This window comes from Diadema setosum, chromosome 9, assembly GCF_964275005.1.
Source record: "Diadema setosum chromosome 9, eeDiaSeto1, whole genome shotgun sequence".
In the NCBI taxonomy this organism is placed as follows: domain Eukaryota; kingdom Metazoa; phylum Echinodermata; class Echinoidea; order Diadematoida; family Diadematidae; genus Diadema; species Diadema setosum.
In genome coordinates this window covers 28,212,821-28,275,306 of record NC_092693.1, presented here as the reverse complement: position 1 = coordinate 28,275,306, position 62,486 = coordinate 28,212,821, and the positions used below count along the sequence as shown (strand labels likewise).

At 38.0% G+C, this 62,486-nt stretch overlaps 1 protein-coding gene and 1 pseudogene across 1 annotated transcript; one reads left to right on the top strand and one right to left on the bottom strand.

Annotated features, from left to right (window-relative positions):
- Positions 1 to 14,970: 14,970 nt before the first annotated feature.
- LOC140233273 (betaine--homocysteine S-methyltransferase 1-like) lies at positions 14,971 to 25,621 on the bottom strand (annotated as a pseudogene).
- Positions 25,622 to 26,784: 1,163 nt separating this feature from the next.
- LOC140232561 (alkaline phosphatase-like) lies at positions 26,785 to 51,118 on the top strand. The gene is made up of 9 exons (XM_072312655.1): positions 26,785 to 26,916; positions 28,703 to 28,926; positions 44,953 to 45,127; positions 45,948 to 46,120; positions 46,775 to 46,979; positions 47,710 to 47,850; positions 48,723 to 48,914; positions 49,733 to 49,867; positions 50,505 to 51,118. The coding sequence occupies exons 1-9, from the start codon at positions 26,850 to 26,852 to the stop codon at positions 50,831 to 50,833; spliced, it is 1,641 nt and encodes a 546-aa protein (XP_072168756.1). The 5' UTR covers positions 26,785 to 26,849; the 3' UTR covers positions 50,834 to 51,118.
- The last annotated feature ends 11,368 nt before the right edge of the window (positions 51,119 to 62,486 follow it).

Sequence of the window (62,486 nt, the reverse complement as noted above, 5' to 3'; positions counted from 1 at the left end):
CTTTTCGTGAAGCTCTTATCACAGTTGTTAATCTATTTCGGTATATCTTATATTTTCTCAAATTAGAATCAGTAGAATCATTTATATAAATCTTATAAAGCCTATTTCTTGTATGTATTAACGTAATATCGATTTTGTTATCCAAGGCCTCTTCCCATGTTTATTATTCTTTTTAAACTTTACCAATGGACAATTTTTATCATAATAATATTGTATTTTTCTATTAAAATTATCATAAGAGGTGTTCACATCAAACTCATTGTAAACATCAAACCACTGTTCAGATGCCAAATCTGCTTTAAATGATTCAATATTTTGAGGCGTTTCTTTTCTATACATTACAGGTTTGGATGAGTTTTTAACAAAAGACTCATCATAACATATAACAAATATGGGAAGATGATCAGGTATATCAAAATATAATAAACCGCTAACAATTTCTTTATCAGAAATATTAGAAAAAATATTATCTATCAAAGTGGATGAAATATTATTAATTCTTGTTGGTTTGTTTATATGTGGATAACATCCATTTGAATACATCAATTGAAGGAACTTTTCAGGATTTCTATCTTGATCATAATCACATATCAAATTAACATTAAAATCACCCATTGGATATATCTGCTTATTTTCACGTGAAAACGCTGCGAAGCATTTTTCCAAATCTTCCAAAAATAATTCACTATGAGTATTCGGGGGTCTATAAATCAAACCGACAATCGTATTTTTATTCTTGGAACGTTCTATTTCTACAAATAATACTTCACATTCTTCAAAACAAATATCAGCTCTTACTTTGTATTGCAGATTTTCATGAATGTAAAATGCTACGCCTCCGCCTCTTCTTCCTTCACGGTCTGCTCTGACCATATGATAATTTGTTAAATTATATAGATTTGCTGAAGTAGAATGCAGCCAAGTTTCTGTGATACCAATAACTGAAAAAGGAAAATCATCTACAGTATGAAGAAAGGTTTCAAAAGAATCAAAGTTCTTATTCAAACTCCTAGAGTTAACATGTAACAAACTAAAATTCTTCGAGTTTCTGAAATTCTCAACGAATTCCGTAGTTGTGTAATAATTACTGTCAGAAGTTGAAGTCTTTAACTCAAAACATGATTGCTGTCTTAAATCCATTTACACAGTACGTAGCTGTATTTTGAAATCTTTTCAATTTGAATTGAATTCAATATGACGTTACACAAGAGGTTTCTGTGCGTGAAGGATGAATGAAAAGAGAAGTGAGTGACAATGATGAAGATGATAATGATGATGGGGATGAGAAAAGAAAACACGTATGGGATGATGAAAATGAGAAAAGAGAGAGAAATAACAAATTCGTCACTATGCACGTCCACGAGCATATTAAACTTCTCGACCACTTAATGACAAAATAAGGAACCAGTTATTGTATTTTTTTGGTAGTCGGATCGCCTATCCAAAATAACTCTTACACCATTGGGATTTATAAGCAGTAGGAACAATTATATGCAGTAATGCAAAACATATACACACAAAAAATGCAATTCCATTGTTATTGTTAAAATTTTCATCAAACTGTTATGCAAAAACAAACAAACTTGTCCAAAATACGAGTACACAATGTGTAAATATAATTTATAGAATAATAAATAACCCAATCTGTCTCACGGAGTGAGTACCCTAGATAGAAGAGCGAGGGAGGGAGAGAGAGAGAAAGAAAGAAAGAAAGAAGTGAGTGAGAGAGGGAATGAAAAGAGAATCTAGACAACAAACCTTGACGAACTGAACAGAACGGCTATGCAATTAACTTATAACATTCGTGGGAATACATGTGTCTACAGGTGTGTGTGTGCAAAAGAAGGCAAAAAGCAAAGCCGAGAATAGATGAAAAAATAAAGGCGAGTTGTCACCTGGGAAAAATATTTGCACAATTATTACCTCATTACACTCTTGCATAAAAATAACGTTCTGACAACAGAACGCCTCCCAATCTCCAGTTACTTTGAATATGTTATGGCTTTGAATCTTAAATAACTAATACATTAAGACAACCAACGACAGTCAAGGGGCCAACATCACCTGATAGATACAATAGATTGCCATAAATATCCATGAGTATAAACAGCACCTATAAACAAGCCCAAGTAGTACAGCAACGAAGGTTGCTGGGCGATGGTGTCCCAAAACAGGTGATCCGTGTCCCCCCCCCCCCTCCCCAGCTACCGCAAAGTTCATAATAACAACATTCCAGAAATATAACAAATTTTGTCAAACATTACTTCATTAGTGTTAAACGGATGCATACTTTCCGGCCGTGTACAAGTAACAAACACAACGTAAAACAAACTGAGGCAGCTTCGTGTAGCAGAGCTATAAATCAATCTTATCGTATTACATTACAAAAAAGACATTTTATCCTTGTTAATTGTAATTATATACAAAAATGATTACACGAGTTAACTTTCCCCAGAACTGTTACCAAAAAAAAAAATAATAATAAAATGATAATTCTGATTGCCGAGAAACTATTACAAATACAAACATGTATTCAAACCTGGTTGGTACCGGAAAAAGGGGGCTCATACAACAAATACATATATATCTTAATTTATGATCAACTTTATCATACATTACACATACAAACAACTGGGCTTTATGTGGATCATTTTCCTATTCCCTTTCTTCCTTATCATCTGAATATTTTTGGTTTCAATACTGGGTTTGAAGTGAGGGTCATACATGAGAATCACCATTCCACACAAAAAAAAATAAAGAACTTTGATATCAACATGGACATACATTGTGGAATAGATATTATGAATAAATGCGTACTGTATGTATTACTTTGTCTTCACAAGAAAATACAAATGAAAACGGAAAAAGAAAAAACTTCATATGCGTATTATGCTTGGGGAATTTTCACACACATACAAACACAAAATGTATTAAACTTTGAAGTCAGCTTTGATACAGGTTTAAGTTATTCTAACAGATAAAAGGATTTTTCTTTCTTCATTCTCCTCTTCCTTGTTTATTACAAAATGGAAATAATTCAAGAAGAAAAGGTGTAAAATGATGTCACGCAGCAAATAACCTGCTTTAAGTTTACTTTCACTATAAACCTATTTCATGATAAGTATAACAGGTAAGGTAAAAGCTAAGTCCAATTTACCTTCATCTCCTCCTTCTCTTCATCGTTGTTTTTTTTTTTTTTTTTTTTTTTAGTGCAATTAAGAGTGGGTCTGTGAAGGCTTAAAGGGGAAGGCTAGTAACTGATCAGTGGGAATCAGTGGGAATGCTGGAGGATGATTGTTCCAATCATTGTGGGATTCATTTAAGAGTACATTATATATATTGATTGTTGTGTGAAAATTATTTGCTTCAGAATGGTCTCATATTCAAGCAATGTGCACTTTAATGTTTCCAGGTTAGCGTCCCTGGTCAGTGACGGGGCATTAATCTGTACATTACTTGAATATGAGAACGTTCTGAAGCAAATAATTTTCACACAACAGTAGATATATAATGTACTCTTAAATGAATCCCACAAGAATTGGAACAATCATCCCCCAGTATTCCCACTGATCCCCACTGATCGGTTACTAGCCATCCCCTTTAACTTATCTTATCAATGAAGAAAGGATATACACATAGAAGTAGTCATTGCTGTGTATAGGCAGCACTGATATACAATAATCACAATCAGTGATTGTATGCTTGTATTATCAGCGTCATATTATCAATGACTAAATGTACAATGGTACATAGATGAATTTAACATAGATACATCTCATTGGTATGTTGGTGTTGCTGTTTTGTTTTCAGTGTTGCACGTCCTACATGCTAAGCTTTTTGTGGAACACTCTTTTCAATCGTTATAACTGTTTTTTGTTACCATGGCAAAGTGTGCGTTGTTCTTTTTTGTGTGCTATAATACCATTCGTGCATATATTTTATATTGTTCAATGAACTGTCCTTCCCAGCAGGAGGAAAATCAAATTGACACATGTACTGCTCTGTATCATGTTTTTTTTTTTTAAGGAAATAAATGAACTATGGAAATCGAGATTTAAAAAAAGGTGAAATCTAATGACTCTAAGAACTACTACTACCAAATACGCAGGGGGGGGGGGCAGTTGACAGAAATGTTTAAATCCCTTTTTCTTTAAACGGAGATATTATATTTTTTTTATAAATGTTCTGATCTGTAGATGAGAAAATCAAGTTACAATGAAAGATTTTCAATTTGTTTGTGGTTTGTTGTTGCTGTCGGTGGCGATGATTTTTTTTTTTTTTTTTTTTGGGGGGGGGGCTTATTTCTTGTATTTGCTAAGTACATTTCTTGTTATCCCAGTGTGAAAATACACAAGGCGATGTCGTGACATTCTGTCACTACTCCGCTCATCCACTGCCGTTTAATTTGCCAATGCGGCATGGTGAGCGCCATCCACCTCCACAGACTTAGTACAACAGTGAAGACTCAAAAGAGGAACAATACTTCAGGTGACAGATACCAGATTTAGTCATTCAAATTGTTCCTAGATATTTTTTTTTTTAAATGGTAAATTGGAAATTTTCCAAATATTCCACCCAAAGCGTGCACCAGATCCAGAAATGCAAGAGCTTCCTCGTGTGGGAGGGGTACAGTGAAGACAAACATGCAATATGAGAGGTGACCGACACCACGATTCAGTCATAATAGTACATTATCTTTTAAGTGAATTTTCAAGGAATTGCTCATCGGGTGTATATTTCTATCTATCTCTTTCTTTCTTTTTTTCAAAATTGTACAACTAAGACTATAATGTATGTTATTCTTTTGTCCCTCTGCGCCTCAGAATAGGCTACTATAGATCGAAAGCGCATTACAAATGCTGTACTTATTATTACATTGTCCCTGATTATTCATTCTTCTTACATTTTTTTTTCCCACAAAGTCTGCACCAATTTCAAATCTTGAATGACAAATAAACATGATAATTTGGCAGATCAAGCACCTTGAAGGAGCTGTCAATTTTTCTTTTTTTTTTTGTAAGATTTGTTAAGAATTCAAGGAAATTCGAGGCATCAAATCTATAGTAGTCTACTTGTTACCCCAAAACATGTGATCTACACTGAAAAATAAAAAATAACAACATTGCGAAGGTCACTACGAGAATGTTTTTGTGCAATACGCAAAGGGGCTATGGTAAGATTTTTGTGTTCTTTTTTTCTTCAGTTTCTAACCAAAGTAATGAGGTCTAGAATAATTCAGTGCTTATTTACGTCGATGTAGGGCAATTTGTCAATCAGTTGCAATAGGCGTTTTCACATCAGCCCGATGTTTCGAAATAGCGCGCTATTTTCTGACTTGGGAAATTAACCCAATCACGAAATCAGCTTCCTTGAAGCTCAGCTTTTTACATTCCTCCCCATTTCCAACATTTTCCTATACCTACAAGTTTTCTGTAAATTTATCCTTTACTTTGTATAATGAAATTCATGCACTGTATTCAATTTTTGTAATATAATTATATGTTTTTGTTGGAAATGAAAAATAAATGAATGAATGAAATGAATGAATGAATGAAATAGCGCGCTATTTGATATCGCTCTGATCGAGAAAATTTTTCGAGTCCAATCCGGGAAATTTCTGAAATAGCGGGATAGTAGCGCGCTATTTGATTATGTGAAAACGACTCGAGAAATTAGCGCGATGCATCGCATCATGCTTAGCGTGTGTGACCCGATCGATCGGGGCAAACTGCACACAAATCATGAGGAATTTTTGAGAGGGCACACACATTACTGATGCTGTTTGCACATACTCACCTGTCGAATTAGCTTGAAAAAAAAATGCGGGCTAATTCTCTTCGGGCTGATGTGAATAAGAAATGAAATAGCGCTCTAATTCGAGCTTGGATTTTTATAGGGCTGATGTGAAAACGCCTAACAGTAGGCGTTTTCACATCAGCCCGATAAAAATCCAAGCTCGAAATATTTTTCGCGATTGCGAATTAGAGCGCTATTTCATTTTTTATTCACATCAGCCCGAAGAGAATTAGTCCGCATTTTTTTTTGAGCTAATTCGACAGCTGAGTATGTGCAAACAGCATCAGTAATGTGTGTGCCCTCTCAAAAATTCCTCATGATTTGTGTGCAGTTTGCCTCGATCGATCGGGTCACACACGCTAGGCATGATGGGATTCATCGCGCTAATTTCTCGAGTCGTTTTCACATTATCAAATAGCGCGCTACTATCCCGCTATTTCAGAAATTTCCAAGTTGGAGTCGAGAAATTTTCTCGATCAGAGCGATACAATAAGCGGGCTAATTTGTGTTCACATTATCAAATAGCGCGCTATTTCGCTATCGGGAAAATTTCCCAAGTCAGAAAATAGCGCGCTATTTCGAAACATCGGGCTGATGTGATAACGCCTAGTGAAAACATCTCGACGGAAGAATTTCATGAATTTGAATAACAAAGCAGCACCCGCTGACGCCTGTCCGGTGATCAGGAGGTCGTAGGTTCGAATCCTGCTCTAGTATGTACGCCCATGATTTTTTTTTTTTATTTTTATCATGGCTACTACTAAAACACTGATCAATTCAGTGCTTATCTACGTCGATGTAGGGCAATTTGTCAATCAGTTGCAATGAAAACATCTCGACGGAAGAATTTCATGAATTTGAAAAAGAAATCTGAATGTTAGACTTATATCGGATTTCTACGGTGGAATATGTTATGTTCTGTCAACAGTCCCCATGCCTGGAGCATGGCCTTCAAATTGCCACATATACTGTCAGAATCATTTGCATGTTTTTTCTTCATTCTTAATTAATATTTGGATTTTAGGCATATTGTGCAAAGACTGAAAATCTGACAAGCTTATGGGAATAAACATTTATTTTTGTTTGTTTGTTTTGTTTGTTATTATCTCAGCGTTTCACTTCTCTCGCTCGGAAAGCGCTGAACATTCCATCTTGCAGCGCTTCCGTCCTGAAACTCTCAATCAGACGGCTCATATCATTTCATAGATCCTTTGACATGATTGGCAGGAAGTTATTTGGCAAATAATGTCGGCGACCATGCACACAGAACTAGAGTTCTGTGGGCGACCATCGGCTACAAGTGCGTACTGCCCTCTGTTGACATTACGAGCATCTTTCGACATCCTCCTCTAAAAACAAAACAAAACGCGTCGTCACCACGCAATCCACTGATGATATAGGCCTTGCATTACACGTCACGTCACTAGACCTCATTACGAAAGGTCAAACAGCGTATCATGTGTAATGGAATAAAATTTGTGAAACCACCATTTCATACGTTGAGTGTGTGCTTCACCTCCAGAAGGATAGTCCTACGAAATTTGCGTGTGAACTCAATGAACTCATTTCCAACAATTTGTTTAGATATTTGTCATAAATTTTACAACAAATATTGTATCTCAGTTCGCAGTTTGTTTGTTCTTTATCACATTGTCATGTTGATTTCGTGTCTTTACGCGTATGCAAACATTTCACTGTTATTACATTTTGCTGAAGATGAAATGAATAACTTGAACATGAGTTTGAACTCCTCTCAGATGAACAACTCACCACATCCAACAAACATTTCGCCGTTCCCCTGCAATGGAGATGTGCAATTATATCATCTGTTCCGACGTGGAACTCTGCCTGTCTGCCTGTACAGTAGCTCTAATAAGTACCTTAGCCAAAGTTGCATTACTGCAAGGCATGCATCAACCCCACGTATGCGAATTAAATCTCACCATGAGAAGGGAGGTCATAATAATGATTGTCTCTTTGGAGGAGCTAACAACAAAGAAAGAAAGAAAGAATGAAAAATAAATAGAAAGTCTCCACAGGGGGGACTTAATAACCAACGATAACAGAACAAATAAGATTATTGTTAACTGTTTACACGAATCTATACAAGACTAGTGTTCGTGCAAGTACACACACACACACACACACACACACTGTTACGACCAAAATCACTCTGAGAATGATCGCACAAAAGAAACAATCGACTAATGTTCAGGCGGTTTATTAACAGTGATATGGTGGGTACAGACTCGTAATCGGTTTTCACATCAGTACAATAATGATCAATAGAAACAATTATAAATCGGTAGTGGAATCACTTACACGTAGTACAGCCAAATTTGAAAGCAAGTAATCCTTTGACAGTGTCCAGATACGATGTTCGATGCACAGATGAATGATCCGCGATGCACCGATGAATGATACCTCAGACGTAAATCCAGAGGCGCAGGTTGTGATAATCCTCGGTATTAATCCGGGGTAAAAATCCAGGATATACGTCCACAGCGAAACGTGCAGAATCCACAGGAAACAGGCAGAATCCAAATGTTATGACGACCACGTCCAGTTGATGCGTTGAATGATGATTCACTTTATAATGTCCAGCGAGGAATCCAGCCCGTCACAGCTTTGCCGTAACAATGTCCGTTGACATTAAAATACGGAGTCTATCTCCAATGTAGGCAAATTAATTCTCTGCAGGCAAAATGTCTCCCAGGCCTTATCTCCACAAACACAGTTTGTATAGCAGGTCAGCAGGTAACACAGGACTGACTATAACAAGTCGCTTCAGAGCCAGAAGTGACGTAACTCTCAGAGCAGAGGTGTTGGGTACTCTGCCTACTGCAGAATTTCTCCAGCTTATATACTATCCATTCACCCCTTTCTAGTACATTCTGTAATTTTCTCCAACCTGGGGCCACATACCTGAACATACTAGCAAGTCCAAGTTCCAGGAATCCTGCATGACTCACTGCCTAACTATGTGCATAACATCATTGCCAAAATTAACTACCAATCACATTGGGTTACAGGGGCAGTGCCTCACTCAGCCAAATATGTAAGCACTTCCCAGAATATTCTGGAATGGGTTAAATCATTCTAGATTGAGTGAGCTATAATGTATTTCCTGTCACATGCATACATGTACTGTAGCTACATTGTATACCACGTAGAAAATTCTCCACTGATCTGGTCAGCCTGTATGTACTATATCTATATCATATAGAATGTTCTCCATTAATCTGGTCCACCTGTGTACATACACATTAAAACAACCATGCATACAGCCTTGATAAAAAATTCTCCTTCTTTGTATTCCTTTAAGCGTAAGTTGAAATCCTTTCTGTTAAACCCTCTCTGATGTTCGTTTTTGTTAATCAAGTTCCAACAACCACAGGGTTTATCATCCAACCATCAATCAATTGATTTCTGAATTCATTAATTTATGAAATAGCCATTATAATTTCTACACAGCTGTATGCAACCACCGGCTGTTTAAAGAATTTCTTCAATTCCCGCTTCAATTCTCTCTTTCGTTTCTTTGATCAGCGTGTAGGCATTCTCTTTCTTTCTTCCTTCCTTCATATCTTTTTCCACCTTTCTGTCTAGTCGTGTCATGTTATTGTGTGTCTCCCGTTTGTTTCCGTCTTGTGTAAATCAAACTTGTGTCCAGCATATACAAATAAGTATTTAGTTAGAGTTTCTTGAGTGGTTCACAATCTACAAGCTTGCTTTTTAGTGGACCTCTCAGTTCTCCTTTTTTTTCAACTGAAACAAAGACTTGTATTATTTTGCGTATACATAAAATGTTACTTTATTATTGTATCATTTGATATCATTTGTAAGTTGTGTGTATACGATTGTGATAATAACCTAATTCATACTGTGTTGAGTTTTGTTGGAAAAAGGAGAATGAAATAAAATGAAATGAAATGAAATGAAATGAAACAGGTACATAACTACTTGTGTGTACATTTGTGACAACACACACACACACACACACACACACACACTCACACACACATGTATACACATATCTAGCTGTGTTCTGTAGCTCTGTAGCACTAAACGAAATTGCATCCTACATAATCACATGATAATTCGTCAAGTATTTAGGACATGATGAGGCAATCGCACTCTACATTTTCATTCACTTCATGTGATTTCGAATACGTTTCTATAATCAAAGTCCACACTTTCCGAGACTCATTTAATTGAACCTGAAAATTAAAGAGTTTTGTGTCAAATATTTCTTATAATGTTATCAAGAGTATGCCCTGCTAATGGCTTATCAAATTACATGGTTATTCAGTCACACAGAGCAAATATTATGTATTTACGCACTCACGTATTTCTTTTCTTTGTTACGATTGTACTTCCGATCAAGCGTCTTTCCCGTATTATGATAAAACCGAACCTACTAATATTTTCAACGCAGACACTAATATTCACAGACATACACGCTAGTGCAAAGACCCAAATGATTTCACAGTATAACAAAGTCAGTGGCGGATCCAGAAGGGGGCGCATTCGGCGCACGCCCCCTTTATTTTTCCTTTTAAAAACAAAAGAAATAAAAAGAAAAAAGAGGAGAAATGAAACCCGGAAGTGGCACCAGAAATGTAAGTTGCGCCCCCCCCCCCCTTTAGAGAATTCCTGGATCCGCCCCTGAAAATACGTGTATTGTCAGTTATAATGTGTATACACGTTGTATGAGTCTTATACCCACACAACATGTCTACTCCCCCCCCCCCCCACTCTCTGACTCATACACACAGAAAGATCTGAATACAGATGAATGCATGTTATCTACTCATCCATGTCAGTTTTAATACATTTTTCTTTGAAGACACATAACAGCATAGTGGCATCAAATCAATTTATTACAATGCATGTTGAAGATGGAATGGTGTTCATTTATGTAGCAAATAAATTCTTAAAAGAAACATAGACTTTAAAGAGAATGGTGTATTCTCCTTTCTGAGATCGATTATTGCACGTGATTGCCATTTGACATTCATTCCTTTTTCATTCGCATTGCTTTTGATCCACTACCGATCATAAATAAGGTTGCGTTTACGATTGTCATGTACAAAGCGATTATGCTGTCATTGTGCTGCATGGAAATTACATATTAAACGCATTAAGAGCATGACAACATTATTCTATTTCTCTTCCACCTTAAAAAAAAAAATTCATATAATACACAAGTCATGTTTCACTCAGAAACATTGGGTACGCATATGATATAAGAGTAGCATATAGGCATTAGACAATGTTCATACTAATGATGTGTTTCCGATTTGAAAACTGCAATGGCTTGTGATTAGAGGTTCTTTATTGTAGGCCGTTGATATCAATTACTTTGCATGTTTGGCAGACTTGTTCTCTTTTCTTTTCAAAATTATATTAATTGTTTGAGTTGATGAAAATAGATTCAATATCTGCATTTTCCTCGTCAAATTTGGGATTATCACTAGCATTACATTATGAAGTAAATTAGATCTACAGCGATCGAAATATGTGCTTTCTTGTTGACGCTGATACGAATTGTAAAATTTTAGTGCGATTCTCTGTTTTCATCTTTTCTGACTTAGTTATAATTTTGAAGGCGTTCAATGTTCACACTAAAATTTCACTTTTGGACAGTGGTTTGTATTAAGGGGTGTGTTGTGACACAATGCAAATACGATATTTTGATTATTCGTACTTTATAGAAGTAATAATAAGACTAAACGTCATTTAGCATAACTGATTTGTTATTCACCTCGCAGAGCTAAAACTGTCGGTGCTTTACGAACATGTCTTTGCTTGAATTGTGTTTGCTCCTTAGAGTCACATAATGTACATTGGTATTTGCGATAAGGATACTCTTAATAGAAGGCTGCAAAATATGTTGTTCATTAATTTATGTTGTTCAACCTTCTTTATTATATGAATAAACAAAGTGACATAAAGGGCTAACACTGCAAAAAGTCCGGTGTTAAATATGAAACACCGAGCTGGTGTTAAATTTCCGGTGCTCATTCATGGTGTTAGATTAACACCTCCGGGTGTCATTTCAAAATTTAAAATTGTTTTTTGAATAGTTTCTTAGTTACTGCACTTCTTGTTAATTTTGAACTTCAACAAGACGATACAGAATTTTCCGATAAAGTACTTGATTTTTGAAAAAAATCTGTAAATACATTTACACCACAGTAACACCAGTTGGTGTGGTCCCCTATTGAAGCTGGACGGGTGTTATACCATTGAAATTAACACCACCAATATCAAATCAACACCATGCGGTGTCATTATTGAATTAACTCTAGCGCAGTGTCAAAAATATCACCAGCCACAGTGTCAAATTAACACCACGAAGTGCCAGGCGAACACTTTTCAGCACCGTCACAATACATTTTCTACACCTGTGGGTGTGGTCCTCTATTGAAGTTTGATCGATGTTAGATTTAACACCCATGGTGTTAAATCTAACACCGATGTTTTTGCAGTGAAGGTTGCCTCCTGGATTAAACAGGAGACACAAGGCAAAGACAAAGGACATTACAGAATAACATGTAATAATAATAATAATAATAATAATAATAATAATAATAATAATAATAATAATAATAATGATAATAATAATAGTGGCTACTTGTATAGCGCACAGGTCCACTTTTCAGAGCTCATGGCGCTTCAAAAATGAAAAAATATTTACATGCATATACATATTCAAACATTTCAACAAAGAAGATAATGGTAAACAAAAGCAAATATATACCAAATAAAGAATACACATATATCAATTAAAAATACAACATTGATCCAATATTAATGACATACAGCAATTACAGTCCTCAGTATGAAAGGAACAGATAAGTTTTAAGTTTGGATTTGAATGACTCTGTAGATGACAGTTCCCTTAACTGAAGAGGTAACTGATTCCACAATTTTGGTCCCATAACGGAAAAAGCACGATCACCATACCCATGTTTTACTCTGGGTGTTTGGAGTAAGAATGCATCTGATGATGAACGTAGTCTTCGTGTTGGATTGTATTTTTGAACAGAATTACTCATGTATATTGGGGAAAAAGATGTAAATACATCTTACACAATAAAAGACACACTCATCAATAACAGTTATACAATCACGAACAAATTGACCAAAAAAAAAAAAAAATACGTTTAAACACAAACGAATTGAATATGCAATATTTGATTCTAAAACATACATTTTTATCTTAATAATACGATTTTGTCTTATTCTTCTGATTTGTTTTCTTCTCTGTCCCTCTTACTACGTCATTCTCTTTTTCCTCTCTCTCTCTCGCTCTCTACTTTCTCTTTTCTTTCTTATACCATTCTCCTTACTCCATAACCCTTTAATTCATTTAACACCTTATTGATTTCTTTTCCAAAAACTCCACTTTAACTCTCTCATTAAAGAATAAAAACAATCCATTAACAATACCGAATCATAGAGCATCGGATCTTATATAAAATATATTCACATAAACTACATCCCAAATTCTTTTTTTGAAGCCTGAATATAAAATCTTAACACTAAAAAAAAAAAAAACTTTCTAATGTCATAATGATTATACAAATATCCTGTCTAAAATCATCAAACGCCAAACATTATATTACATAGCTCATTCTTGGTGTTTTATGATAATAATACTAATTATGACAAGGTATTATCTATTCATGGTAGCCTCTTCAGTGCTTCTACTGCTCTACCAGAGGGCCCTACTATTATCATTATCCTAGGCGTAGCCAGGTGCCAATTTATACATCTTGGTCGAGAGGGACCTGGTGGGTAAAAAACATCTTGTCAAAGAATGTAAGCACTGGGCGGTAAGCGCCTTTTTTTTTTCTTCTTTTTTTTTTTCGTAACCAAGCGAGAGATTATCTCATAAATATTCATTATGCAGGGCAGCAAAAGCCTCGATTTTCTTGAAGTACGCCTAGGACCCCGTTTACAGTGAGCGAAAAGGCCGGGCGCGGCCGAGCCCGGCCTTCATTTCAGTGTAAACGCTCAAAAGGCCAAATGCGGGGCCAAAATTGGCCGCGCATTTGGCCACGCTCTTGAGGTGGTCTCGGCCGCGGCTCGGCCGCGGCCGAGCCCGGCCTTTTCTCACTGTAAACGCAAACTGGGCCAAATGCGGTACCAAATTTAGTCTGGCTTCCAGACCCTCTGCCCGTACTATTTTGCTATTCAGGATATCATCCCCCTCAACGTCGAAAACTAGTATAGTTTAAGGTGGTTTTGTCCTGCAAAGGATTTTTCCTTCGGCAAAATCCTTTGCCGAACAGCGACTTCGTCGCCGCGGAGTCCAGCTGGCAAAGGGTCTGGAAACCAGACTATACCAAATTGCGTTTGTTTACAAGCAGAGCGCCACTACGACAAAACATTGAAAGGTTTGAATTAAAAGCCCGGGCCGAGCCCGGCACTGTAAACGGACAGAATTGCGGGGCGCGAGCCCCGCAATTGAGGCCGGGCTCGGCCGCGTGTGTGTGTGTGTAGGTGCACGCGTGTACAATCGACAAATCGGCTGTGTACTTTATATAGCTAGTTGCACGCAGGTGGTTGCGTACACCAACCGCGGTCTGAATTTGAAGATATAGAAACAAAAGTCTTAGGCAACTGTAATTCGAATAAATTAAGGGAAAAACACCCAACACCCAACACCCAACACCCAACACCCAACACCCCACACCCCACACCCCACACCCCACACCCCGCACCCCACATCCCACACCCCTTATAAAAATGTACCTCCTTGGTAGAACCATGGAGCTATTTCCTTGGTAGAAATGATTGTAGTATAAATACTAGAGACATGTGTTTTGTTTTAAAACATTTTCTCCTCATGTTTAGGGATATGATTTCAAGCTTTTTCTCTTTCTTGCATTACAAAATACAAAAAGTCTGTTTTTCTACCAACTTCAGAGCAATAGATGGATCATGCCAAGGTGGAAACTAGACAATGACGGGAGGGCGCCCTATTACATGACATGATCAAATTACAATGTAATGTAGCATGACTTCTCCCAGTCACATAAAAGGAAACATCGCAAAAGTGTATTCCCCTCTTCAGTGAAAAAGCAATAGACAAATGTAGCTAACCTTAGATCTTAATACTGTCGAACAAACAGTTTCCTTGTGTTAACACATAGGCAATGCTTACTTGCCATTTTCTAGGAGATATGCATCTGGCCTGTCAGAAGTATACTTGTTAATGCTGTCATCATTCCCAAATACCATGTGCAGTGACATATTTGGTGAAAATCGTGAGGCTTCAGGTTTACGGCCGAGGCTCTCCGCCAAGTTTCTCGTTAAGTGAGGCGAGTTTCCACAGCACAGTCCGACGTACTGGATTCCAAGTTGGGCACATTGTTGTCCGAACTCAGTGATGTCACTACGGCTGCACAGACGGCAGTCGAGATCCAGAGGAAAGCATCGCGCTCCTTGAAATAGAATAAAAGAGGAGGTGAATTCAGAATGGATCATAATGTTGATGATTATTATTAATGAGATAGCAGTGTTTACAAATTCAATAGGATAGCTCATCTTGTGCACGGTGAATGAACTATGACAGAAAAGAAAGAATAAAACCACGAAACTATACCACCAAAGTTGAGAAAAATAAAAGGCAGGCTAAGTTCTTTGCTTTTAATTATCTGGTGAACATGTGGTTACATTTTCAATTGTTACATGAGATATATAGACCAAGAACAATTAACGAATACTCGTGGTTTATGGATGTAACTTACCCTCAATGTTATCTTTTTTTTCACTCGCATAAAAACTAATTGAACATTAGATAAGCAATGACAAGAACTCCAACAGTGCAAATTAATTAATGCGGGATGATGCGCTCATGACGTGTTTCTTTATGTATTCTGTCTCGGACTAGCGTATTGAATGACCACATGAATTGCAATACCTGTTCGTGGATCCTTCAATGTAAAAAATGTTGGTTCCTCCTCATTGGTACGGTATGGAACAGGCAATGCTGCGAGTGGTACCTGTGCCAAAATAAAGGAACAAAATACAATTTGTGTATTTTGCTTCAGATGCGGTGTTACTGTATACTCTCTTTACATTCTCTCTTTACATACTCTCTTTACATACATTCTATGACGAAACGACAGGGTCACAAGACTATAAGCTGCCACCGGTGTGCGATGATGCATGACTTGAATATTCATACGCCATAACCAAAGTCTATGAATGAAAACCTGTTGCAGTTTGATAATAGAATGATAAAGTAATAGAAACTTGTTGATTTGGTAATAAGTACTGCCTTATATAGTTATTGAAGTTTGTTTGTTTGTTTGTTTGTTTGTTTGTTTGCAATACATAAGTCAGCTGATCGGTATCATACGCATTTTTAGTTTTGTGTTGATTTGACTGTATTACTTTTGTTTCACTTTTGCGTGCTGACCTTGATTCCTGCTTCACGCGCGTTCTTGAGCAAAGGGAGCATAGTGTCCGGTCCTCGAGCACAGTTGAGCCCAACTACGTCGGCGCCTGCCGCTTCTAGACGTCTTAGAGCATCAATAATCTCTACGCCATCAACAGTGCAAAGTTTCCCCGCGTCGTTTCGTCCAACCTGGACCGAAAGTGTTATTACTGCGGGTAGTCCTGTTTGGCGAAAAATATAGGGGTTCGGTATCAACTCGACGACTGTCCTTACTTAATCAAAGATTTATCTATTTTTTGAAGGGGGTTAAAAGCACTATCAGGCACATCATGGGTAGCAGATTAGACGTCTGTATCAAAGTTGACATTGTGAGCGCTTATATTTCTGACTGCAACACTGCAAAATGAATGAGTTCTTCCCAGAAATCTATCTACTTATTTTATTTAGGGCCCATTATTCAATCTATTTCCTGTATGTCTTACTCCTATGTGTTATTTCCTTGGTCGAGCTCTGCATCAAAATTGGTTCTTTTTTTTTTTTTAGTTACTTTCTAGTATGTTTACATTTTGGTAATGAGCGTTCATCAAAATTTTGTTCCTTAAACGGCCCGGATATCTCCATTAAGTGACATTTTCAAATTTAGGTCCATATATACAATTTGCACCTATAGTATCTGTAAAGAGAACTTTGAATTCAATATTTATTGTAAATGAAAGGACTGATGTGTCAAGAGAACTTACCTTTTCCATACTATTTTATCGCTTCTAGGGCAAGGAGTGCCTCCTCATAGTCGACGAACGTTTCTCCCACAATGAAATCAGCGCCTTCCGAAGCTGCCCACTCCACTTGTTCCTATCGCGGGTAGAATCGAAAGAATTTTAGGAAAACAGAAACGCCTCACATGTAGCCTACTCATTTATATATTACATACATACATACATACATACACACACACACACACACACACACACAGTGTTTTATATATATGTATATAATATAGCCAATACGTTGACCCTAACGAATTTCAGATTTTCACATCGTTTGCCCAGTTGTGTTCCAACGGAGTCATCCCACGAGCTTGACATTATCTAAAGAAAGTGCATGAGTCATACAGCCCACGGGTCAAAGAGCCCATGAGCTCGACACTAGGCAAATAACGCCCATGAGTTGGGAACTTGGAAAACAAGGCCATAATACTACACTTGGCAAATAAGCCCCACATGCTCGACATTATCCAAATACGGCACTCGAGACCGACACTGCGTACATTAGCCCAGCGATGTAATCTCGGACTCGTGTGCCTTTATGCCTAGTGTCGAGCTCATGGGCCCTGTTCACGTAATGACTAGCTCATGGGCTGTATGACTCGTGAGTAAATTTGTGACGTGCACCTGTTACCACTACGTTTATTCGCTTCCCATTCAATTCCCATTTTGCCTGGTACTAAGGGAAACGGAATGATGGCAAAACATGACCTTTTCTTTTAAATTCAGGTTCATTGTGAGTTTCACAACGAGCATATTGTGTGCTATGAGGCAGACGTGCTGCCAAAGTTTCTTTTAGTGGTTTGAATTTCCTTCCCCAGGACATACAAGTGGGACAGATTATGATTTTACGTGTCCTTTCTATATTCACATTGAACAATGAAAACAAACATTTTGATATTTGAAAACGTGAACCTTAGACTGACGAGTGTAATCACTTTACAACTTGTCTGTTATTTCTTTTTGTTATCGCAGGTAGCAGGTGATTTATTGTATGTTACACACATTTTGAAAGCATAGCATTATAAAAGAGAAGGTAGTACAAAGTACATAATATATTGCCAAATCTGCAAAATCAAAATTTACATCAAGAGTTAGATTAAACTGAAAAACATAAGTTGGGTTTTTTTTTTTTTAAGGTTAATGTGTGTGTACCTTTTTCCTCGCTACCTTTACTGATAGTACATCTACTCCACCCCCCCCCCCTGGCACCTGCAGTAATTTTCAAACATACACTGAAGTCTTATTTTGAACCTTACTATGTATACCCGTGTACACATTTATGGATGCATTGTGCGGCGCCTTCAACTGCTTTGCTCAAATGCTAAGCAAAACATAAACATATACATAAATGTACCTTGTGACCTTAACAGACATGACATAACGTAATAGGACTAACCGTTACATTTCGTCAGTCCGGCCACTCCTACCTTGAACATATCTCTGACCATGTCGTTTCTAATCTCATCCCCGGATATAAACTCTCCCGTATTACAAATGTCCCCACACATCAGGGTGCCGGTTTCGTCGGCAACCTCCCGTGCCATCTTCAGAGCTTGTCGATTGATTGTCTCCAAGTCGTTCTCACGCGATACCAAGGCCATTTTTGAACGGCTGGCATAGTACTGTACAATGAAATACAACCAAAAAGAAAAGAAATGAATGTAAGACAACTCAATTCAAGACAACTCAATTCAAGACAACTCAATTTCTTCCAAACTTTTTTATTCTTTGTCACTCTCCAAGCTTCACAAAATTCATTTGTATATTAAACGACTAATGCATTCAGCGATGAGAAGTGAAATGTTGCCCTGAGTTTTTGTTTTTTCAGTGTCATTTGTAATTTCGCTAACAATGCACACGCACGACGACAGAAAATGCTATTGTAATGCACTTCAAAAAGCAAATGGTACACAGATAAAATCTAGTGTCGAGAAACGCTCGTTACCTTCAAGAGGTGCTATGAAAGTTGCAATGAGCTGCAACTTCTATCCAAAACCTGCCCATGTGTAAGTCAGCTCGCAGTTAGCTTTTGGTGTGATATGAACTCTGAACCAGACTTTTCAAAACATGAATCTTTCGATTTCATATAGAAGAGCAATTGAGAACAGCTAAGCAACAAGTGGTAACTTACATGCAAAAGAATACACATTCACCCGTATGAATTCCGATATGCACCTAGTATATACACTGATATTCATAAAGTTTTCATGAAGACCTATCTGATTTTTAAAGTACATGCGTACCTCTGTTACGAGTCAGTTTTAAAAGGTCTGCTGTAACCTTCATTTGCACATGCTCTACTGTGAACTGACTTGTAAACACTTCACGAGCTCGATACCGACCAGTCATACTGCCCACGAGTCATACAGATCAAGAGTCATACTGCCCTTCAGCCATACAGCCCACGAGTCATACAGCCAACGAGTCATACATCCCACGAGCTCGACGACAAGACAAAGTAAAATAGGTCCACAAGCAAATACTGTCAACAAGCTATATAGACACCCAGGAATTGAGGCACTAGGCAAACTAAAACCATGAACATGACATTACATCACGGGACCTAAATAAGTATATCCTACGTAGTTTCGAGCTCCTGGATCTATTTTATTGTGTGTGTGTGTGTGTGTGTGTGTGTGTGTGTGGAGCTCATGGGCCTATTTGCCTATAGTGTCAAGTTCGTGGGCTTTGTTTACTCGAGTTTACAAACTCGCGGGCTGAATAACTTGTGGTTGTATGACTCATGAACCTTTTATCAATGCAAAGCTTGTGGGCCGTATACTAGTGGGTATGTAACCAGCGGGATGACCCTTAATCAACTCCCTAAAGCATGGCGAATTTCCTACAATTCAATTCAATTCAATTCAATTCTTTTCCTTAATTTCATCACAACAATTGACATGTATTTAATTCTACCTGTGCCAAATTTCAACATGTAACAGCTGCCCGTATGTTTGTATATGTGTCGGTCATTGTGTGTGAAGGTGTGTGTGTGAGCACGTGTATGTTGTTGTGTGCAGATATCTATTTAAGAATACAAAAACAGAGATGATCAAGAACAATCTAGACTGGAGAGCAAATTTTGTGTCATACTCACTGTAAATGCCTGAACTACATCACTGCCAGCTCGAACGAAGTCCTTGTACATTTGCCGGACGAGTTCAGGATGCTCAATAACGACCTCGGGAACAAACGGTCCGGCCTGGATGTAGCACAGCTTTTCGAAGGCGAAGACGTAGCCCTCGGCAACGATCACGGACTCCCCGCGATTCAGGCGTTGGAGGAGTCCTAACATGTTAGAGGGACAGGGACGGAGAGATGATGAGTGACGTGTTCTCTTGTTTTTAAAACTTGCACAAAGGTGGAATATAGTCAGCTGGGGTTAATAATGGCAGCAGGTATTTTGTCGGCCCTACATTGCCTACATGCTTTTGGTTAGTCCCATTGCTTTTAGTATCTATAGGGTCAACCCATGAGTCCGAAACTCACGAGTCATACTGCGTGATGTATCGTCGGTATCGTGGGCCTTTTTTGCTTAGTGTACGTCGAACTCGTGGGTCTTGCTTGCATAGTCGTAGACTCATGGGCCGTATTTGCCTATTACAGTCTCAGACTCATGGGTCTATAGGTAGTATCAAGCTCATGGGCTGTATGACTCGTGGATGTCAGACTCGTATGACGGGCCTGGAGTGACGAAATTCAACACAACCGTACCGGAGGAATGGTTGCCTTGTTCATTCATGCTGCAGGGATGAATGGCTGTATAGTTTAAAACCCAACAGCCGTTCCCTCACTTATGCATGTGTGCATGTCTGTCGAGTTTATTGCATTCTGGTGTGCTAAAACCCTACAGCCCTTCCCACACCCATGCATATATGTCTGTCGAGTTTTTCGCGTCCTGATTGGCTCAAACCCTACAGCCGTTCCTACACTCATGTATTTATGTATGTCTGTCGAGTTTTTCACGTCCTTATTGGCTAAAACCCGACAGGCTTTCCGGAATGGATGCACGGACGTATGGTTATTCGGTTGATTGCACTTCGGCCCGTACGAGTGACAACCATACAGGCATTCTAGGGCTTTACAGTTACACAGTTGCACAGTAACGCATAGTTGCACGGTTTCTTGCGTTCTGATCGGTTAAAACCCGACATCCATTCCATGGCTGTATAGTTGTATGGTTGTGTCGAATTCTGTCGTATCTAGCCCGCCATAGACTCGTAACCTGCACTATCTTCAATAGCCCCTTTGAAAGTGGGACAAAAAAGGAAAAAAAAAACAGTAAGTTGGAGAGGTCAGGTCATAACATTTAGGCCCTACTGATGATTGATACGGACATTGATCACTGGGCGATAAAGTCTCTTCTACACTGATGTCCATCCTTTCATCAATGCACTTAATATGATAACAGTACAAAACTGACAGGTAAACAAAATCATGAACCATACGAACCATGAGCAGTTCTTGATTTTAATGAATACTTACCTTTTATGCTTACCTTAATGCATGGCTTTGACTGATATAGTTTTCGGTGACACGACTCATTGCTCCTGCGACAATTTCTCCGGTTTTATTTTCTCCAAGGACTTAGGGTTAGGGTAAGGGGGTTGTGATAGGATGTTAGGTTTAGTTTGATGTGAGGATTAGGACTAGGGTTAGGGATATGTTTGTGGCTAGATTTTATTCGGCTTAGCGTGCAGATATTTCACGGAGCAAAAATTCACATACCTTTTCTTTTTCCTTGATATGACATGGCACCGTAGCAAAAGGTGGCTAATGATAACAGTTCCGATGCGTTCCAGGAAAATAATTCAACATAGACATTAAACAGCCTCGATTCACAATGTCTTTGGCAAACATATAAGTGCATTCCACGCCCTTTCAAGAAATATCGTTTGAAAGAATGATCAATCTATTTACTCTTGAATGGAGCTATACTCCATATATACACGTAGAGTGCTCAAGTACGACGCACACACTCTGTTTATTATCTGCACTACGTCACGGAACCGGTCTGCCATGCACGAGCGTGTGTGTTTCTTTTTAATAAGATTTGTGTGTGTGTGTGTGTGTGTGTGTGTGTGTGTGTGTGATTAATAGCTCTGACAGACAGGATAATGGGGTCGAAACATCACCCTTATCCTTGGCTGAAGGTTTTACTGTGCAAACAATGAAGTCTACTCGACTTTTACGCAGGAGCGTTTAAGAGTAAGCGTTTCAGATCTGACATCACGTGGGTCTTTAGCAGCATTTATGATTATATCTGAGACTTTAAAGGTTATTTGACGGACCCATTTCTAAGTCATTTCTGAGTCATTTCAAACTGAGTCTGCCGCGCAGATAGGAAGACAAGTCACTTATGTCTCAATGCTAAATCACCAGCCACTTTCTAAAAATGTTTTGTGTTAGTAATTACTTTTCGCCATCCCTACTTATAAAATATAGTCGTGGTAGTTGATATACAACGTTAAAGACAAAAGAACAAAATAATGATAAAATATGAATGAAAATTACTTAACTGGATATGCCCGGGTGCTATTTATAGTAATCTGATATCTACTAGGTGTTACAAAAACATTTCCCACTTTTGATCTTTAATAGTTCGAAAACTATACATCAGATAACATTGTCATTGACATGAGTAATAGCTGAATAGTGTCCAATTTAGTTAGAAGTGATCTGAATATGAGGACATGTATCAGTTTCGTTAGATTCATAATCAAACTTAAAGTTGACTTCCAGATTTTGGTAAATAATTTGGTCAACCTTCTCTACAAAATTGAATTTTACACAAAGAGCAATGATGTGTATGTGAGTATGTGCTTACAATGTCTCCGAACAATAGACATGAATACCATGAATACCATCTTTTTCAGAACTCTGCTGACAAGGCTTCTGGACTCTTGTTCCCGGGTACATGAATGCTTTATTCAGTGATCTGAATATGAGAGCATGTATCAGTTTCGTTAGATTCATTATCAATTTTAAAGTTGACTTCCAGATTTTGGCAAAGCGCAGCTTAAGATGCTCGCGCATGGGTGCTGAGGTGATGCAGCGCCGCCTGACAAAGAGACTCTGGCAAGTCTGATGACTATCCTGTACCGAGCCCTGGTCCAGAGTGCACTTTCCTTTGTTGCAAGACGTTGACCGCTTCCCGTCGGCACATCGTGCTGTTGGGGCAGTTTCACCAGTGATGTCTGCGGAGGATCTGCAACATCAAGTGGCAGGACAGAGTGTCCATCAACCTCCTGGTTCTAGAAAAGTGCAGTCTCCCTAGCATCTTAAGTGCCAACTGAGATGGACATGACATATTGTCCGTATGGAAGATTACAAATGTGTTACTGTATTATAGGGTCAGCTGAAACAGAGGCATCACGCCCAGGGAAGATACCTCAAGAGCCACGAAGACACACCGACGGCAAACCTTAAGAATTGCAACTTCGCCGTAAACAGTTACTCTTAGGAAGCAACTACCCATGACAGAGGTATTTGGAGGCTCCAGGGTATACAGGCACAAAGGCTTTTGGAGACCAACAGAACAATCACCATGCAGTCAAGAAAGGAGTGAAGGAAACAGAGTTTCACTTCTTTAGATTACTTCCCTCGTTTATAGCATCTGTTACCGATCGTGTGTGTGACGATTTGGACTTCAGTTTCACATGAGGACTCACCTCATCAAATGACTTGCCTACTCATTTGTAGCATCGACACGAGATTCCGTAATTATCATTTGCTTCTTTCATTCGACGAAATGTCAATGTTGACTCTGTAAGGCAAATCTAAACCAGTTTAACCCCCCCCCCCTCCAAAAAAAAAAAAAAAAAAATCACCATTATTGTCATCCATTCTGCACAACTTTTCCATTACATGGGTTTAAACCACAGTATTTTACTCAGTATTTTACTCTTCTAAACACATTTGAATAGTTTTGACAAGCACGGTTTATTTATATCATTTTGTATTGTTGCTGCCCTGTATGACCATCGGTCTGTGTGCTATGATAGAGTGATAAAGTACAAAGGCCCTCATATTCTGCAGTCTCCTTTCGATAGTAAAGGACAAAATAAAATGTATTATATGCTATGTATACCTATACAAACGTAAGTACATGTACTGATGTGTGAACCCCAGCCTGAATGCCCACATTAACATTATTTTGACTATACTTCCCAGCATCAACTGCCATAACTTGCACCAATGCATTTCTTTACTGGCCCACGTTCTGTGAAGAAGGAAAGAACAACAACAAATCAGGGCAAATCTTGTTAGTTTAAACCTTGTTCAAGTCCGTCGCTCCAAATGCGATCATTGCCACTTGGTCTAGTTCAAAGTACATTGATATCATCAGTAGGATATAGCAACCATAGAACATAATTAGTGCTGACAAAGTAAAAGGAGGTGGATCTCACAAAACAACTGATAAGCAAAAATCTATTTAAAAAATACTTGCAAATAAATCGTGGGATAACTGATAAGATTGTGTACAATAATACTATTACAACGGAAACATTATCCTCATGACACACGTCCATTATACGAGTAGATTTATCGTCAAGCACACGACTTCTCTAAGAATGTTGTAGTTATACTTCATTCGAATACTTGAAATGATTTAGGCCTGCTGCGTAATATAGAATTAGATTTCTATAAACGGGTATATATACACACACACGCATATATATATATATATATATATATATATATATATATATATATCGTATATATATATCGTATATACATATATATATATACATGTGTGTGTGCTGTGTATGTGTCTGCGTGTGTGTGTTTGTTTGAAGATTTATAACGATTTATTGATGTTATCAAGAACTTTTTTTTTCTTTTTTTTAAAATCACATTATTCTGTTTTTGGTTTGTTTGTTTGTTTGTTTGGTTGTTGTTGTTTTTTTGCTCTTATTAACATTACATGGAAGCCTGTCTTGGTGGGCCGATTGGTGGGTCGATTATTATTTCAAAAACACACACACACACATACAAGGAAAATTTCATAGATCGCTTTTCATATTTCATGTTGCAATCGCATTATTACACCTCTGTCAATACTGCTATCAGCATTTATATGCATGCAGCGTGTGGTTCATCTGTTCTCTGTATTTGAAAAAAAATCTTCTATACCCTCGAGTTTTAATGTACTTTTTTCATTCGTTTGGATTTAAGTTGTACCCATGCTCTCTATTTTGTTCTTCACACTATCGGCTCCTGTTGGAACTTGCGCTTTAAAGCTCGCCTTGAAATAGGTTCTATTGTATTTCTTTGTAGCATTTTTACTTTGATCGAAACTCAGGCACACTGACAGCCATGTTCTATGTTAGTTATTTTTATTGTATATCCAAACTGTACATTATGTATCATCATATTTTGTTTGAATTTATACATTTTTCATTGAGGAATTGAAAATTAGATTGAAATTGAAAATTTGAAATTGCTTGTACAGTATTAATATGCTGCTCCTAAAAAGACTTACGAACCTACTTCTGATGTATTAGGAAACAAACAAAACAAAACAAACACCGGATAGGAATATGGAATTCAGACATCACCTGCCTACTCCTGTAATGAAGGAGGTTACAAATATCCTGTTGATTGGAGGATTGTAGATCTTTTTACCAACATCATTCATGTTTTGGTCCACCCCACCCCCGCCCCCAACCCGGGTGGGGCGGGGGTGCAGATACCTTTGTTTATCGGCCTGTAGGTTTAGTGGTTAGAAACACTATTTCACATTGGGAGCAATGATTTGAATAATGTTCGAAATATCACATTTGAAGCACGGGAGATGCATACTTCAGCTGCGTCATAAAACACCCTATACCGTTCAAAAAAATATCATCAATAAAGTCGAAAATATATGAGATATCATTAAATTTCTCAAAAACCGTCACAGTGACAGTTCATTCCTGAAACGGTTTTGAATAAAACTATTGTTCACTTTTGTATATTTAACAATACCTATCATTGATTATACCGATTAACATTTTCATGTTGGTTATGTTTATTTATCCCTAACAAATATTTTGAAATTATTTTTAAGCACTACAGCTGGGTTTGTTTGTTTGTTTGTTTGTTTGGTTGGTTGTTTTTTCATCTGCAAATGTTAGGAAGGGGGTTTAGCCAAGTATCAAGCAGGGATATCGTCAGAAACGGAGAGAGAAGATTAGCAGAAAGTGTAGAGAAGACAGTAGAGGAAACAGCCAGATATAAGTGATTCTCTCACTATTCAGTTTGGGAATGATAGCTTTTGGAGTTCAGTCATGACTTGAAATACACCATGAATATGTATGTATCAAACTATCGTCTCCTTGTTAACCTAGAAAAATCCGTGTCTTTGCTCAAACATCTTTCTGTCTATGAGATTGTCTTCCACTCAAACTTTCGACAGGCCCAGCATTCTTTTTTCGTGGTGTTTTGCGTTATTTTGCTTTGTTTTGTTTTTCTAGACTCTTTCAGAAGGTACAATAGACCCTGTGCCAGTCCTGACACTTGAGAGATATTTCTCTGATTGCATTCGTTTTGCCGTCCCCATTTCTAAGCAGTTTTGCTTTTTTGTGTGGACGGACGCTGATTGGATGGCTGCTTAATCGTGCCGGGAACATCGGGACCAGACGATATTTTGGCTGAGAACCGTTCTCGTTTTCACTAGGACTGGAGGTTTTTCGGATTTGAGCATGAGCAGAAGCAAATTTTGCACGCGGCACGCTAAACTAGCGACTGCGTCATGCTTGCAAAAGTTCCCTATTAATTCGTGCACGCAAGAGAGTAAATTCCTTGGCGAGCTGGCAGTACTCAGGGCTACTTCGCTCCTCCTTCCGTCTCGGCAAGAACGTCACAACTGGAGCATTCTCTGCAGGATGGAATATTACTTACCGTTTAAGATTTTCTTATTTTGCTTAATATTCAGGCTCTCAGTCGGTCAAGGTAAGACAATTGTCAATAAATCTCTCGCAGGTTGTTTGGTTTTAGGGTGGCTTTTCTTTTTCTTTTTATTGATGTTGTATATTTTCAATTTATAATTTGCTCATTGAAGAGACATGTTTGTAGATGAATTTACTGGAATTCTATTATGAGATGTCTGCATAGTTTATGGGAGTGTGCGTAGAAGGAAACGAATGGTGTTTTAAGATTAATATGTTTTACTCTACTAGTCAGTGTTTCAATAATGCTACACTCCAAATGAGTATTGCCGTGCCCGCGCTTTTCCTTGTTACTCGTTGTAGCGTGACAAATTTGTTTTAGCATTTAATTATCTCTCACGTTATTGTTCTTTTGCACTGTCAAGCTATTTCTATAGCTTCCATATCATGATGTCATGCAACACCACTACCTAGGACATCAAATGAATCTTAGTTGAAAGACGTTTAAAGTCAATATGATTCTTCAAAATCATCCTACATGAAACTAACATTTTCTACGATTGGAATATCACATAAACTTATTTAACAAGAATATATAAGTAGTATACGTATCTAATAGAAAGTATACTCTAAAATGTTGTTCTCAGTACAGCTCACTGACGTCTTTGATGTGGCTTAGGGAATAAGTCCATGGACTTTTTATTGTGAGATCACTGGTTCCAATGTGATGGAAGTAGTTATGCCCCTGTCCAAGACATCCCTACTCCTTCTGATGGGGCATAATAAGGCACTTAAGAGCTTCTATGCAGTATTGTGGTCGCGCAATGCATCTCAACTCAACTCAACTCAACTCACCTGTATTTTTTTCGGGTTTATCACTGCTGAATCAAGATTAGAATAGCTCAAATATTTAGGCACATCAAACCCAGGCATATGAAAATAGAAAATACTGTAGCATAATCATTATTCCAATCAAACTGCGAATGACAATCAAACTAATCCTGTATAAATGTAAAGCCAATGTTTAATTCAAGCCTAATGAGCATGTATAGACACCAGTACGTTTCCGCATACGATTTCTATATGCTGGGTTGTGTGTGTTTGTGCGTGTGCGTGTGCGTGTATAGAACACTTCTTCTTTGTGATAATTTCTACATCTCTGATGTGTGTGTATGTGTATGATTGTGTGTCATTATTTGCGTGCAATCCTCATGATCCCTCCCCTTAAACAGATAAGACGTGAAAAATAATCTTCTTTTCCCCTCAGATTCAGGTCATAGTTTTCAGTCTTGTTGTGATCCATTGACAGGTAACGCATAATTGGAGCCAATCAAAAGGGTTCTATATTTACTGAGATACTAGGAGAATTGACCACAGATATCGGTAATCAAAAATAATTGAATAATCAATATTTAGACATATTATCTTAAGATCACATTGTTTCCACCGTGTGATATGTAATTAAAAACAAATTAGACTTTATCACTGACTTGGAGGACAGTCAAACTCTGATTAATGATTGATCTTTTGTATAAACAGTGATAAACAATAAATGCTATTTACATAACTATTAACCAAGTCTTAATATGTCCCACAAGCTGTTCTTTATAGTCATTAAAAAAAAAATTGACGAGCTTTTTAGATTGCGATTTCTGTGAATGTGTACATCCCCCTCTCTTATTCTGTCTTCTTATTCTTATTTCTTTCTCACTTCTTCTCTTTCTTCTTCTTCTTCTTTTTCTTCTTCCTTCTTCTTCTTCTTCTCCTCCTCCTCCTCCTCCTTCTTCTTCTTCTTCTTCCTTCTTCTTCTTCTTCTTCTTCTCCTTCTTCTATCCTGATAAACACTCCAGGTGCTGACTACTGGAATAGCCAGGCACAAGCCTCCATCCAAGATGCAATCCGGATGCAGGAGCGGAATACCGACACGGCAAAGAACATCATTCTGTTCTTGGGTGACGGGATGAGCATTGAGACCCTGACAGCGGCCCGGATCCTGAAGGGTCAGCAGGCCGGCTGGCTGGGGGAAGACGCAAAGCTGGCCGTGGAGGAATTCCCACACTTTGGATTGGCGAAGGTGAGGCTTCCCCCACATTATTATTCCTCTATTATGCATTTTGTCTTCATTCAGTTTAATATTTCCACTGCATTCCGATTCAGGGGACGAAAATCCTTTGTCGCGACCCCGTTTCATCTCCCATTCCTCAATCGGCGAACAAGCCATGTATGACAACTAGCACCGAAATGTTTGGTCCAAAACTTAGATGGTCTAGGCCTACTAATATCTCAATCTAATCCCTTCGAATGTCCTGAGTGCTTCAGTGGCGTTTCCTTGTCAAATGGGCATTTCATCGTTCACTCTAATTATCGTACAAGACATTTACTCTAGTTTGTTTGATAGATACTTTATTTTCTGCAAATCAATATACATAAGTTACATAATCATGAACATGTGGGAAATATACAAATTAAGTTTAAAACAGAGTAGTTTGACTTGCATAAACAACGATATAATAGGAAATTAATGATATAATATACAGTATGCATGTCTATGCAGCAGGGATTACAATAACGATTGTAGTTAAGAAGCGATTATGCAGATGGCCGCCATTGTAAGCATTGCTTGAAAAGATGGCCGGCCCGAGGAAAAGGTAGGGACGTACTAGATTCGTAACAATACAATGCGTTATTGTATAGCACATTCAATTCATTGTGGTTTTTTTTTTTTCAATTCAATTCATTTATTTTCAGACTTGTCATTTATGAACATTACAACAGAAATAATAATGCAAGTTCTTTTACCTTGTAAACAATGTGCAGAAAACAAACAATATATATGGTGATAACACAGCAATTGTAATGATAACTGGTCAAAATCGAAATGGGGTTGAACGAAGAGAAGTATGACGGGACCTACATGAAAGCTAGCTTGTTTGGCTGTAAGCCCCGAGTAATCAGTGTTTGTGAAAAAGAAACGGAGAACGGATAGAAGATAAGACCAGGTGATTTAATGGTACCAAATAAGAAAAGCGGGGTATGCCTATATGATAAAAAAAAGGGAAAAAAAAAAACTATTCTTAAATGTGAACCATTACTGTGACCGAGCTATCTTTGGTTTCCAGAATAGAACATGATTTGCATATAAAGCCTACTTTGGTATATACACTATAAACTGTTGTTGCATTATAACTATCACAAGGTTATGATCAGTAAGACACAAAAAGTAACATGTATAGCCATTGATTCATTTGGTGCCTGCCTTCAAGCTCTGGGTAGAAAGTGAGAGAGAGGTAGAAGGAAGGAGGAAGAGAGGGAAACGAAGTAGAGTGTGGAATTGCTATTTATGAATTCGGAGAGCCTGATGGCAAGACCCAAAATGCAATCTGCAGCGTGTTGACAAGAATGTTTGATCGGACAATAACATACCACATTATTACATAAGACATTTATTCAGTGTCTGCAAGATATGCACTCAATAAAGACTCTTTTAATTTGCGTTTACAGGAATATGAAGACGACCAGCTTGATATTTCGGGGGAGAGGTCATTCCAGTATCTGGGGCCTGTATACATCATCGTTTGTTTTTTGTTTTTTTTTTTTTGTTGTTTTTTTTAGCGAAAATTGTTCGAGTATACGTGGAAGGTGAAATGCGTTACTTTGGCGGGTAGGATAATTATGAATCAAATTGTTTTTCCTCAACATGCGAGTAAAAACATCCGGTAACTCCTTGGCAGAAAATTTATACATAAATATGCCGGCGTTGTAACTGAACAGGTCTGATGTTTTCAGTATTTTATTTCTAAAGAATAAATTATTCGTGTGGGACAAATATCCGACATGGTTGATAATTTTGATGGCGCGTTTTTGAATACGGAACAGTATATCAAGAAGATTTCTAGTTGCATTCCCCCACACAAGAATACCATAATTAAGGTACTGAGTAATCAAAGTAGAATAAAGATTAAGCAAAATTTGACTTGGAAAAACACTCTTAAGTTTAATAAGAACACCCCTGTTTTTAGAAAGAATATTACTTAAATAACTAACGTGATATTTCCAAGATAAGTCACTATCAATAAAAAGCCCTAGAAATGTTATACTACTATCTTCATTTAATTCAATTTCATTAAAGTTAATATGAAAAGGAAGGGTTTTAAGACTGTTGCTAAAAGCATACAATGAGTTTTATCAATATTAAGTGACAATTTATTGGCGTATATCCAAGATTGCACAGATTTGAGTTCTTTATTCATTGTGTTAACGAGAGCATAAGGATCTCTGTGTGTAAAAAAAAAACAAACAAAAAAAAAACAGATTGGAGTCGTCAGCAAAACATTTAAAGGAAAGAATTGGCGAGGAACTGGGAAGATCGTTAATGTACAAAATGAACAATAATGGGCCTAATAAGGAGCTCTATGGAACACCACATGAAATTAACTTTAAGTGAGAATCACGGCCATTTATAGTCACAATTGTTTTCTGTTTGATAAATAATCTCAAAACCAGTCCAAAGCCTTCCCACATATACCATAATGTCGTAGCTTTAAAATATCGTAAAAAAATATCGTGGTCAATTGTGTCGAATGCTTTCGAAAAATCAAGAAAAACTCCAATAGTGTGGAAGACTTCATCTATAGCGTGAGCAACTTTATGGATAAAAGTGAGTAAGGCATGGGTCGTATACTGTGGTTTTTCCTAAAACCAAACTGGGAGTTACAAAAAACTTCACACTTATCAAGAAATTTGTGTGTGTGCGTATATTATACCAACCTTTCAAGAAGTTTTGAAAATGAAGTTAACAAAGAAATAGGGCGATAATTTGTCACGGATTCTTTTTGTCCTTTTTTAAAAATTGGTACTACTTTAGCTATTTTCATTTTTTTGAGGAATTATGCCAGTAGATAACGATAAATTAAAAATGTGTGTTAATGGTGAAACTACTTCATTAATGATGTTTTTAAGGAGAAAATTTGTGATTCCGTCACATCCAGAGCTTTACTTTGTGTTCAAATTTTGCGCGATATCTTTGATTTCTTCTTCAATGACTGGTTCGGAAAAAAAAGAGACTGCTGATTCTGGTCTTTTAGAAAGTAATAAAAATCAGTGTTTGAATGCGGAATACTGCTGGCAAGATTAGGTCTTATGCTTACAAAGTATTCATTGAATACTTCTGCCATATCAGCTTGATCTTTAATGTACTTATCATTATTAATGATATGCCTAGGGGGTTCGGTGTTACTTTTAGCGTTCGGCGCTTCATTTATCACCTTCCACGTACTCTTGATGTCACTTTTATGCTTGATAAATTGCTTTGAACAATACATTCGTTTGGCTAAACGTATGGATGATGTAAGAACGTTGCGATAATGCACATACCGAGACCGAGTTCGACTGTTAGGATCACTTATGTATTTATAGAAAAGGGTATTTTTACGGTTAATAGACCTAAGGAGAGATTTTGTGATCCATGGTTTTTTGGAGCCTTTTTACGGTTTGAACGAGTAAATGGCTTAACCCGTTTAGGACGGTTTGCTTTGGCGAGCGAACACCCCCACAGACGGACAGGTTTTCCAAAATCGAGCCCGAACCGAGGGTTACTAAGGGGGTGTGACTTACGATCCCGCTTTACCCAATCATCAAATTGCCGTGTTTGCGGTGTAGGAATCCGCTTTCTGATTGGATGAATAACGACCGCTCATGAATAATAATGTCGCTTCCCTTCGCTATCCGTGTTCGCGCGCGCGGTTTGAACTTCACGTACTCTACGATCACCAATTTACATTCCCTGGTCAACTCAAATGAATAGCGTCTTTTATTATTGGGCACCAGGCTATGCCGAGGGTGTCGCAAATTTCTACTACGTTATTGTCTTGAATTTACTGATTCATGGAGGCAATCGTTTGTTTATGGAAACTGTAATCCGTTGATCACAAGCCTTCAAAGTCTTTCAATGAAAAGCGATCGATCGGAGGATTGTGTACAGGCTTGCGTATTTCCATTACACGACTATAAGACACGGCGAGTAAATCTCGTATTGTGGCGATATCAAAAGCACACGAATCCACTCTTAACTTACTGTTGTTCACAAAATTCCTTACCATATTAGTCAAGGAATTTTGGAAACAGAAGGAAGTTTATTTATTGTATACAACGTTTGAAAATCTGTAACACCTTGTTTGTCCTGCTACGTGTACTTGTGTCCAAATACAAAGCTCGCGTGTCTGTAACAGAAGCACGTGGCTTTATTTCAACACTAGGCAAACCATCAACGATGTAATATCACAAGTAGAATTGGTGGTACTGATTTATCAAAGTCGAATTTCGTAATAGAATAACGTCCACTTGAGTTTATTTCTTGGTTCTGTTTCAGTAATTCCCATAAAGTTGACAAGAGCCTGGAATGTTCAATATTCAAATAAATCTTTGCATCTTTCTAACTTTCTTTGAGACGAATAAATATGCATAATCCACGCTTGCGCGATACCTGCCATCCCCTGAAGAAGTCTGTATAAAGAAGTTTGCTTCCTGAAATTATCAGTCGTGACTACCTACAAATTTCGATTATGCGACTTATAATAGGTTTTCATGGGATGCATAAAAGAGATCACCGAGTGGATTTGTGAGTTTATTATCGGGGTTTGATGCTGCCATTTTTCTGTGCGATCTTACGATTCCCTTACAACTTCAACGTAATGTCGGGAAGATATTATTCACTATGTATCAAGTGAAATGAGATTTCACACAGTGATACAAGACATATATTTAATTATTATAAAAAGTAATCACCAACCTAAATGAGTATCGTTAATTCTTACATAGAAAAAAAAAACAAAAAAACCTAAGAATCAAACACCGGTCATGTTCAAGCCAGTTGACAGAACATGTATGAGCTCTTCAGATGAAACATGGGAGTCTATACGATGAGAAGAAAAAAAGGAGAGAAAAATAGGTTGGTCATCTAAATTTTGTTTGATGGACGGTAGATAATAATAAAAAATGAAAAGATTTTTGCAAACGTAATGTAAAATTATACAAGATGAGGTTTGCCTACAACCTGTGTTTTGGTAATATCTTTCTACGTTTTATATATGTATACATATTATGTATATATATACATATATATATATATATATATATACACATATATACATATATATATATACATTTATAAATTTTATGGGCAGAGTATCTTGGAGAAGAGATCATCACCATCAATGATTATGTTCAATCTACAGGTTTGTATATGGGAATGAAGAAGGGGATAGCTGGAAAGGAAAGTGATGAGATGTAATGAGATAAAATGAAGGAGAACTAATTGAGACAAATGTATTACAAAGGAAGAGCAAAACGGCAAAAAAAAAAAGGCAAAAGAGTACAACATTATGCACAGATTTTGCAGTCACTTTTTGTGTACGTTTGCCTTCCAATTTCGTAGTTACGTATGAATTCAAAATAGCCAACAAAAAAGAAAAAAAAAAGGAGATAGCGCCATGAAGATGTTCATTCAACCTCGTTTGCCTTTCACTATGTCCTATCACTTCAAAAAATGTAGCATTAGCACAATTCAAATTAGAATGCCCATCGAGAATTCAGATTCGCATCAATGTGAGAGAGCGGCTTTTCAAACAGGGTCGCAGGTGAGCATTTTTCGAGTTTGTCGGAGAAGTTTATTCATATTAGAAACAAAAAGGTTGGCCACCCGGCAGCTGATAGAAGAAGACGACATGACCATGGGAGAACGGCGAGCACATGCCACACAAGCTTGAAGGTCTAAAATCATTACATCACTTCAGAAAATAACGAAAAGACGATATGTTTGCTGAAATAAACGACATTTCTCCCGACATTCTTCGATCTCTCATAGCAGACGGTTAATTTTGCTGAAATGATCTTCTCTTATGTCATGAGTGTAAATCAACATTTGCTTTGTTGTGTATACCAGTCATCCCCCGATAAAAGACAGAAAATGAAGTACTATTCTCATTCAATAAGCATAATGTATAAAGGAAACGAGCATTTGCTGCAATCGTTTATGAATATGAAAATGCTGCAATGCGATTTCACAAAGTCTAAAGGAATGAATTCAAGTAGGTGTACCTAAATACAGAGATGTATAATGCAATTATTATGAAAAATACGCAGCCACGATAAGTGCATTAACCACTTCAATAGCAGCATGAAAATATTTGATCACATCAATATATGAGATGGACAAGAACATTTCATGCTTTTATTGCTTGAAATATGCTCCTAAACAATTATATAATATTGACTGGCCCTGAGGGAGGTACCAGAAAATATTGCCCAAACTAAAAGCATATTGCCCGAGTCGAAGACGAGGGCAATATGTTTTCAGTGAGGGCAATATTTATCTGGTACCTCCCGAAAGAAAGGCCAGTCAATATCATAATTATTACCTATCCCCCTAGGTAAATAAAGAAAATATGTAAATACGGCTATACACTATATATGATACAGATCAAGCCACATTTGACTACCTGTAGACCATCAACATGTTGAATAATTGCAAAATTGTTCATCAATGTATATCATTCAACTCCAACTTCAAAGATACATGTAGTTGTAACAGGCAAACTTCAAACTTCTGAACGTTCTTGCACTTTATTTTTACTTCTCTGTTAAAAGTTTGAGAGTTGTAAAACTGATGGTCACTGTGCAATTACTGATCACAAATGGACTAGTCATTGCCTAGTGCTGCTGTAAGTAGTCGACCTTGTATGAGTTGATTTATCAGCGTTCTTCTGCGGTGCGTGTAACTGACACCCTGGACGTCCTGGAATGTTTTCTTTTCGTGGTCGATCGGTGGGGAGAGAGATTCCACTCTTTCTCTTCCCACCTCCCCAAACCGAAAGATTGCACTGTTTGAACATACTGTTACTGTTACCATGGAGCTACCAAGCTCCATGCTGTTACGCAGCGACGTGGCGATTTGTGTACGGTGTGTGTAACCGACACGCAGCAACGTCGCGAACCCGGCAGAGGCGAACGAATATTGCTTGCTGACCTTTTAACCCTGCAAAATATCAACTGCTGACCTTTAACCCTGCAAAATATCAACTGCAATTGCCTCGCAAAACTACCTCGTATAGGTAATAATGTACAATGTTCAATTGAAGCGACGGGTTATCACATCTCCGTCTCTCGCAAAACTGAATCATCACTTCGCAAATTTGGAGTGCTTTCAACAAATTTAGATTAAAAAAAAAAAGTTTATTTTTTAAGGCATGAGTTACCATATTCTACTGACTATAAATCGATTGAGCTACAAAACGGTAGTGTGTTGCTAAAACCATTGTTACTCGATGATCGCGAAATCATTTGACTTGTGAACTTCCGAAAGAGATGGACTGAAAAACCCAGATTTCTAAACGTATAAATAATTGACAGAGCGACTATAGCCGAAAATTAGCATATTATGAAGAATTCATACAAAACTAGAACCAAGAAAGACTAAACAGTCGAAATCACCGTTGTCGGTATCGTCGTAATATGGGATGTAATTTTATTTTGACTGCCTCTTTGAAATGCTGCAAACATCAAATACTGAACATCATAATTTTTATTTGTTAATTCTAAGCGTATGAGAGAGAGAGAAAAAAAAAACTTCTGCCGTATGTCTTGTTTCTCGCTTTATTGCAGCGTATGTCATTGTCGAAGTTTAAATTCTGTAATACATGTTCGTAACAAGTACATGAGAACTTGCACATTCGATTCCCAACAACCATAAAATCATTGGGATCCGTAAAAGCGGTTACGTAATACATACGAAGCACATCACTATAATGCATTCTATGGACCGGTGCAAAAAAAAATGAGACTGTCTGTAATCGGCCTTTGAACTTCTCTATTATGCTCATAATCCCCGACTTTTCAGATGGCGTCTACGAGTGCGTCTAGGAATGTTTTTGTATCAACATCCTGTCTATTCATGGAGGTACAATGTAACCTGATACTCTGGCCACCTGGTCTATTCAAAGTGTTCTTGCATATAACAGTCGCACATGTTACGCTGTGTTTCACCATGATGAATATAATTATAAGACCCCATAGTGGCAATATCGGCTCTTGCATTGTATCAAAATAATGAATATTATACAGTATATCCTCAATTTGGTTCGTTGGCCGAGTAGATTTGTTGAACGATCTTATAACATAATCACGCTGACATTCATAAGTATGAGAGAGGGGAAAAAAGCTTCAAGCAACATCGAAGTTGAGTTTCTCAAACCAATCTTCCATTTGAGTTTGTTTCTTGGTTTTGTTTCAACAATTTTCATAATGTTGACAAGAGCCTGATGGGATGTTCAATATTTAAATAAATCATTGCATCTTTCTTGCAATCTTTGACAGCTAATGGTGACTAAACCATGCCAACTCCATGCATTTTTGTATAAAGACGTTTGCTTTCTGAAATTATCCATCATGACTGCCTCTAGATTTCGACCATAATTATATGACTTAGGTTTCCATGGGATGAATAAAGGAGATCAACGAGCGCATTTGTAAGTTTACTTTCGGGTTTTATGTTGCAAATTTTATGTGCAATCATGATTCCCTTACAACTCTACCGTAATGGCGGGAAGGTATTGTTCACTGCACATCACTTGAAATTAAATGTCACACAGTGATATGATAATCATCAGCAAACGGGATACATTATTGTTATATATATATATATATATATATATATATATATATATATAATTCTATAAAACACCTGTTCAAGTCAGTTGATGGAACATTTATGAGCTCTTCCGGTCTGCAAACGAAACATCGGAGTTTATGCGATAAGAAGAAAGATTGAGAGATGGAGAGACAGAAAAAAATAGGTTGATCTTCTAAATTTAGTTCCATGGACGGTAATCTGAACACACTTTTGCAAACGAAATGAAATATTATACACGGCTAGGTTTGCCTATAATCTGTGTTATGGTGATATCTTATTAGATTATATATAACAATACGGGCAACGTATCTTCGAAAAGTGATCGCCACCATCAATGGGGATATTCAATCTAGACAATTAATTGTAGATGATGGGAATGAAGAAGTGGATAGCTGGAAAGGAAAGCAATGAGATGCAATGAGATAAAACGAAGGAGCACTAATCGAGGCAAATGTATTACAAAGGAAGAGCAAAACGGCATATTCGAGTGTTCAAAATGGTTCAACATTATGCAAAGATTTTGCAGTCATGTTGTGTGTGTGTGTGTGTGTGTGTGTGTACGTTTGTCTTCTAATTTCACAGTTAGGTAATTCAAAATCGCCTATACAAAAAAGAAAAAAAAAGATAGCGCAATGAAGATGTTCATTCAATCTCAGTTTCCTTTCACTATATCTTATCAATTCAAAAAAAAAAAAACACCGTAGCCTTAACACAATTCAAATTAGAATGTCCATTGAGAATTCAAGTTCGTCTCAATGTGAGAGAGCGTCTTTTCAAACAGGGTCGCAGGTGAGCATTCCCGAGTTCGACGGAGAAGTTCATTCAATTTAGCAACAAAAAAGGTTGGCCATCCAGCAGCTGTAGAAGAAGCCGACATGATCATGGAAGTATGGCAAGCACAAGCCACACAGGCTTGAAGGCCTGAAGTTATTACATCACTTCAGAAAATAAGGAAAAGACATTTCTCCTGGCATTCTTTGATATCTCATAACAGACGGCTAATTTTGCTGAAATGATCATCTCTTATGTCATGAGTGTAAATCAATATTTGTTTTATTGTGTATACCAGTCACCCCCCCCCCCCCGATAAAAGACAAAAACAAAAATGAAGTACTAACAATCTCATTCAATAAGCATAATGTATAAAGGAAACGAGCATTTGTTGCAAATGTTTATGAATAATAATGCTGCAATGCGATTTCACGAAGTCTAATGGAATGAATGAATGTAGGCATACCTAAATGCAGAGATATACGTAGATATATATTAAAAAATACACAGGCACGATAAGCGCATAAATTACTTCAATAGCAGCATGAAAAAAAAAAATGATTACATCGATAAACATGAGATTAGACAAGAACATTTCATGCTTTTATTGCCCGAAATACCTTGCTCCTAAACAAAGCGTTCAATTGAAGCGATATGGTGATCACATCTCCGTCTGTCGCAAAATCGAATCACCACTTCGCAAATTTGGAGCGCTTTCTAAAATTAAAAAAAAAAAAAAAAAAAATCGGTTTTCTCGGTATAAGTTGTCATACTTGATTGATTATGAATGGATTGAACTCAATGATCAAAAACAAAATTGACTCGTGCACTTACGAAAGAAGTGGACTGAAAACACCTCAGACTTCTAAATGTATAAATAATTGACAGAGCGACTATAGCCGAAAATTAGCATATTATGAGGAATTCATACAGAACTAGAACAAAAAAAGACTAAACAGTCGACATCACCATCGTCGGTATCATCGTAATATGGGATATTATGTTATTTTGACTGCTTCTTTGAAATGCTGCAAACATCAAATACCGAACATCATAAATTGGCGAATGCTAAGCGTATGAGAGAAAAAAAAAATGCCATATTATGTCTTGCTTACTCGCTTTATTGCAGCGTATTTCGCTGTCGAAGTTTAAATTCTATACATATATGTTGGTAACCATGGTAACAACCACATGAGAACTTGCACATTCGCTTCCCAACAACCATAAAATCATTGGGGTCCGCAAAAGCGATTACGTAATACATACGAAGCACATCACTGTAATGCATTCTATGGACCGGTTCAGAAAAAAAGAGACTGTCTGTAATCGGCCTTTGAACTCCTCTATTATGCTCATAATCCCCGACTTTTCAGATGGCGTCTACGAGCGCGTCTATGAATGTTTTTGTATCAACATCCTGTCTATTCAAGGAGGTACAACGTAACCTGATACTCTGGCCACCTGGTCTATTCAAAGTGTTCTTGCCCAAAAAAAAAAAAAAAAACACGCGCATAATAGGCTGTGTTTTACCATGATGAATATATTAAGACCCCATAGTGGCAATATCGGCTCTTGCGTTGTATAAATATTTTACAGTCCTCTATTTGGTTCGTTGGCCAGGTAGATTTTTTGAATGATCTTATAGCATAATCAGGCTGTCATTCATAAGCATGACAGAAAAGAAAAAAAAAACCAAAACAAACAAACAAACTTCAAGCATCATCAAAGTTGAGTTTCGCAGACCAATCTTTCATTTGAGTTTGTTTCCTGGTTTTGTTTCAGCAAATATTTTTGCCATAATATTGACAAGAGCCTGATGGGATGTTCAATATTCAAATAAATCACTGCATCTTTCTTGCTGTTTTTGACAACTGATGATGACTAAATCTGAAAAATCCATGCTCTTGCGGTACCTGCCATCGACACTGAAGTTTTTGTGTATAAAGAAGTTTGCTTTCTGAAATTATCCATCATGACTGCCTACAGATATGACTTAGGTTTCCATGGGATAAATAAAAGATATCAACGAGCGCATTTGTGATTTGACTGTTGGGGTTTAAATGCTGCCAATTTTGCTAGTGCAATCTTACAATTGACTTATAACTCTATCGTACTGCCTGGAAGATATTGCTCATCACGAATCACATGAAATAAGATTTCACACAGTGATAAGACATAAGTTATTCATCATAATAATAAAAAGTCATCACTAACAGGAAAGATGATTGTTTTGATGAATATGTATATTTATGAGGTCTTCCGGTCTTCAGGCGAAACATTGGAGTCTATGCGATAAGAAGAAAGATTGAGAGATAGAGAGAGAGAAAAAAAAATAGGCTGGTCTTCTAAATTATGTTTGATGGATGTATTCCGAACAGTCTTTTGCAAACGAAATGTAATATTATACACAGCTTGGTTTGCCTATAAAATTTGTGTTATGGCATGTATGGTAACATCTTTTTAGATTGTGTGTATATATTCATAATACAGGCAAAGTATCTTCGAGAAGTGATCGTCACCATCAATGATAATATTCAATCCATACATTTGTAGGTGATAATGAAGAATTGGATTACGGGAAAGAGAGGGAGAGAGATGGAAAGGGGGGCGGGAGAAAAATGGTGGTCTTCTAAATTTTGTTTGGTGGATGGTAATCCGATCACACTTTTGTAATCGAAATGTAATGTTACACACGGCTAGGTTTGCCTGTCTGTGTTATGGTAATATCTTTTTAGATTATATATATATATATAATAAATATATATATATATATATATATATATATATATATATATATATATATATATATATATATATATATATAACGGGCAAAATATCTTAGAGAAGTGACCGCCACCATCAATGATATAACAAATCTATACGTTTGTAGACGGGAATGAAGTGGAAAGCTGGAAAGGAAAGTGATGAAATGTAATGAGATAGAATGAAGGAGCACTAATCGAAGCAAATGTATCATAAAGGGAAAGCAAAATGGCAAACTTAGTTTACAAAATAGTACATTATACAAGATTTTGCAGTCGTTTTTTTTTGCGTATGTTTGTCTTTCAATTTCATAGTTAGGTAATTGATAATCGCCAACAAAAAATAATTATGGTTTCATGAAGATGATCATTCGGCTTTGTTTTCCTTTCGCTTTATCCTATCACTTCAAAAATGTAGCATGAACACACTTCAATTTAGAATGCCAATCGAGAACTCACATTCGTCGCTATGTGAGTGAGGTTTTTTGTTGTTGTTTTTGTTTCAAACAGAGTCGCAGGTAGCATTTCCGAATTCGTCGGAGAAGTTCATTCAATTTAGCAACAAAAGGTCGGCCACCTGAAAGCTGAAGAAGTCGGCATGATCATGGAAGAATGGCGAGCACATGCCACACACGCTTGAAGGCCTAACATCGTTACACACTTCAAAAAATAAGGAAAAGACAACAATATGTTTGTTGAAATTACACCATTTCTCCCGACATTCTTCGATCTCTCATAGCAGAGGGCTAATTCCCCTGAAATGATCTTCTCTTCTGTCAAGAGTGTAAATCAATAATATTTCATTGTGTATACCAATCATCCCCCGATAAAAGACAGAAAATACAGTACTTTTCTCATTCAATATGCATAATGCATAAAGCAAACGAGCATTATTTGCTGCAATCGTTTATGAATATCAAAATGCTGCAACGCGATTTCACGAAGTCTATAATTCGATTGAAAGCATGTACCTAAATGCAGAGGTAGATAGAGAGAAGACACATGCACAATAACGGCTTAAACCACTTTGGTGATAGCATTAAAACATTAATTACATCAAATAAAGAGAAGAGCATTTCGTACTTTTATTGCTCGAAATACCTTACTCCCAAAAAGTCGAGAGCTACAATTGAAGCGCTCCATAATCACATCACATCACATCACATCGCAGAATTGAATGACCGCTTCGCAAATTTTGAGCGTTTTCTACAAATTTGAATGAAAAGTAGATTTTTTTTTTCGGCATGAGTTGTCATATCCGATTGACTGAAAATGGATTGAACTACAACCAGTGGCATTTGGCTAAAATCCTTGCAATTCAATGATAGTAAAAACATTTTGACTTATGAACTTACGAAAGAAATGGACTAAAAAAACCCAGATTTCTAAACGTTTATCGAGCGACTGCAGCCGAAAATAAGCATATTAAAAGAATTCATACAAAAAATAGAAATACAGACTAAACAGTCGAAATCACCATTGTCACTATCAACGTAATATGGGATATTATTATATCAAATATACTTTTTAGAACGGCTGCAAATACCAGATACCGATCGGTTTTTGTTTTTTTTTTTCATAGACAATTTCTTGCAAATGCTATAAACGTCTGAGAGAAAACTTGTGCCATGTGTCTTGTTTATTCGCTTTATTGCAGCGCATTTCGTTGTTGCATTTTAATTTCTATGATAAATTGATGTTTGGAACATGCACATGAGAACTTGCACATTCAATTCCCAACAACCATAAAGTTATGGTTACATATACATACGAAGCACATCGCTAACATTCATTCTATATGGACCGGTACAGAAACGAAAAGACTGTCGGCAATCACGCAAAAGATTTACTTTTGAATTTATTCAATTCGCCGAGTTTTGGTAAATCCCAGGACTCGGTAGCGGAAGAGGAAGGCCAACATTTCATGCCAATAATGGTAAGCAGGTTGCCATGCCGAGATGGCTTTCATAGAAAATCCATAAGTACGACATTACATTACTGATATAACACGAAGTAGTATGCCGCAATACTTTATCATGTAAATGTGTGCTAATAAGGTAGGTGCGTGCACGCAACGGTCTTGACCGCCGCACGCACGCTTTTCACTTGAGTGTGGCAATTTGCATACCGATGCAAATGAGATCGCCAGAGCGTGCGGCTGGTCGCTCGTCATTGGTCAGTTTCCCGACCGTTGCGAAGGTCTGAATGTCGTGAAAATTGCACTCATGTTGTCAATATTTTGCTTGTTTATAGACATGAGATATGACCAATCATTACAAAATGTACACAGATGGCAACTTTGATGTATGTAGTCCCACAAAATGTAAATCATTTTTAACATAGGCATCGTATTGTTGGCGAAATTCTAAGTTTAAAAATGCCTGTTCATTTCACTCTCTCAGCCCGAGTATACTCGGGACCAGTCCACAGCCTGGAAAACGTCAGCCCGAGTATACTCGGGACACGTCCTAAACGGGTTAACGGGTATAATGGAATTGTATGTGGATGATAGTATTTGTGAAAAATGTTCAAAAGCTAAGTTTGCATCGCTTTGGTTATTACCAATATAGATTGACCAATTAGCGGATCTTAGTCTCTCCCTAAGTCTATTAAGATTAGTTTCTGACGTTTCTCAGAAACCAGAATTGGGCGAATAAGAAAGGCATTAATTATGTTAAAATTGGGCATAACAGCGAAAATCGGAAAATGATCGGATACATCAGACACTATTACACCAAACTCGGTATTGGAAAGGGAACTTTTAACAAAAATGTTGTCAATTAGAGTAGCTGTGACATCAGAAATTCGAGTGGGCTTCTTTATGAGAGGTGAAAAAGACTCGGATAACATCAAGTTTAGAAAATCTTGGCATGTAGAGTTGGTATGACAATCTAAAGGATAAAATTAAAGTCACCCATGATAAAACAACTCTTACTCTCAAAATATGTATCAGCTAAAAGTGCGGATAATGATTCAATAAATTCAGTGGGGTTTGTATTTGGAGGTCTGTATATTTCACCTACAACAATACTTTTTCTATTTGGAACCCTTTCGATGAAAATACTCTCAATAACTTCAGACATTGAACTGAGTTCGTCTAAGAGTTCATAATTCAAATTCTGAGTGACGTAAAGCCCAACTCCGCCTTTTTTTACCTGCCCTGTTGTTAGTCAAAAGTGTGAAACCATCAATGGTAAATAGTGAAGAAGGTGATGTTTCCTTTAACCAGGTTTCACTGATTCCGATAACTTGACTATCAAACTTAACTTGATTCACGAACATATTGAATTGATCAAAGTTTTTGTTTATACTCCTTATGTTAAAGTGTGAAATAAAAAAATTGGTTTGGATTTGAATGAGATAATGAAATTATGTCATCTTCAATGTGGTATTCTGTGGGTGGCATTTGAGGACTTGTGTCGTTTACATCAGAATCAAGTATCAGTTCGTGAGCTTGTGAGTTCAAAAAAGTAATTATATCAGGGTTATCACCTTCTTCACTATTTGTTGCATGTACGGGTACATCCTCTTTGTCTGGTGCATGAGCAGACATAACAACAATTTCATTATTCATATTATGCACACTATTTGACTTAGCCATTGTCAAAAAAGTATCATAACATTCTACCATAATTAAAAAGAACATCGTTTGTTCTATCACATTTGAATTTGCATCTGTTATTGTAACCTATATCATTATATTATCTAAAATTTGTGAAACATGCGAAACTCTGATATTTCATGATATTGTAATTCATATGTAAGTTAGATAAAGATTTAATTCTTTTGCTTGTTTTTCTTGGATGGATTGGAGCTTTAGCAGCAGCAACTCTTTTCGTACAGGTTAAAATAGATGCTAACGAGAATTTCTTCACTTTCATAGACGTACTCGACAAACCGCCAAGTACCCGACTCGGCCGCGACAGCCACGGCCTACTTGTGCGGTGTGAAGACGAAGACTGGAGTCTTGGGAATCGACGACCGCGTCGAAAGAGGCGATTGCCTATCGTCGTTAGGGGGCGAAGTCCAGTCCATTCTCGAAATGGCGCAGGAAGCTGGTAAGGCGTTTACATTTCTTGAATGCTTCTTTCGCGAAGCGTGCCTGAGGCGTTATGTTCTTTTATGATATATGTATTTTCAGTCTTTTTGCTGTGGTAAAAAGCGTCTTGAACATTTAATCAGAATAGAAAATGGTGCTATAGAAATTGTATGTATGTCTGTTTTTGGAATGCCCGTCCGTTCGTTCATTCGTCCTACATTGTGTTATTGCGACTGAAGGAAAAAAGTAGAAGAAACGATCAGTGAATGTGTGTTTTGTTTTGTTTTGTTTTGTTTTTGTCGTAGGTATAACTGACATAGGTGTATATACTCCGTGAGGTGTTCGTTCATTAGCTGATTAGACATTCTTCAGCACTATGAACAACTCATTATGTACAACCTGAAGACGAATGCACCCATCATTGTCTGAGATTTCATTTATACATGTATATATATATTTTTTTTTTTTCGGGGGGGGGGGGGGTGGTATTTCATTTGGAGAGATTGATGTCTTACCGGTTACGCCTCCATCCTTCTCACCATTGCATTCATGTCTTTGTTTGTTGTTGGGTTTGTTTGCTTGTTTGTTTGTTTTTTTTTTGGGGGGGGAGGGGTTACCACATGCATTTAATAGGGGGATTTAAGTTTCTACCCCTCTTTGACAGCCAACAAAATAACAATTACATCGTAAGGCAGTTGATTAATGTCACAAATTGAAATGTGAATTATATCTCTTGAGTGATATAGGCAAGATGTAATGGATGACATTGTTGTGCCATTTTCTTCTCAGGTGGCAAGTTCTTTGATATTTTACGGTCATAACGTTATCTTTGTTCATAGGGAAGTCGGTTGGGTTTGTTACGACCACTACTGTGACACATGCATCGCCTGGCGCCCTCTACGCTAAGGTTCCAGACAGGGAATGGCAGTCGGACATGTCGATTCCGAGGGATCAGCGTGGGCTGGGCTGCATCGATATGGCCCAACAGTTCGTCAACAATAACAACATTCAGGTTCGACCTTCACCCTGTTCACACCCCTCGTGTCTACCACATTCAGTATGGGTGAAAGAGACATGTTTAATGCCATACATAGGGCCTATTGCAAAAAGCAGGATCCAAAACTCGCAACGTTCATAAGCATTCGCGGCTCAGTGAGATACCACTTCGGTAATGCTCTCTACTTTACCCATATAACTGGACCCAGTATCATAAGAGTCTTGTAATTCTATGTAACATTTATCTACTCGCCTTTAGCGTCGACATTGTGAAAGACAACAATAATTTGCAATATGACTGCAATTTCCGGTAACACAAAGGCAAGGTTTATAATAATATGATAAGGAACAGTGCAAAACAAGAACAGACTGCTACAAGAAGACATCTATTAACGCCATCACTTAGAATAAAGACAATACAATGTTTATTTTGTGAAGTCAATGATAAAGAAGTTTAAGGGTAAGTGTTCAAAAGCTTTTTTAGCTTTTGTATAATCATCTTATATTATATCAAAGTGAAATAAATTAAAATGAATTGATCAAAGCTGAACAATACCTCAGTCGTTGTTGCTTTTTTGTTGGAAGCATGATTGTAATTTCTTCTAGAAATAGATATGTAGGCTCCCTTTCTCTCTTCTTTAAAAAAAAATTAAAATAAAACAAACCGAAGGTTGCCTTGGGAGGTGGAAGGAGACAGTTCCTCAGCAGAGCGGATCGGGATCCGGAATATCCGAGTATACCCGGTACCCGTATCGATGGGAGAAACCTGATCCAGGAGTGGATCATCAACAAACCGGATCCGAGTAAGGCGAAGTATGTCTGGAATGAACCGGACTTCGCTGCGATTGATCCGGAAGAAACTGATTATCTAATCGGTAAGTCATTATGGTTTTTATTTGTGGTGATCTGATGGCGTCAAGTTAACTGTCGACCGATATGACTGTGATTTGACTTCATGTTGTCAATTCATCACTTTTTACAAAGACAGAATGATAATCATAACGTTGGTGGAAATCTTACTTCAATTACATGTAGTTACAATAATTGTAGATACTTACAGTTCTTAAGTCCTGAATGTTACAACCATGCTCTTCAAGATAGAAATTATGAATAGCAATTTTAAGCTACCACTATTTGAGATGAATTATTAATCATTATTGTGCAAAGCGAGAAAACATTGTCGCACTTTGACCACTATAGGAAAACCTAATGGGCTATTCAGCGTTAAAATAAGATTTCACGGAACATAACTTGAAGTCGCCTAATCAAGAACAGTGAATATCAATTCCTTTGGATTTGACACAGTTGGTATCATAACAAGCGACATACCATATTACCAAATCTACATTTGAGTTATTTGAATGTCGTACCCACTGCAGGATCAAATTGTTATTCATTCTGACATTAAGGAACAAAACTGTGTCGACGCATATTTCTTCAGTGAGCGATCATTACCAAAAATGCCGTGAATGTAAAAACTTATGCTACTTGCCATTAGGATCTCGGTGGTATGAGAAACAATCCACAGCACTGATGACGTCACAAAAAGATTCCAAAGGTTCGATTTCACTTCCCGTCTCTCCCTTTTTGGACTTGACTCTATAGGCCTTTTCTCCTACAACCTGATGTCTTTCGACATCCTGCGTCAAAACGACTCTGGCGGGGAACCAAGCATCGCGGAAATGACGGACAAGGCGATCCGAATCCTACGGAAGAACCCGAACGGATACTTTCTCTTCGTTGAGGGTATAATAAGTTGACACTCCACCATTCCCTTCTTTAACTCACTTAATCTATTCTTATTTAACAATGTATACATTCATTCATTCATTCATTCATTCATTCATTTTATATTGATAGATTGATGTCCAAATCAGCTAATGACTCGTACACGATCACAGTTCATAATTCCGAAGGTTAATTATTCCGGAAATGATTATGAGGTTCGTTATCCCGTAGATTCTCTCATTCGAAAATGAAACGAGGTTCGTTATTCCGGAGGTTAATAATCCGAAAATGAAAAAAAAAAAAAAGGTTCGCAAACCTGAAACGAAATGAGGTTCTATTTCCGAAGGTTCATTTGTACGCACCTTCTTTTCATTTTCGGATTAACGAAACTTCGAAACAACGAACATACGAACTAACGAATCGTCGTACACAGGGGCTTATGCAAACACAGGGCAATTGCACTCAAAAGATGACGACTGTAGATGGGAAGAGAATGTAGAGAATGTTCCATCCAGAGTGTGGGATTTTAGAATTAGAAGTCGAGAGCAAGTTTTTCCTATCGATGGTGAAACACATATAGGATTATTATTGCCGGTTTTGTTCCCTGGGATAAATAATTTCTTCAATTCATTAAATTCATTTATTTATTTTTTTTTTCATTCTTCTTTTTTTTTCAACAAAACATAACGCATAATAAATTTGGAATTACATCATAAACATAAACATTCAACTTTGCAAAAGATAAATGATACAGATAAACAAAAGAATGCATACTGGCAAAAAAAAATACAAAGTTATGCTTTACTTGAGGAAAAAAAAAGAATTGAGAGGTCCACTAAAAAGCAAGCTTGTATGTTGTGAACCACTCTTCTCCCTTTGTCCCATGGCAGGCGGTAGAATCGACCATGGTCATCACTTCGGCATTGCCAACCTTGCCCTTACTGAGACCGTAGCAATGGACAAGGCTATCGACGTTGCTCTGGACATGGTCAACACCGAGGACACATTGGTCATGGTCACTTCCGACCACGCCCATACTTTCAAGATTGCAGGCTACGCCCAGAGGGGGAATCCCATACTTGGTATACCTCAAGTATTGACTATTTCAGATGTAATGTGCACTAAGAAGCAAGGAAGCATAGATGACCCCCCCCCCCCCCAACACACACACATACACACACCAAAAAGGAAATGCTTTTAAGCGTCAGCAAAACTTGAAAATTCATTGATACTTGTCTTTTCTCTCATTTAATTGCCCCGAGTTAAATATGCGCCAGTGAGTTTGGAACTATTCATTATCGCCATCACCTTATATCAGTGAGACTTGTTTCAAAGATAAACCTGAACGCTGTGGCTCAGAGGTTGTTTGTTTCATGCTTTGGTAGTATGGCAAATTATTACCTGCTTCTATGACAGCGCTGTGATTATTTTCTTCTTCCTTAAAGTTGAGTTCCATGTGTCCACTGTAGTTGATATGAGAAATAACTTATAACTCAAAACTCCGTGTCCATGTAAATGCTTTCATGCCAAAACGTTTTTTCCCCTCTATATTATAGTAATACGATGCATTCATACACCTCATGTGTGGTGTTTCCAAGTTGACCCCAACTGTATCGAACCAACTTACAGGCAGGAAATTGAGATTGCCTTGAATTATCTGGTACTGCAATTGCCAGGTCGTGTTACAGTGACCTCACTTCTCTCTTAAAAACACACACACACACACACACACACACACACACACACACACACACACACACACACACACACAATAATATCACTTCAGAGATTGTGGTGGGTAATTATCATTGCTTGATATGCAGAAAACGCTGCACGTAGCCCTAAATTGATCTTTATCGTCTGATGTGATGGACCTTTGTTCCTTGGCTCTACGCTGCAGGTCTCGCAGAAGATCGGGCTCTGGACTATGGTTCGTACACAACTCTCGGCTATATGAACGGACCTGGCGCGATCGTGTCAAGTTTGTCTTATCGCGTCCTTGGACGACGCCCTCGTGCGACGGAGAGCAGATCTGGTAATACGCACCACCGTACTGTTCTTCTTCTCCATCATCACCATCATCATCATTATCTTCACCATCTTCTTCTTCTTCCTCATCTCCTTCTACTTCTTCTTCTTCGTTTATTCCTCTTTTCTCCTTCTTCTTCTTCCTCCTCCTCCTCTTCCTTCTCCTTCTTCTTTTTCTTCTTATTCTTTTTCTTCTTCTTCTTTTTCTTTTTTTTTCTTCATGATTTTCTTCTTCTTCTTCCTTCTCTTTCTCTCTTCCTTTTTCTCTGGTAGAAAATTCATTTAACTAATACACTGTTACTGGGAACTATAGGTATCATTTCGGCTGACAAGTGCACTGAAAAAAAAAAACCAAACAGCCACATCTTAGACCTAATGTGAAAAAGGAACAAAACAATGTGATATAACGAAGCATCTTGAATAAATGCCAAATGTAGAGCTGTATTATCAGTTAAAGTGATATATTTTTGTGGATAAGGGGAGTGTAAATACATTATCATACGCCGTGCCCACACCACTCAACGCAAAACAAAAACCGAGAGTCTCTTTTTCATTTCCTCCTTGTTCTTCTTTTTCATTCTTTCTCCTATCTCCCGTCTAATATCCCCACCTCCACCTCTCTAATTTCTCCCTCATTGTTACAGAGAGAAAACTGTACTTCCAGCAGGCGCTCGTGCCAAAGTTCACGGAGACTCACGGCGGTGACGACGTAGCAATCTTCGCCGTGGGGCCAATGTCTCACCTCGTTCACGGAGTTCACGAGCAAAACTACGTCATGCACGTCATGCAGAGGGCGGCCTGTCTGGGTACGTACGCTGACGACTGCGCTGGAGGCATTGATGGCGGAAGCGCGATCGGTGTCGACACGATTGGAATCTATTCCGCTGGGCACTCTCTGAGCGCGAGCCACGGCGCCTGCGCCTTTGCGATTCTCGTGGTGGCGCTGTTTCGTATCCTCCGACAGTTTCTCTGAATAGGAATAGGGCAACGACACGATCATATCCCACAGCTTGATAATGGTCTTCTCTTTTTCGTGTCTTACAACAGTCACTCGCTTTAAGTCGTAGCATACTCCTGCGCAGCTTTGATTTAAAAAACAACAACAATGCGTGATATCTTGTCCAAGCAATGGGTGTAATGACATAATTAGCTTTCAATGTTCCATTATACTAGTACTCTACTTATATTTTGAAAAAGAGTACAGCCTGCATGAACCTCTTGTTTGACTTCTAACTTACGGTTTGAAGCTTGCCCAAAATTGTGTTCATTTATTACTCTTAACAGTGTTTTCTGTTTTTGTTTTGTTTTTGTTTGTTTTTTTACAAATTTCCAATTCTTTAATTTTGTAAGCGCTCTTAGCCTTATTGGGATGAGTGTACTAATTAAAATTGTATTGTATTGTATTCATGAAGTAATAATATAAGCAATCAACTTTCTTGGACGAATCAATAGCCGCGGCTTTCGCCCGGTGATAAATTAGTTTGTCAAAGTTTGCAAATAAAAGAGACTTCAGAAAAAAAGGAAAGAAAATGGAACTGCCCATCTGATTCAGAACTTAGCTTGCAAGTTGGAGGCACATTGTTGTACTTATTTAATCCTCAGGTAGAACAAGGACTTGAGTAACGTTGTTACAACGCGTATCAATGGGTCATCGTTAAAAAAAAGGTCCAAACATTCGTTCCCTTGCTACCGTACAAGTAAAATGCGGTCTTAGATTCAGAACCATGATTAAAAAATACAGTTCATCTCTCAGAGTCGCAGAAGTGAGAAATTTATGCCACTACCTTCTCATTATCATCGATTATAGACAGGGAGGTGAGACCTTCCTGGTAATAATACAAGACCAAAAGGTCATCTGGCCCTGTTTTATGAAGAGTTAAAATTGATTATATAGTTGATTTCAACTGTAAGTCTATGGCAGCCTGTGTAGCAAGGGAATTTAAAATCGATTCTATCTTTTGATAAAACGGGGCCCTAGAAACAAGTTACACCTCATTACAAAGGCCCTTGATAGGATACGTTTGTCATAAGAAGTTCCTTGAGAGAGATGAAATGAAATGACTTAAAAGTGCAAAGTCAACGCATTCTACCAACATCAGTCATTCATGGCAGCTTCTCTTTCTCATTCACAGTGACAATGTATTGCTTTTATAGTGTAGTCACAAATCTTGAGAATTCATTTAACAATGTTCATCTGTCCTCTAAGCTATCTCGATGAATATAAACAGGGTAAGTATTCTGTTTTACCAAACAAGACCAGATATTTCAGATATTCGTTCTTGTCATGTGACCTCGTCGTAATAATCATGCTGCTGAGATGATTAATCAGATCATTTTGCTGTATTAAAAACAAACAAAAGCGCTTTACTCTTTGATTTTTCTACGTTGTCTGTTAGTTCAAAATAGAGATGACTCAAATTTTGACAAAGCCTTGTAATCAATAAATCATGCCGGGTACCACAAGGTACGTCTTCAATGAAGCGCAGTGACAGTATACACGGAATGTTTCAATCAATGACATCTCTTTTTTATATAATTATAATAAAGCAGTAATCGTCGTCTGAGTATTACGCCTGAGTTGGGCCTCGAGTTGGAAATGCCGAAGGGAGACATTTTAGATAAACAATCATCACAACTTGGGAACATCAAATTCATTAGCTAATTACCGCGGGTTCCCTGCGGGCGCTTCACACAGCTCCGCTTGATGTACTATAGTACCTCAAAGAGTTTGGCGAAGCAACACATGCCATCATAACACACACACACACACACACACACACACACACACACACACACACACACACACACACACACACACACACACACACACACACACACGTCTATACACACACCAAGTTAGCATGCCTGTACAGTGACTGGGCGATTAAACTGCACATTACTTGAATATGAGACCATTCTGAAGCAAATAATTTTCACACAACAATAGATATATAATGTACTCTTAAATGAATCCCACAAGGATTGGAACAATCATCCCCATAGCATTCCCACTGATTCCCACTGATCAGTTACTAGCCATCCCCTTTTTTTATAGCTTCGAAGTTGAATTATATCTAGGTTTTCATTAGATAAAAACAAAATAGCTAGCAAGAACAACAGAGATGACAATAATATAGTAGTGTCTTCTGCCTTGTTGAAATGACTTTTATTAATAATGGTTATTTGCAACACTGACATACTGACGGTATACTGACAGCAAGGGTGGTAGCAAACAACATGAAACCGGTGAACAACATTAACTGTAAGTCTTGACAGAAGAACAGTGGCGCCATGTCTTGACCGCGGCGCGGAGGGACCGACCGTGCGCCAATTCAATAAGCCCTGTAAAATCATTCAGTCGAGTTTTCATCGTGCGACGGGCAGATTTTCACACAATTACTCCAATTATATGTAGTAACTACACTCTGTGGAGCAATTAGAAAAAGGGGAAAACGGGCTGCTTTGATCATCGGTCGATGCCGACCGACGTCGGAAATAGCTCGGGCGAGGTTCACGTTCAAAGTTCGCCGATGACTATTAGACGGCTTCCTCCACAGTCATCGCATCTCTCTTCTCTCCTCCTTTTCTCTCCTTCCCACTAGTCACTCAAACTCATTCGTTCACGTTGTGTGTGTGTGTGTGTGTGTGTGTGTGTGTGTGTGTGTGTGTGTGTGTGTGTGTGTGTGTGTGTGTGTGTTGGGTGCATGTTATATACAGCCAAACATACAGATATACTCTCTATATACTCTCCCTATCTATTTATCTATACCTACCTATATCTTTTCAGCTATACCCTCTCCCTCTGGCACACAAACAATGAGTATTTGAATTACACTTATCCCCATCTGTCTCCCCTCACTCTCCCTTCTGTCTCTCTTGCTCTATCTATCTATCTATCTTTCTTTCTTTCTTTCTTTCTTTCTTTCTTTCTATCTATCTGTATCTCCATATAAGTATATCTATCTCCCTCTGTCACTCAAACGTATGTGAAAGCTGCCCGCAGTCAATCCCCTGCATCGTCTTCCTCCCCCTCTCTGCCCTCACTGCTCCCCGCCCCCTCTCTTTCTATCTTACGGACAACATTTCTTTTCGCCATCTTCTTCTCTTTACCGATCTAGTATATTTCCCCGAATTTGTTTGTTTTGTTTGGGGTTTCTTTTTGGCGCTTTTTTTTTCTGTCACCGTATGTGTGTTCTAATTTACTGACAAATTACAATTTCAGCAACCGATGATAATGGGAAAATAATTGTACATCAGCAACATTGTATCACTGCGCATTAAGGTACACTTTCTATACCCCCCCCCCCCACACACACACACATCTTTTTTATATCGTTCAGTGTCCCAATGGAAAAGGGGCGTCTATAGAAGCGTGTGTATAGTAGGAGCTATGTTGTGATGTGATATATCACTATAATCATTCATTAGTCTAAAATGTGGCCTTTTCAGATCATTCACCGACACTGGCATGACAGACTGCAACGTTTTGATAGATAAAGCTTCGAGGGAACAGAAGCCAAAATCCAAACCGTCCGTGCCCCTTCGACAGAATGGCGGCAAAAACGGGGTGCCGCAAAGTGTGAATCTCGGGTCGGCGGTGCCTTTGGTCGTCCGTCAGCCTTGTAATTACATCATTGTGTCTTCAGTAGAAAATGATGCTCCCTAAACATTGGCGGCCGAGCGTAAAAGAAGATGAGGCTTATCTTGTCATCTCGACGGCATCTTTTATTCACGCCGCTCCGGAGATGGCGTGTCGTGATGACGGTCTGGAAACGAGAGAGGGAGAGGGGGATGAATGGAGAGCACAGACAATGGGGGAAAATCTTTATAGAGATGGATCGTGATTGGCTATCAATATCTCAGAAGGCGAAGACAAAACAAATGCATAAAGATCGAATAACATCATTAATAGCCTATTATACATGTTATACATGACGCTAAAATAACTTTGGACAAAACATTCACAAACTTCGTGATTGGGAACAAAGGCAACTTTTTAGGCAACATGGTGATAAGGTTGCCACATCATTAACTGTATACATACATACAATATGCATAAATACGTGTGTGTGCGTATGTGTGTGTGCGTGCGTGTGTACATTCTCGTATACTTATTATTGCATATCATGATACAAGATACAAGAGTCAATAGCTATCAGTTGAGGTCGACCATGAATGGAAACAATTTGCTGACTGTTTTTTATTGATTTTGTAAACGAAGTGAATTATGATTTTCTTCTGAGTAACTTATTTACTTGGACCAGTGCTGGCTGTAGAATATATAAAAGAAAACATTCTGCACGCTTTTAGCTTGATTCAAGAAAGAGAAGTTTTACTTTATTACGAAAGAAAAAGAAACATGAGAAACATAATTAATTGTTGACAACAGCATCGCATTTATATTTCCGCAACCAATACAGTAGATTTTGAAAAGACATCTGGAGGTCATCCCTTTTTTCTGATCCTAATCGAAACAATTACCCAAACTACCAACATTTGATCCCTCCCAGCTCCCAACCTCATAAAAGACCCCGAAAATGTAAGCTTCCAAAAAGGAAACATATTGATTTTTGGTGACTGCTGGAAGCGTTCAATTTCTGACGTCATAACACGTCACGTCCGGGAAACTCACCGTTGTGACATACTTACTGAATGAATCGTCATAAATTGTTGCCTATCGTCGTCTGATTTACTACTTAGTGTTTTCAGGAGATAAAGGAGTGTCAGCTGGTGACGGTTAAATAGCTGTATTCTATTCATACGTATAATAGAGGAAGGAGAGGACGGAGAGAAAGATGAAGGTAAATATAAAAAAGATCACGACACGCCTGACCAGGTGACATCGTACAACAGGTATCATAGAGTTGACCTCATCCGCCTGTATTCCCCTCCACCGCCAATACACCATTCTGCGGGCCAAGGTTTGACAGGGTTTTTGTGATTTGAAATGCGATTCTGCACCATGTTGAAATTGACAAAGGTAATTGAAGTAAAATCAGGCAGACAGAATGGTAAAAGTTTCGTCTGAATCGGACAAAATAAAAAGAAACCGAAGAATTCACAGCGTTTTAAACTTTCACAAATATTTATGGAGTGGTTATGTTGGCTGTAACCACATTGAAGCAAACTGGCAGACATTATCGCCTGATGCCACCGCCTCACAAACTTTCCCACTGGTTTGTATGCAAAAACATAAGAATGCTTTATTTGGTATATATGATTTAGTAAGCGCAATGCAATTTTCCCCCAGTCGTCATTGTTGCAAGATTATCCTCACAATGTAACAATATCTTTCTCTTTTTTTTTAGGAAGGATGCAAACTCTTCTTGATAGGTTCTGAGATATGTTCAGGATGTGGCTTATGTCAACTGCACGATTTGGTACGATTTCAACAAGTATAGAAAAGTACGAAAATTGATCTCTAAACTATTATTGATTATGCTTTTTTTTTTCTTTCCTAAATTTCCCCTGTCTTTTGGCGAATGATTGAATGGGACGGCTGATTTAGGCACAGGGAAGTGAAAATGGTTTCCTTATTTGTAAAAGATGATCCGCTTCATGGAATATAACTCCGATATGAATGACATTATCTCGTCAGTCTTCATAAAGGTTTTAAAAATCGGTTGCTGAAGGAGCTGCTTATAAAAATCGACTTATCGAGAAATACTTCCTTCACCTGTAAAGGCATTAGTCGTTACTAGTTGGCTTTCGAAATAACTTCATCAGCTTATGGTTTTGACTCGAGTGATGACCGTGATAGTTGGTAATTGAATGGTCATAGCAAAGCACTAACATAAGATAATTGATAATAATTCTAATTATTACCATCGTTGGAAACCCTATTATGTATGATAAATATTAATGATATGAGATGAAGATCAGAAATGTTACATACCGATAAGCAACATCACCCAAGAAACAAGAAACATTGAAATCTGCTTGGTATCCAGTACTTATAGATTTTTAAGGTAACGACAATAAAGGTGGGGGGGGGGGGCGGAGGGGAGGGAGAGAGAAAGAAGAGGCCGTTGTGCCGTTCATGGAATTGCGGTGTGCCGCTTTATCAGAGTGGTCTTCGCTCAATGACAGTGATGTTGGTAATAGCATGTGCACACAAGAGTCTCATCTCCATTAGCGTGGAAGGTCGCCAGAGGTCTGACGCCCACATTCAAAACCAGAGGCGGAAATTCCGGGGACATCAACGAGTCCGCTGAACACCTGGCCCCCAACGTTGTTTCGTCTGGGTGCTCTCGATTAAATGCGGAGAGAATAAGCGAGTGCACAGTGTCATGATTAGATGATGTTATGATTAGACATAGATTTACAACAAAACATAAAAAAGGAAAGGAAAATTGAATGGGAATGATAAGGTTATGTATAGGCTCTTGGAGAAGAGTTATCGGGAAGATAATTTAGCACTGAGATTTCATCCCCTTAATCCTCTGTGTGCTTTGAGTGCTGAATTACACACTAAGCCCTATTGCATGGTACACACTATGCAAACTTCATGGCACAGAAAAACTTAAAGGGGAATGAAATCCATATATAAAGTGGATTGAGTGATTGCAAAAATATTGGTAGAAAACACCAGTGATATTTAAGGAAAATTAGGCAATCCATTCACAAGTCCTGAATCTTAGTTTCGGTGCGGCCATCCATGGATAAGAAGACTGCCAAAACAGGACAACAGAAAATTAAAAGAAACTTACACAAAATTTCATATTTCATGACTATGCATCCCCTAAACTTTTTAACCTGCATATGCTCAGGATATTATCATTCCCCCTGCCCTCTGAAAGAGGTTAAATCTAGTGCTCTTTCGTTATGATAGAAAATGTTCATGTGAGAACGCTTTTTTACCAACATATTCGACACCAGACCCAATGATATTGTTTATTCTTAACGGAAGAGGGCAGTATTTCACGTTGTAAAAATTGTCTGCTCATGTGTGACCGGTGATGTGCCAGGGAGGTAGCCATTTTATATGACATTCAGATGTTGACACATACACATGGTCGTTGAACAACGAAACAAGTACTATGTGAAAAAAAGAAGTAAAGATAACATATTTTAAATCAACAAAATTGGCTATGAAGATACATGTAATTGTATTTCATACCGACAAGCATACTGAAAGGCTTGTATCGAAGACGGTCACACACCGTGAAGACACATAGTCTCTCTGATGTTATTATTCACATAAAATTACGTTATAAATTAACAAAATAATGAAGTACGGGAGGGGGATCTTTCCACTTTCGGTTAAATAAAATGCTCGTAATAATCCACTCCACTGTAATATACATCTGACGAATGAACAATTCTTCGATGCTTACAAAGTTCATTTACATTCAAGAAGACGCGTTTTCCTGCTTCGCCGTTCAGATTGAGATATCAAAAGCACCCTTGAAATGGGACATACTCACAGATCCTGAAGTGGAAGGAATTTCACACTCAAAAAAGAAAACAAAACCTTTCTGGGACAGTTAAAGAGAAATTTGACCTTTTCCTCCCCCCCCCCCAAAAAAAAAAAAAAAAAAAAGGCGGGGAAAATATCTACCATAACATATTCGAGTAACAGGTCAAGGATATGTGTTTAATTTCGTGAAAATGAAGTACTGTCTTTTTAAATTTGAGAATATTGTTTTCTGTATACGACTCTCCTGCTGTGACACCACGTGTTATGTAGGACTCAGATTTCCAGAGGGCAACGCGGAATCGACAAACTTTTGAACATGGCATAACGTTGAAAAGATATCCGATTTTCCTCCAACTTTCACCAAATTTCTCCTCATTCTTTCTTCAATTGTGAATTCACCCTCAATCTTTGGAGAAAATTCCCCCTTCAAGCTAAGGGCAAAACATGCCGTGTTGGTTTACTTGTCTGCATCGCGTAAGATATTCCAGTTATAGTTAGGCAGATGCTCTCTCATCGAACCAATTGCCTGCGAATAAAGAAGCAACCTGACGGTCGTCGGTAAAATGTCGACAACGTTTGAAACGAGAAACCTTGGACGCCGCTTTTTATCGGTCTATCTGCCGTCTAATTCCAGCTGTATGATAGCCCCTGATCACTTTCGCACCTCGTATCCCGTCTAATTCCAGTCAGTCGGCGAGACCGTCATTAAATGTTCGTCACATCGCCGTAACCTCGTGTGTTGTTGAACCATCCGCGCGCACACCTGCGCCTTCGCCGCCTTCTCATTGGCGAAATATTCATTATTGGTATCTGCTCCATTTTTTTTTCTTTTTCCTTTTTGCTGTAAACAAGCGCATGGCATGACGCCATTGCTGTGTGTGTCTGTGTGTCCATATGTATTGTAGTTGCGTAATGAGAAAGTAAGTGTGGAACTGTAGACCATAACCTTGCTATCACATAATTGTAACTTCTATTCGTTGTGTATGTGCGTGTGTGTGTATGTGTATGTGTGTTAGTTTTGTTGTGTGTGTGCTTGTGTGTTTTTACGTGTGTGTTTGTATAATTGAGTCTAATTGGGGAACATAAGCAAGTGCCCCAATTAGAAGCTCATGTACAACATTCCCACTGCCCATCAATGATCTTTACAATAAAGGGATTTCATTTTCATTTAGTTTGAAACTTGCTTCAAGCTCTTAAATCGTTTCAAGCTCTCCCAGTGTATATTTCCTTCCTCCTAAACCACCTGATAACGTTGGTTCCCTTTATCAATGAACCTAAGAATTTACACAGTAAACGACAAATGGATCTTCAATAACTAACATAATACTGTATTGATATTATCCAAGTTCTTGCTCTTGCATTAAACGACTTTCCCGTTAGCAATGCAACTGTTTTGTTTTGTTTTTTTGTGTGTTTTTTTCCGTCAAATCGTTCATATATTTTGATATAATCAGCAAAGTAACACTGCAAAAACGAAAATAAAAAAGAAAAGCATGTATTGCCTTCTGCAATTTTTGATATCATTTCTCCATTTTGATTATACCATTGCATTTTATTTTGTCCCGACGGGTGTTGGTTCCCGTCAAAATCTACAGACACAGCGATTAACCGTGGATATGCCGTCAAAAAGCACTGACAAGTTGGTATACCAACCTGTCCACTGTCCTGAAGACTAACACCCTCATTTGCTGAGTAAATCCATGTGTATAGAGAGAAGAAAAGGCGACATCAAAAGCGAGGAATGGGTAATTTAAATGGGTGATTATAGTCAAGAGTTATTATCGTTTTGATGACAAAACTGATAGTGTGAATTGAACATCCACAGCCTCATTTCATTTTCTTTTATGCATGTGGACACCATCTGAACTGCTGTGGGATACTGTATGTACAGAATCCCCTGATCGAAATTGGAAGCAAAGGAAGATTAATGTCATGTATTTACTCATCGGTTTGGTTATTGTCCATTCATACACACCGCACATTTATGTATATTTAATGTGACCCGTCGCCACCTTTCCCTGATAAACTATATCCACTATATCATAATTTGAGTTTGAATGGGAGAGAGAGATAGAGCTTGGCGTCAAATACTGTCTCAAGGACGAATGTACAGTCATCACACACCAGCACAAAGAGAGGGCAGGGGGGAGTGATTCATTGCGGTCTTCTGACGCCGCGCCTCGGCACCGGTCGGGCAACCGACGGCGATATTTTCAAACGGAGCCGCGGCAACATGATGGTACGGAAGAAGTCAAGGACAGCATGCGCGTTAAGAAAGAGAGTCATTTCAATTAACGGAGTCCCCTTATTTCTCACTTTGTCTCCTCTCTCCGTCCTTCTCCCCTTTCCCCTCTTTCTTATGCCATATATTTACGCTTCACTGGCTTTCAAAGTTTCCGGCTATCTAAAGGCAGATTCACATTCTCTATACTTTCTGGTTTTATTTTTGTTTTTGTTTTTCAATTGAACATGGTGGATTTTTTTTTCATATTTTTCCATATTTCGCTATGAATTGAATAACCTTGCAAGACTAAAACTAAGGAAGACACAATACCATCTCACACATCTTTTTTTCTCTTAGCATCTAGAACGTAAGACAGACGATATAGGCCCTACATGTATTTGTGTCTGTCCATCTGACTGTCCCATGTTAACTTCGTAGTACACTCTCAAACATGAATATGTTATGCGCCGAGACTCCAAGATTGAGTATTATTCCGCTCTCATGCTCCAGTTAAAGTTTTTTTTTTCCCTTTTCCCTTATTTTTTTCAAATCCACTCTTTTGCACAGTTGCCATGGTCAACCATCCCTCCCCTAAGCCTTGTCGAGTAAAGTTTTGTAAGGCAGCTAATCCGCTCTAAACCCCTCTTCTGATTAATGAATGTGGAATTGAGGTCGATTGGGGGTCAAGTCATTGTTCATTCAAAAGAGGCTTCATAATATGAAATTTGCTCGGGAGACAGCTGCTAGGCAAGTAGAGATATCCCACCGGGATTACGCGAAACCACAATGAGGAACAAGTCGGGTTGGACATTCACATCTACTGCTGACGAGCAAAGCCCTGTGAGTGGGTGGGGGGGGGGGGGGGTCGACAGAGGGGAAAGAAGAGGAGGAAAGGGGAAGATGGGATGAAGAAAAGGAAAGTGAATACCGGGAAGTAAGGGGAAGAAAGGAAAGAAGTTAGGGAGGGGTGGGAAGAAAAACAGGGGAATGAAAAGGGGACAGAGAAAAAAAAAGAGAGGGAAAAATGGGGACAGGGAGACAGGGAGAAGAAAAATATGGCTGGTTATATAGATCAGTCGTCAGTCGATATTCCACCATTATAAAGGGATGGTTATAATCTTTAAACAACTCAGGGTTCTATTGTACCATGTTTAGTGTAGTCGTGTCTTTCTCCCTCTGTCCTCAATCTTCTCATTTACATTACAGGTTTTTTTTTTCCAAAACTATTTTTTGACTTACCAATTTTTCTTTCAAGCCCATAAATTTCTTTATTCTGACCTTATGACTAACTTTCAATGAAAAAGGTATTTTCTTCCAAGATTTGTGTAATTTTCGTTTCTCTATCTCCGTAGTGTATCTGCATCTATCATAAATTCGTATGTCACTCTGTATTATACTATTTATGTTAATGCACATTTGTTGCATTTTTTTTACTTTGTTATTTTTAAATATGCGCTCCAGCATGTTTCAAGTGATCGGATTTTCATTAATTTGGTGTCGGCCAAAGGAGACGGGGGGTACCGAAACCCACAAAACGACGATTCGGATCCCACTGATCTTCCACGCCAAAACTTATTTCAGCTATGTACATCACTAGAACTCTCGGTAAAACGGTTTTCCTTTTTGTCATCACTAGAGGGCACCCTCGACTGAGAGATCGAGTGAAGCGCCTCGGCTGAAATAAACGTGAAAAGATGAATTGATGTTCAACTTATGCTGCGTTTACATCATGTTCTCGGCGGCCACGGCAGTCACGTTTCAGGCCACCGTGGACAAAACGGGATGGACGTGATACAACGCGGTGGGACTGGAAATGCAAACGTGACAGGACGTGATTGCCGTGGATGCCGTGTCAGATTTTTAAACTGTCAAAAAAATTGCCACGGCAGTCCCGGTGCTAATGAGAAACCTTGTATGCTGTATTATAACGGGGTGAACGCAACAAGATACGACAATATGTAATAGGCCGTAACAAAACTTGGT

What these genes read in the sequence shown, in the direction of transcription:
- LOC140232561 (XM_072312655.1), top strand. Translation starts at nt 26,850, where the DNA reads ATGGAATATTACTTACCGTTTAAGATTTTCTTATTTTGCTTAATATTC. An exon ending in GAGGGGGAATCCCATACTTG is followed by an intron (nt 48,915 to 49,732) that starts GTATACCTCAAG and finishes TCTACGCTGCAG; the next exon opens with GTCTCGCAGAAGATCGGGCT. An exon ending in TGCGACGGAGAGCAGATCTG is followed by an intron (nt 49,868 to 50,504) that starts GTAATACGCACC and finishes TCATTGTTACAG; the next exon opens with AGAGAAAACTGTACTTCCAG.